The sequence below is a fragment of the Nelumbo lutea genome, chromosome 1 (assembly GCF_056320005.1).
Source record: "Nelumbo lutea isolate HS-2025 chromosome 1, American lotus-T2T, whole genome shotgun sequence".
NCBI lineage: Eukaryota > Viridiplantae > Streptophyta > Magnoliopsida > Proteales > Nelumbonaceae > Nelumbo > Nelumbo lutea.
Genome location: NC_142684.1, coordinates 152,834,217 through 152,906,305, shown reverse-complemented (window position 1 = coordinate 152,906,305; position 72,089 = coordinate 152,834,217). Strand labels below are relative to the sequence as shown.

The following is a 72,089-nucleotide window of genomic DNA, read 5'->3' as shown; positions in this document are numbered from 1 at the left end:
CTAAAACCTTCATTAAATGTATCAGTTAATGACATTTGGATCTTTCTTTCCCTCACTCAATCAGCTGATCAATTGGCTAGACCACACCTGGTACAAATAGAACTTAATCTCACAGCAAAGCACATTACTGCACCATCCAATCCCTCAGCTCAGCCCCAGTCATGTTGCATATAAGTCCCAGACAAAGCATGAAAAAATTAAAAGGTTGTTCCATAAAAATTACCTAACATAATCAACGAGCCTTGTCAGAAGATACTACCGAGGGCAGTGCTTCCTGATCTAAAAGCATCAGTAGTGCCATTGTTAGTTTTGCTCACAACCCCCTTACCAAAATACTCAGCAATCACAGAAAACCCATCCTTTGAATTCTTAACTTGTTGAAAGAACCGATCTTGGTCCTTGGCATTCTGCTCTAAGCTTCTCTTCACCTCCAGGACAGATCTGTACTCAGGAGCACACTCAGGGCATTCTTTCTCATTATCTCCGAGGCAACGCTGGTGAAATGAATGCATACACATGAAGTGCACAGCAGGGAGATCAAGGGTAAAAGTGCATGCAGTGCACTTACTAAGCTGGAAAATCCTTGCATTAGTCCTAAGATCCTGGATTTCTTTCCTCATCACTAAGGTTTCTTCCTGCACAGAAAATGTTTCACTGGAAACATCAATTTTGAGTCTTTGTATCAACTCTGTTGATCAATAATACAACCGTTAAACATATCTAGGAATATTTATTTGGATACTAGATCAACTGCCAATTTCCATGTATCAATTCTGTTGACCAATAATTACAACCATTAAAAAGATCTAGGAATACTCATTTGGATACTAGATCAATTGTCAATTTCCATTTGCATCTTTTCCTTTTTTTCATAACAAATTACACCAAGGATTTGTTGTTAACCTAAACTGAAGAACTGGATTAAGATCAAAGGCTGACAATAAGCATTCAGTAGCCTGAATTAGAGATTTTTTTCCTTAAATAAGGTGAAGAAAATAACAAAAAAGCAAAGAGCATGAGCATCAGACTTGAAAGACAAGAAAAATCTATTTTGCCTTTGTTATCGGTTATGGGGCCATTTCTTGGTGCAATGGTAAAACCTCAGGCTAGCAAGCATGAGAACCTGGATTCAAGTCTGAGAATGGCCACTTGATGCTAAAAATGTTGGATGTAAGGTCTGTATCCAGTCAACCATTCCCAAGATCATGGATAGCCAGGACCAGCACTGAGTAGTTCTGTTATCGGTTACCCACCAGCTGATGTATAAACATTTGTTTTTCTTGTACAAAAAGAGCTGCATTGACCAGTTGAAAAAAACTCAAATACCACATTCAAACTTGGTCAAAGGGCATGGTAAAGCACCCCATCTCAGTGAAGACAGTAATGGCCTACTTGGTTGCAGAGCTAACCTTATAAGAATATAGGGTCTTTTAGTTATGGTTTTTTCAGGCCAAATAAGTGAGAGATTGATTCCCTAGGAGCCAAGAGTTTTGCCCTTATTCAAGGGCTAAGAATGAACTGTCTATCAGGAGGAAGCAACTTCAGATAAGATTTTCTCAAGTTTTAGTTGGCTGGATTCCATTTCAATGTGACCATGGTATATGTGCCATTTTATTAGATAATTAACAGCTAGTTCAGATTTAACCCATGATCAGCTAACTCCATTGCAGATAAGCTTAGTTTGAGAGGGTGTATCCAGATATTTGTTCTATGAGATCTTTTCTATGGGTTGACATTATTTGATGCATTGCCTTTAGTATACCATTTCTGGCGTCCTTATCCAAGGTTTTTTGGGTTTTAGGAGTTACCACTTTTTTTTCACTCTATCATTAATGTACTTTAAACTAGACCTATACCAAGTCACTGACATAAGATATATAGAGAGAAAAATGTGTAAGAATGTACTATTCCAAGGATTTCAGAGTAAAAAGTATATTGGCATGGACAGTGTACAAAAATAAAACTAATAGTTATGAAATGCTAGCATAATTGCAAACAAGCCTTTTATGTTAGTACGTGTAATACACCGATATAAGCCCATCTGAGCCTAGCAATGAAATAGTAATCATGGTACTGTGAGTCCACCTCGAATTGATTTGTGATTGCAACTGAATACTCCCTTGAGATGTTCTTGGATTGATGGAATTTGGGGTTGAAAAAGAATTGGTCACCTGTGATTCACACAATTTTCCATATTCCTCTACTTGAAACTACTTTTATGTGGAACAGAATTCAGAAACTAGAAGATTTTAAGCCTTCAAGCTCAGCATGTTTAGAGATTTATTTTGGGGGAAGGGGGCATTTCAAGTCCCAAGAACTGAGGCAGAATGGAACTCATTTTCAGTTCCACCTTATCGGCCAAACACAGCTTTCAGGCTATATTGAAAAAAAAAAATCCCAAGTTTCATTGCATGGAAGATGCCAGTCTAATAAACAGGAGTAAAGTGTGTCCAATAGCTGCATGGGCACAAACCTGGTACTTCTCAATAGATTGGCGGTCTTCTTCAATCAGTTTTGATTCTTCTTCAAGTTTTCTAGCAATGTAATCCTTGACAACAGAGAGAGTAAGGCATGGATTCCTGGACAGTGTCTGAAGAACAACAATAGGAGGTAATATGTCATCCCTTTCAATATAAGTCAAAACTTCCTTTACTCCTTTGGAGCAATCTTCTCCAAGCTCACCAAAGTATTTCAGTAGATCACCCCAAAGAGATGGATCACCTCCTTTACTTGAATCCCCCAGCCTCTTGCAGCACAAAATCAACCCTTCATGGTCATGGGCTTGCATGTAGCAAGCAATCACTTCTTTATAGAGCTTCATCTTCTCATACAGAAATAATAACCCTTCTTTAAATGCATTCATCTCACAAAGAATGATAGCAAGATCAACATCATACAGTGGATGTTCCAGGTCAGATGGCCATGCATTCTTAAGCAAGTGCAGTCCCTTGTCAAGTCTTCCCAGGCAATCCTTTTCCTTCTCAATACCTTTCCCCCTAGCAATTGATCTTTCCTTTGAATCGTCTGTAGGCATCTTAGCAGCTCCCTTTGAGCTTGTTGCTCTAGAATCAAAAACAGTGTTTTCTTGTAAGACAGATGTGAAATTCAAGTCATTAGACAGGTAGAGCTCCAATAGTGTGTTGTGAATTTCTATTTGAGCAGGTGAATCCTTCACCTTGTTGGTGTATTTCTCGAGAAAATACATAAGAGACTGTGGGTGGTGAGTGAAAATGTTGATGAAATCAACAGGAGAAGGTAACATAGATATGTATGGACTATTTGGCTTCCCTCTTTTTGCTGATTCTGCTTCCTCAGTACACAGCTTCATGAGTATTTCAATTGTCTCCATGGGCCTGTGCTCAATGAGAATCTTTCCATACTCTTTCACTGTGGCACCTGCTTGACTGGGTTCAAGACTGGAAATGTATTCTAGTGCTTCTTGATATCGACCAAGATCTTCGAGCAAGATCTTCAAGTATAATTCATGCTTTCCTGCCTTCTTAGCAACATACATGGCATGTTCATGATACCCTGCAGCACGGCATACCCTTATTGCAGTCTCCACGTCAAACTTATGCTCTCCAACACTGTCTTCACTTTTGATAAACATATTCAATTTCTCAACATCTTTCAGCTTAGTATAACAGTTAAGAAGGAGAGTGGTGTGATCCTTAGAAGCCAGTCCCTTCTCATGTAACTTTTCCAGGTAATTTGTAAGGTTGTAGATTCTTTGTGCATCAAGAAATTTCTGTATCACATAAGAAGGTTCAAGGTGACCAATAGTGTGTATATACTGAGCCATAGCCTCATCATAGTCTTGTTTCCCATATAAATGATCCCCATACTTCCTTAGAACTTCAGCAGTTGCTGCTGCATCAGCTTGCTGGCTTTGAACAAGATTGATAGCAACAGTATACAGATTCTTCCTGAAAAGCATATCTAACTTGCTTTCCATGTCCTTCTCTCCTATGCACAAAGTTGTTTTGTCACTCATTATAAGGATTATGTTACCCCATTCACAAAGCAAGTATGAAACTTCTCTAACCATCAAACTGTGGGCAATCAGACGATTCTTCAAGTCATATACATTAAAAGTATTTCTTCCATTTCTTTGATCTGTAATAACACATAAGAGGTACCTACGGAACCATCCAAGGAATTTCTTCTCCCCCTCAAATGCCCAACAAGGGCCACGGCCATCAACTTCATAGAAGTAAATAGCCTCTGGACGCCCAATTATTAGCTCCTGGTTATTTGACAAGGACAAACTTCTCAATTGCATGAAAATAATATAATGATACTTGAGGAAGCTTTGACACAACAAAGCTAATCTACAAAAAGCAACCAAAACTGCATACCGAGCGATCACTCATCGTGACACTATTAGCGCTACACCCAATCTGATCAAGGGTTTGCCTCCTAGGGGGTTGATCCTGCAAGCTGAACAAGCTCACTGAATTGGGTGTCACAGCAAAGAGTTGAAGGGCTTGACCATCAACTCGGAACCCTAGGCCCGTAATAGAAGAAAGGCTCTTATCTGAAACATTCTCCACTTGAAGCTTGAAGCGGGTAATGCGCTCACGTGCAATGTCCCCCTTAATGCAGTAAACAAAACCATTGTCTAGCCCTATGGAGATAAGCAATATAGGTGGAGATTCCTCAAGGACTAAGAATGATGTAATCTGCAGAAAATCAGGTACAAGGTCTTATACTCAACAAAAATCAGAGATTTCACCCATAATAATACAAAATTAAGGCACACGTCTGCCTATCTACAAATATATTGAATAACTCTGAAGTGATAACAGATAAAAGAAGCTATACTGTGCACCTTTGCTTCAGGAAACTGGTTGGTGAATATCCGCAATATTTGAATGCAAACAGGAGTTGATGTGCTGGAACCCTCTGGTTGCATCTTGTCAAGGTCAAAAACCTTAAGGCAGATAGATGACAACTGTGGTGATGTTTGTTCATCTTCTCCAATAGTCAGCAGGAAGTTGCGTTGCTAATTTAAGCATAATAAGAAACTTGTTAAATTTTAATATAAGATAGGTAAGAAAAGCAGTTATAAGCCAATCAAGTTTAAAGCTGTCATCATCAATGAGATAAGAAATTGCATTGGTAATTCACTAAATTTGTACAAAAAAATCTTGTTTCTAATCTATGCAACCAAGTCATTCGGTTGATAGTTTATGGACCTCATTTAGGAGTTAGGACGAGGTTGTAGGTGGATACAATGGTTACAAATAACTTGATATAATTCCCTAGGCAAGTCATAGGTCACATCACATGTAAGTGTAAACCCATTTACCACAGGTGACATGCTTTTGGTGTATGAAAAAATTTAGCTTGGACATCAGGGAAGATAAGTTATCCTTAGATGATTAGCATGCCATGCCAAACACGAGATTATCTTGGCTCAGATTGAAGCCCGAAGATAGCTTCTGACTTAAGAACTAGGATTCTGATACAAAATACTGCATCAAGTTAAACATATCTCAATTTGGAGCAGCAATGAATTCCAGAAGTCCTTATATATACAAGATGTTTTATGGTTTCATATAAAAATACAAGGCTACAAGCACCATAATGTTCATTGAAACTTACATCACTTTGTCATGTTTCCTCTTCAATTTGTCCTCATTTTCCCTTTTTTGTTTAATTATTCAAGATGCATCTTCCACTTGGACTTTTCAAAACAGATGTTACCAGCGTCAAGAAAATCTGAAGCAACTTGTTGCAATGCATAAATGGCCAAGTCTAACAAAAAAATAACTCTACAAGGGTTACCACAACTTAACAACATTAATATTTAGTCAGTTAAAAGAGAGTACATAAACAATTCCCAAAAGGTGCCCATAGAAAAGAATAAGAACCTAGCTATGTCCGTATCATTTGACAAAAGGCATGACTCTTCAATAGAGTGTGAAGGCATGACAGGATTCGTCTAGCCCCCCGGGCATGCATAGTTTTCAAGGTGCCAAGGTGAGGCTAGGAGAAAGGGGGAGGAGGTGCCTTGTTGCCTAAGATAAAAATCCTAAATCCCAAGATAATTCCCTAGGTTCATTAGCAATCAGTAATCATCTTGTGCTAGCAATTATCAATGACCTTCATCAAATAAGCATAAACTTCAGATCAAAATATAGAAGATCAACATATTTATGAGAATCAAAAGAAAAAAGAAAAGAAAATTCCGAAATTATAGGGGCTGTGCCCCTGTTTTTGTTTAAGCAAAGAAGAAAAAAAGGTGGAAGAACAAGAAGAATGTTTTAATTGGATAAAATTTGAAGTTCTTCCCTGCTTATCAATTCAGGCTTTGAAGTCTACAAGGATTCAAGACAACACACACCATGTGTATTGGTTGAACCTTAACAGTTAACACTTAAGAAAATACTAAAAAGAAACTAGAAAATAAACCAAGAAAATGAATAATTTATTGTTGATAATGTTTATTTTATTCTTAGAATATCAGGAAATAAATATATATATATATATATATATATATATATATATATATATATATATATAGTGCCTTGTTCAAGGCAGTTCTCCGTGGGTGCTTATCAACTAGGGCGCATAGGCGCCACCTTGACAACTATGCACATATAGTTGGGATTAAGGCTTGGTTTTCGTTAACTGAGCAGGCATTCCCTTTAACACAATAGAATTGAGGAATTTTCAACTTGTTGGCTAATCTAGCCCATCCGCAAATACCAGTAAAGGGAGCAATTTAAGATGGATAAATAAAGAACTAAACAAAACCAAAAGCTCATTGTCACCGTTTTTGGAAGGCCACTCAACTCTGTAACTTGATTAGTTACTTCAATCAATCTATACAGAATACAACATACAATTTTCTTATTATATTCTTTGAATCTAATGTGTACTAAATCTAGAATAGACGAAACCATTTCTATGGGCAAGTCAAGTAGTCAGGGCAGGGGCGGTAGGAAGGAACTCAAGTGCCACTCTTTAGAATGCAAACATCCTTCTTTTCTTCTTCCTTTCCTTTTTCTTTTCTTCTTTTTTTGAAGAAATTTAAAATCGGCATCAATAAGAAACAGGAAAGAGGCGAATAAAGAGAATCAAAAAGAAGAAAAAAAGGGGAAGAACGAAGAAACCCATACTACCTTTAGCTGCTGAATGAAGAGCACAGAAGATGCGTGAGCTTGGAAACCATAAATGAATTTGAACCCACGATCCAGCAAATTCACCAAGCCGTCATCGCAACCGACCACGATCTTCCCTCTCCCACTCGAACAGCACTGAATCTTTCCGGTGACTTCGTCGGGAATTGAGCTTTTCCCGGCAGATTTTTCTTCAAAGAACTCGAATTTCCTCCACTGATACATCTCTATGGCACCAAAACCAGGTTAGAGCGAGAACTGAAATCTCGTGGACAAAATTATACTTGAGGCAAGGATTCTCTCTCTCTCAGACACTTTTTCTGACACCGCTGGCAATGCAGACTATAAAATTCTGATATGGGCTCCCTTTTTTTTTTTTCCTCCGAGATTTTCATTTCTCACACTGTCTCCAAGGAGAGAGGAAATACATAAGAATAGCTGAGCGCCTAAACCTCGGCGTTGATCATAGCCCGGCCGGGCCTAATAAGGATGCAGCTTTGGGCGGCCCCAACCCGAATTCACACAGACCCAGCCTGCAATTTTACACTGTGTAGGGTTGAATTTTCAGTCATCGGATTGGGCCTTTAGGTCTTCTTCTTTTTTTGGATGGGCCCAGCCTAACCCTTAGGTAGTTCAAACTCATTCCGAGACTGATCCACCTTATTCCAATCCGAGCCCAATCTAACCTCAGTTAAACCATTCAAGTTGATATACATACATATTATAGATGTGTATTTATATATGCATGCATATAGTATATGTATATATGTACATTAATTTTAGAATGGATTTATTGATCAACCCGAATTTAGCTTAGACGCAAGTCTAACCCAAATACATCGAATTTCTATGCAGACTAGGTCTGGATTGGGAAGATCAAGCTTGACCTCAGGTTCACTTGAATTCGGGATTTAGGCCCAAATCTTAGTGTTGGGCCTAGATTGACCATAAACCCGAACCAGCCCGCATGACTTGCACTCCTATGCCCAAACCCAATAAATAACTGGAATCAAACTTAGCCCGAATTGAAGGTCAACCTAGGCCCAACCCTAAAGGTTCAAACCTCGGGCTTGGGCCTGGCCCTACCTGAGCTTAGCCCAACACAACTTGGGCTGGGCTCGGACTCAACATGGGCCAGGTTAGGTTAGTCGGGCTTGGGCAAATTGGTCAGATACAAAAGAAATTATGTATATACTGTTACACATTCATCTTTTATTGGGATTTATGGCCCAATTTAAAAATGCACATATACATACTTTATGCATATTAACATATATACTTAATTAGAAAAAAATGATATTTTTATATAAATATAATATCACATATATTTTTTCAGATAGGATCAGATTGGGTTAGGCCTCAACCCAACTTTAAGTCGGACCCAAATTTTCTGGCCCAAAGCCAATCCACAACCCCAAAACTCAAGCCAAATTTATACAAAAATTCGGATTGAAACGGCTTGGGCTTGGGTTGGACCCACCTGCCCAAGCTGCACCACAATATCCCCCGTGTAACGTCATATGAGCTAAATAGCTAATTTCTCTGTCATTGTCACTTTGTCAGCATGCAATTCGCTGGTTTTGCAATTGAAGTATGGATCCCTTTGTTGGTTCTCTCTTCTCCCTCGCTTTAGTATTGATCCCACATTCTCATTTTCATAGCTTCATCGCCACACGTTTGTCACTTGTGAATCTGACAATTAAGTACTTTGACGTGTAGCCTTCTACACTTCTTACCATCACATGGTAGGTGTGAAGCATGGGCATCATATCATGCCACATCATAAATTTAATATTTGGGAAATCTTATGCTGTTTGGTATTTAAGCTGCATTTGTTTGCCGTGTAATAAAGTTTTACAACAGTCAGATTTTAAAGTGTAAAAAGCAAACCGGCTTTGTATTCCTTTTATACTCGTGTGTTTGGATGATACATGTAAAAGGTAGCATCGCTTAAGTCTTCAATTGAGATAAATGCTTTCATTTTCATCATAGAACAACAACTCCTATTTTTCAATGATGAATGAGTGGATGAATGATGAATCGGTGTTAAACATTTATAAGAAATTAAAAGGGCAAACGTGAGAAAGAACAAGAGCTACGTAGGATTTCTAAACGAAATTTAGTAACAGGAAAACCCAGGGTAAATCAATTTGGGATCGAAATCTGGCTCTGGGATTGAAATATGCTGCACATGTGACAAGAGCTTTGTAGGATTTAGGCTTATAGACTAAGACACTGGTTTTGAGATCGAAATCTGGAGGTTCTTTGCCTATACTCCAAACCATGTAGCTGCAGAAGCTTCTCTCTTGTCCAAGACATGTCTAGGTTTTCACTGCCGATAGACTGATTCCATCTCAGAATCCTGGACGTCACATCGTGGTGGCTGCCGACTGACTAAGGTCATGATTGTGATCGCAATTGGATATCTTAGGTCATGGTGGCTGCCGCAACAGTTGCTCTTGGAGAGAGAGGGAGAGAGAGAAAGAGAGTCATATTCACCGGAGAAGCAATGGCACCGATCAAGGAAGAGAGATATTACTGGGAGAACTACCTTTTACACCGATGGAGAGACGAGAAGAGGTTTTTACATTGATTTTTTTTTATGCATTTTTTACATCAATTCTTGATGTAAAAATCTATCGAAAAGCTTGTTTACATCAATATTTGCTTTTATTTTACACTCCAACTAAACGGCGGTAAAACTAAACCAGAGTGTAAAGTTATATTGAATCGGATTTTACACTGCTTCCAAATACAGAGTTTTTTTTTCCCGGACCATGTCTTAAAAATTGAGAAAGGTGTAGTTTGAAAAAAATTAACATAACTTTGAAAAATGCAAAACAACATGTTTATACAGCACCATTTTTTCAAAAAAAAAATGCCGCTATGATTTTCTGCTTGAAAATTTATATTTTTATTTTTTTTAAAAGAAAAAAATCAAGAAACTTGTGTGTATTGCTTCTGCTCCTTTATTAATGGGATCACCTTCCAACAAAACATATTCCATGAGGCTTGGAAAATTCCTCCATGGATTGGGTTTTGTTGCACGGACCAACCCATTAGGAGTGTTAGCGCATTCTATCACACTTAGTATCATTATCTCCTTAATCTTAGGAGAGATAATTCTAATCTAATTAATTGTACTAGATGTACATATCCTTTTTGTATTCTAATATCCCTAGCTCTATTATAAATAGGATGTAACATATTGAATTTAACATCAAGAGAAATTATTATCTTCTCCGTCCATCTTTCTTGTTTTCGTATCATCCTGTTCTTCTATCATGGTATCAGAGTCGTTTCCATCGCCAATATGAACGCAGGCCTCCCGCTCGTCAACGTCATGATCCAAGTCTTGGATCATTAAGGAACAGAGTCTAGATCTTCAATATCTTCTACTCTTCCTCCAGCTGCAGCTTTCTTCGTTGCCTTCTCTTGCAGCACCTTCGCATCTGGTGGCTTGAATTCAACTTCTCGTACTTCATGCCAAGATAAGCCTTCGAGAGTTTCCGATGGCCTGATTTCAATTTCACCATCGTGGATGATGTGTTGTGGAACTTCGTCATGGTCTTCGAGTCCTTGACCTTGGCTGCGATGTTGTGTTTCTTCTCACCATCGTGGATGATGTGCTGTGGACCTTCATCACCGTCTTTGAGTCCTTCACCATGACTGCGATGTTGTGTTTCTTCTTCGTCTTCTGTGGCTGTACTCTCTGATTGTCGTATCTCTCATCTACAACTTTGCTAGAATATTGAAATTTCCAAGCGGCTGTTGGAACCGTTTTTCTCGACGACCTCGCTAGAGTTATCGACATCGGTGACGCTACTATGAGATTAAGGATCAGCAAACCATTTTTCTCGATGACCTCGCTAGAGTTATCGACGTCGGTGACGCTACTGAGAGATTAAGGATTGGCAGTTGAGAACGTTGATAAGTTGGTCTTTTTTTTTAGAGGTGCTTCCGTCCTCAACCCCGTTGTTCTAGAGATCGAGAGTTGTAGTATTCCCTTGCGCCATTAGTGAGAGAGAGAGAGAGAGAGAGCAAGCGTACGAGAGAACAAGGAGGAAGGGAGGGAGCAGATGAGCCAGACATAGCCGTACGGATCCTTCACCTTCCCGACTCGTCCACCGCAACAAGAGCCCTCGCCCTCTATGGTCTCACCCTCGAGCGTCGTGCCAGTGCTGACGGCGCTGACGGCCTTCTTAAGGTCAGTATTAAGATTTTCTCGTGATTCGTGTTGCTCCAAAGATCTGTGCTTCTCCTCATGGATTCATCTGAAGCTGTTCAACATATCTCTCATCCCATCACTATTACCTTCGATGGCTCGAATTATGATCTATGGTCCCAAGAGATGTGTAGTTTTCTCAAGGGCTGCCTTCTATGGTGATATGTGACTGGTGATATTCCCAAACCTACTAAAATTGCTGATGAAATAGAAGATAAATTTGTTGAACAAGTAGAAAAATGGGACGGGAAAAATAATCAAATATTGACCTGGTTTCGCAATACCTGTATTGCAAGCATCAAGTTGGAATTTCACAGATATGACTCTCCTAAAGAGGTATGGGATTTCTTACAAGTTCGTTATTCTATTTCTGATGATGTACATCAGTTTCAGCTCTATAGGTGTCTTCACCATAGGAAGCAGCAACCTGAACAGACCATTCACAGTTATGTCTCTGAATTACAAGTTCTTTGGGATTAGTTAGCACAGTGTGAACCTAAATGGGATAGTACCTCTGCAGGTACTACTTATTCCAAGCTTCGCGATCGCCAACATGTTTGGCATCTTCTGATGACTCTCAGGTATGAGTATGAACCTATTAGTGGTACTCTACTTCATCGTAGCCCATTGCCTTCCCTTGAAGTTGTGATCAAAGTTTTTCTTTCTGAAGAAACTTGTCTAAAAACACTTCGAGATAAGCGATCCTTATTATATACTGATGTTGTTCTTGCTACTTCGGGTACGTCTGCTACTTCTTTAACTAAATCTTCAAAACAGGCTTTCTGCAATTACTGCAAGAAGACTGGTCATACTATTTCCGAGTGTCACCACTTGCAAGCCAAAAAGGCGTATGGACAGAAGTCCTCATCCATGGGTTCTCAGGCTTCGAGTTCCACTACAGCTGCTGCCACAGAGAATTCTTCTGATAACACTTCTCCAAGTTTTTCTCTTAGAGAACTCCAAGCTCTTCTTTACCAGCTCCAACCTGATTCTGGTATGCCTTCTAATCCAGACTTGTCTATCACTCTAGGTACTACCTCATCATGGTATTTTGATTCTGCTTGTTGCAATCATATGACATCCAATACATCACTGTTTAATTCTAAGTCACATCATTCTATTGCACCAATTGTTCATACTGCCGATAGTTCCACCTTAACTGTCAAAAGCGTAGGCACTGTTTCAACATCTCATTTATCACTTCCTAACACTTTTTTGGTACTCAATTATCTCTAAATCTTATATCTGTTGGACAATTATGTGAACTTGGTTTTGAAATACATTTCTCGAGTCGTTGTACTGTAGGATCCACGGACAGAGAAGACCATTGGGACAGACCGTAAGGTTGGAAGATTGTTTGAGCTATCATCTCTTCAACTACCATCTCTTGTTGTTGATGTCACCTCAAGTGTCTGACATTCTCGCCTCAGTCACATTTCTACCTCTAGATTAGGATCATTAATTTCTAATGGATGTTTGGGCCCTGTTAAAACAACACACTTTGATTGTGTTTCATGTTCTCTTTCAAAACATCATAATTTGCCTTTTCATATAAGTGATTATGTTTCTTCAGCACCTGTTGATCTTATCCACTCTGATATTTGGGGCCCTTCGCCTCATAATACCATGGGTGGTTCGCGTTATTTTGTGATCTTCATTGATGACTTCTCTCGATATACATGGATTTATCTCATGCGTAATAAATCTGAATTTCTACAATTTATATTGAATTTGCCACTATGATCAAAACTCAGTTTTCCTCTATCATCAAAATTTTTCGCACTGATAATGCCATGGAATATAGAGATTCTATCCTTACCCAATTTCTTTCACGAAATGGAACTATCATTCATAGATCTTGTCCCGGTACCTCTCAACAAAATGGGCATGCAGAACGAAAACATAGCCTCTATGGCAGAAATCAATGGCAGAAAAAATTTAAGCTCTTACAAGCATTCGCACTTGGGATTTAGTTGACCTGCCTCCAAATAAATCCGTGATTGGTTGTAAATGGGTCTACAAAATCAAGACCTGTGCAGATGGTTCAGTTGAAAGGTATAAAGCTAGATTGGTAGCTAAAGGGTTCACACAGGAATATGGTATTGATTATGAGGAAACTTTTGCCCCAGTAGCCCATCTCACTTCTGTTCGCAGTCTTATTGCAATTGCTACAGCTAAGCACTGGCAGCTATTTCAGATGGATGTTAAGAATGCTTTCCTCAAAGGCGATCTTTCTGAAGAGGTTTATATGCAACCCCCTCCTGGTTATGATCATCTCCCTAATCAAGTTTGTCGTCTCCATAAGGCTCTATATGGACTTAAGCAGGCGCCTCGAGCATGGTTCTCCAAATTCAGCTCTAGTGTTTGGCAAACTCCAGATGACTGATACATTACCATCTTGAGTTTTAAGGGAAATATTAGTGCGTTCTATCACACTTAGTATCATTGTCTCCTTAATCTTAGGAGAGATAATTCTAATCTAATTAGTTGTACTAGCTGTACATATCCTTTTTGTATTCGAATATCCCTAGTTCTATTATAAATAGGTTGTAACCAATTGAATTTAACATCAAGAGAAATTATCATCTATCTTTCTTGTTTTCGTATCATCATGTTCTTATATGAAGGAGTGATTTGAATTATTGTTTTTTTTAAATAAAACCAGGCGGTGCTACAGAAGATGAGGGCTAGCACGACCCCGCAGATCACTCCAACATATATAAATTCGAGGTCCCAAGGGAGATTACACAAATTGAGAGACAAATAACCATTCACAACCGTAAACACTTCACCAGCAAGCCAATAAACTACTTGGTTTGCTTCTCTCAAGGCATGCCTATATTCCACATTGATCGACAACTGGTCTCTAATCCATAAGCAATCTTTCACAATATTTTTAGCCGTCCAGGGAGGATTAACTTGACCTCTAAGATAGTAAATGAATAGCTTGGAATCTCCCTCTATGATAATTGCCTTACCCACAAAGTTTCTAGTGAGATTGTGAGTTTGGAAAACGCATGTTGTTTGCTTAGCCTTTTTTTTTTCAAAAATCAATTTCTCATATATCCTGGAAATTGGGAAATCTGTGGTTTGAGAAAACATCCTTTTTGGTGTTTCCCTTTTTTTTTCTACTGTTGCTAGTAAAAGTACGTTGACATAGCATTGAAAAACGCCTATATTGAAGCAATAGAGATCCAAAAGATACTTTCTAAGAAAACAACTTGTTTATGCAGCATTGGATTTTAAGAAAATGTCTCTCAGGAAACAGCATTGGTTCCAAACACCGCCTAAATCTCTTGTAATGGAAATGTTGAAGGCAAAAACATCCGACTAAGGCAGTATTCATCACCATCATTGAGTGAATGACCAACAAAGACTAAACCAGCTTAGCCCCCAAGTAATCTAATCCAATCCCACCTTCCCTCTTCTCCTACAAATAACTTAAAGGGTGTTGGTGCATTGGTGTGGAGTTTCTGCTGTGTTTTGGGTTGATCAATACAAATTTGTATTAGATTCTGACTATTGTTGAAACATCCCTTGAAGTTTGCTATTTGCAATCACCTCCCATGAGCTTTCTAACAAGGTGGCAAATAGAATGCCTTATTAATTACTTGTATATAGCCTGTATATTTAGCAAATTATTTAAATGTACTAGGATAAGTTTAATAGATAAATTTTAAAAAAACAAAAATATCCTTAACTATTCACTAAATTTTCAAAATACGCCATTTTGAAACAGACTACACATACCCACTGAAACATTGAAAGATCATCAATGCAGCTCCTTTGAAAAAATTGGAACCAACACTGTGGGCCGAAACTGTTTAGGAAATGCTCATCGCCTTTGCTTCAAGGTATACTCTAGGCAATGGCCTTAGTAGATCCTTTGCTATTAAGAGAAGAACAGAAGGGCTCAGAGAACTTATGGTTAGTGAAATCTTGCCAAAAAGGAAGATAAAAGTCGTCAGTCAGATGAACGGTTGCAAGAGGTTCAGTGGTTGTAGAGCCGGTTGCAAGGTTCAAGCAATCAATTCATGTAGTCTAGAACTTTGATCTTTATTGTTGAAAGCGAGATTTTCTTTCAACCAAAGATCTTATGTTTGAAGTTTAATTTAAAAGGAGAAGATAAACGCAACAACTTTGGACGTCCAAATGTCCAATGTCTAATCTGAAATCTATTTTTATCTTTCCTTTGTTGTGTTTTTTTTTTTTTTTAACTTCATGTTATTTTTAATTTTTCCCACCCCGGTTCTGGTCCTCTTTTAACACAAAAATTTTATGGGTTTTGGTTTTTAGTCATATAACCTGTGAAGCAATACTGCTATTATAAAAACATTTGGACTAAGGTTGCCAGTCAATAAGGTATGTAGAAGTGGGTTTTGAAAGTTCAAGGTATATTTAAGTAATTTACTAAATGTACATGGTACACATATAAGTAATTAATCCTTAATAGAATCCTTTAACAAAAGGCATAAAAATAAACAAAAATACCCATACTATTGAGGCTGGTTTCTACAGAAAAAAATAACAAGGGTAAATTACAAAGACCCCCCAGTACTTTATTTTTGACAAAAATCCCCTTGTACAATGACCATGAGGCAAAAACCCCCTTTTGTTAGTTTTCCGTTGAAATTCGCCATTGCAATATTTTTAATCCCCATACTACCCTTGTAATAAGGACAATTGAGAGAAAATACTGTTCATCTTTCCCAACCTCACGATCCACGAACAGCAGTGCCGATAATCCCTTCTCACTCAGATTCCTTCACATTTCTCTCTCTCCCCCGATTTCTCTTCTTCCCCTTCCCCTTTTTCTCCTCCGCTTTCTTCTTCCCACTTTCCTCCTTTCTAAATGTATCTATATTAAACCATGTCATTTATTTCAAGGAATAAATCGCCAAAATCCATGCATAGAGGGAAATAACACAAGGATTGGACGCAATCTTCGGGGAATCTGCTGAATCCAATGATTCTGTCCACCCCCCCCCCCCCGGCATTTGCACGTTAGACTTAAAACTGTGAAGCATAAAAAAAAATAGAGTAAAAATAATAAGGGATTTTTGGACTGCAATCCCCCTCAGAAATTTGAATTGCACCCCCCCTTCCCTCTTCTTTAGCAAAAGAAAAACTTGGAAAAATTAGGAGAGAATTCGAGTCTTGATGGCGAAGAGCTTCAGGCATCCATCTTTCCCTACTATTTTTGCTATTCTTTTGATTGCGTTATTGTTTTTCTATGTTTTTGCAAACATCCTTAGAGGAGCCACATCTTGGGTTTCGACTAATCCATCTGTAAGCTCTCCCCATCTTTGTCTTTCTATCATTTTCTTTGTTTGGTTGCTTGGAGTGTTTACTCTCTCTTCCTCTTCTCGTCTATGTCTTTTTCATGATTCTATTGCATAAAACCATACCGTAAGGGAACTATCTCTCTCTCTCTCTCTCTCTCTCTCTAGATTGCATTGTTTTCTCATACAATCTCAATGCTTGTACTGATTTCAAGGATCTTGAGCTAACCATAGAGTAATTCTTATTCGTAAAGATTCTAAGCATATGCTCCATGTTATGTACAGAACCCAGAAAATAAAGAGCGAGCTTCTCCTTGTGTTAAGAAGCGCGTCCATGGAAGATAGGACAGTCATATTGACGACCTTGAATGAAACATGGGTGGGTCCTGGCTCTGTCATCGACATTTTCCTCCAGAGTTTCCGGCTTGGCGAAGGGACAGAACACCTGTTGACACATTTGGTGGTCATTGCCATGGACCGCAATGCTTTTGATCGCTGCAAATCCATACATCCCCACTGCTATTTCCTCACTACCCCAACCCTAGGCGTCGACTTTGCTGCTGAGAAACGATTGGTGACAGCAGATCACTACCTCAACTTCAGTTGCAGGAGAATCACCTTCTTGCTCATGGTCCTGGAATTAGGCTGCTGATGTTTGAAAGCAGCCTGGGCATTAATGAAAGAGAAAGAAAGGGGAAGGGGAAGAAGAGAAATCGAAGGAGAGAGAGAGGGAGAGAGAAGGAGAGAGAGAAATGTGAAGGAATCTGAAGAACCACTGCTGTTCATGTATCATGAGGTCGGGGAAGATGAACAATGTTTTTTCTTCCAATTGTCCTTATTACAAGGGTAGTATGGGGATTAAAAAAATATTGCAACGACGGATTTCAACAGAAAACTAACAGAAGGGGGTGTTTGTCTCATGGTCATAGTACAAGGGGGTCTTTGTCGCAAAACAAAGTACATGGGGGGTCTTTGTCACAGACCCCATAGTATAGGGGGCTTTGTAATTTACCCCAAAAACAATACAAACTTTATGAACAACAACTAGGAATGGCAACAAGTAGGGTATCTTTGCAAATTTCCCTACCATTCCTGCACCTACCTATGTATCCCTAATTCTAAACCAGTCTAACTTTTTCTTTCAATTTCCCAAACCCATCCCATTCCAAACCTGTCCCACTTGTTAAACCCTCCGACCCAACGTCTTCTATTAAAAAAGTTTATTAATGCTTATAGTGTAACTTGAACCCGGATTAATTAATGATAACACCAAATCTCTTAGCACTACTTTAAGCCACTAAGCCATCTTGCCTTTTCTGTTAGTTAATGAAATAAAATAGGTTTTATTAACTTTTGTGTTCATCAAAACAATTAATACTTATATATGATTAACAATTCCAACTAAAAATTAAAAGAAATAACATTTAAAATTAGAATTTTATAGACTAAATGAAATAAACAATCTATCAAATCCAAATTTAGATCAAATGATGATTTTAATCCCAATAAATTTATATAAATAAAATATTATTTAAAATTTCTAAATTTGTGCGTGATATATAATATAATGGGTTCATATTTATGCCTCCTAGGTATCGGGTATCAGACACCCTAAAGTCAAAACCCAAACATGTCCCAAACATTATAGGGTTTTAATTTAAAACCCCAAACCCTATAGGATTTTGATAAATGGATCCTATTAGGGTTGGGATGGGTTAGATACCTAAAAATTCCTGCAAAATTGCCATTTCAAGCAAATTTGAAAGAGAAAATAATTTAAAGTTGCAGCTTCACCTTTAAGTGATTGATATAAAAGGCAAATTTAAAAAATAAATAAATTTCAAAAGTGAGATTGAAAAGGCTTAGGGTAACAATTCCTTTCAAGAGATTTTAAAAAATAAACATTTTGGTCAAAAGTAATTGCACAGGCATTGTAGACATTTTCATACCCCCTTTAGAGGATTCTAATAAAGGGGGTCTAATTGCAACTATGGCTCAGTTTGAAAGGAGTACAAAAACAAATTTGTATTGTGCAAATACATAAAAAGTAATATAAAATACAAGGTTTTGCATTCTACATATTTGTATTTGTACTCCTTCCAAATGGAACTTTTGTAAAAAAAAATTGAGGGGAGGTGATTGCAATTACAACTTCAGGTTGGTTTCAGTTTTTACCGAAACTGACCCGAACCATCGGTTTACAATTTTTTACAACCTGAAACCAACCAGTATTGAAGAAAACCTGGCCGACTTAGTAGTTAGTAGTTAGTTCCTAGTTAGTAATTACAACCTACTTAGTTCCTACTTAACTAAGTTGTCTCTATCCTAGTTACAACCTAACTTAATTTCTAGTCTTCTAGTTAGGAATGACATTAATGGCAAGTATTGTAAGACAACTAGACAAGGAATTTTTTTGGAAAAGTTTAAAGAAAATAATTAAAGGATCCTAGTTTCTATGGTATTTTACACTAAATAGGCAACCAATTACAATTATAATTAGGTGTCATTTTTTACTTAGATTAGAAGGTTTCTTGAAATATACAAATTTCAGTCTTCTTTCTCTAATACAGTTTGACTTTCTATTTTCTTGATAACTTCTCTTCTAACTTGGTCCACCCCCCTTAGCCCCTCAACTCAAGCACAATCTCTAATACAATTTAACTCTCAAGCATGGTTGAACTTAGAGCCAAAACCGACCCAAACCAACCCAACCCGACTCAAACCAACCAGGTCAGTTTTTCTTAACACATGGTTGGTTTTGGTTCAATTTTAGGTAATCGGTTGGAAAAATCTCAATAAACTGACCCAACCCGACCCGTGAACAGCCCTAACTTCAGGGGAAGTTTCATCAACAACCAGAAACTTTAGGGGAGGTTTCAGCAATTTACCCTAATATAAATTATTATTTTAGTCTAAAAAAGTATAATTGATGTTTATGAGACACATGCATTTCAAATTAAAATGACACTCATGTATGATGTGGCAGCACATATTTCTTCTTGAATAAACTAGACCAATATGTAGAAACATGAACAATGATATCAACCTTGAAGCTTAAAAAAATTGAGATCAACCTACCTCTTTCATCTTGTGTGTATTTGTGTTCAGTTCATGGGGCTATACAATTGGAGTAGCCCGTCGTCCCCCAATACCCATAATCTCCCAAGTCTAGTGACAACAGGATTTGATCCATCAACTGAAACACCATAAGTTGATATTTGTTTGTTGTGTTTCAAACAAATGAAGATAGCTATCTTCTCCTATCTCTATAGTCTCTCCCTGTATCTATCCACCTGTCGAGCTCTTGCATGTAATGCATTGCTCTGGCTTTCTTTTTTGAATGTTTCAAACAAAGGAAGATAGCTATCTTTTTTTTATTGTTGAGAGTCTTCGGTGATACATGGAAGTCATAGAACCTGTTGCCCCACGGATTAGCCAAGGCCAATGAGGTAAATTCACTCTCTAAGTTCTGAAGGTAGGCCAAAGACTGTGAGGCCTCAGAAGAGGTAAGCTAAAGTCGCAAACCGTACGTTGAGGCGAGGTATTCCTTCTAAGGTCCAAAAAGGCCAAGGACTACTAGTTGTCACCTTGGTGGTGAGGTCCCTAGAGATCCAAGGTACTGCAAAACAAGGAGTGTCAAAGGCCTCGGGTCTCCACCCGAGACGGAGGCTCCGACACTCAAGTTAGTACAAGGTGTGAAGTACGAGGAGGTGCAGACGAGGTCTAGATGGTGGCCCTCGGATGCACCGGATCCTCGGGAGTAAATACTAAGGAAACAGGGTAGGTGCGGAATGTACCTCTAACTAATAAGGGAGTTGTGTTAGAATCCCAAGTTCTAGATCCCCATTAAGGGAGAGTTACCTCTAACTTGAGTGTCGGTGCCTTCGCCTCGGGTCTCCACCCGAGGCCTCTGATACTCCTTGTTTTGCAGTACCTTGGATCTCTAGGGACCTCACCACCGAGGTGACAACCCATAGTCCTTGGCCTTTTCGGACTTCAAAAGGAATACCTCACCTCGGCCTACGATTTTTGGCTTCGGCTTACCTCTTCTGAGGCCTCACAATCTTCGGCCTACCTTTGGAACTTGGAGAGTGAATTTACCTCGTTGCCCCCGACTAATCCGTGCGGCAACAAAACCTATTGCAAAACATGATGATGGTGTGTTGTAAGAACTCGGATTTGATCCTCATAGAGCGCACCTCATACGGATCTCACAACCCCATATATCCTACTATGTAACATGGTGGGATGAGGCTCTAAGGTGCCCTCTCTGAAGAGTAGATCCAGTCTCGTGTTGTAATCTCTCTTGTTGCTCCTCCTTTTGACAAACACACTTCTAATTAACATACTAAATCGTGATAAAAAAACTAACATACTAAATCCTTTTTCAAGTGGCTTCATATGCCTAGGGCCTCTTTAACATCTCCAAGTGCCTCATCTCTTCTGTTTTAATAGGAATGGCAATGGGGCGGGGCGGGGTGGGAGTCCCCGCCCCCTGCTAACAGGGACAAGGTTATCCCCATTCCCTCCCCATGGGGATCTCCATTCCCAGTGATTTTTTTATAATGTTAACCATTTTGTTTTTATTTTTTATTTTATTTAAAAAAATAAAAAATAATATAATTAAAATTTACAATCCTATTAGAAAATATTCAACCATATTCTTAAAAATATTAATATATAGATGTATGTGTACATATATACATATATAACGTATGCATACATATATATACATATATATTAGTGGAGATCCCACAGGGCGGGGATCGAGGTCCCCACGGGGGACATCATCCCCATCCCCGCCCCATTCGGGGCGGATCCCTACGAGGATTGGGGAAATAAGGAAAATTGCCATCCCTTTTAATGCCCTTGTACTTGACGATGATTTGGACAAGAATGGGAGATGTTCCCAATACAGGGTTGGGATGTACTGTGGGGCACGTATATGAATTCCGTTAAACCATTTTACTATAGCTTTTGCTGGCCTTGTCAAGGGTTTGGGCCCCATTTTTACCATCTTGAGAATAACACTATGTTTCAACAAAAGATTATTGAAATGAAGACACTTCCACATTGGAATATGAATATTTAATAGGGAAGACATTTACATCCCACACCATTTCTCCTTTAACTTCTTCATCTTCATTGGAGGAAGAATTAGTTACATCAGAGTCTTCATCGTTTTGGTTTCTACATCTTGGCTACCACGATGAAGCTTGGTTTATTCTTTGCTTCTTACAAACCTTGTATTGATTAGTGTTACCTTTGGGCCTGATATTTTCTTAAGTAATGTAAAATAAAACCTTACACAAATTCCAATACTCAATAAAATAAAAATAAAAGGTTTGCTAAATTTCTTAAACTACCCCCAAGTTTTAGGGAAGGGATTAAAACTATCCCTATTATTTGTCTATGTTCTTTTATATTTTTAAGTAAATGAGACAATGATTTTTTAGCCATAAAATTAATAATTAAAAGGGTCATTTTTGTCCCATCCAAGTGTTGACAACTTTCCCGTAGGTGGGAAAGTTAGATAGTTCCCTGATCCCCACATAAATCTTAGAAAAGACCATGGGTTTCTTGGTCAATGGGATTTTGATTCCCATTAACTAAGATTGCCCTCTCTCTAAACAGAAGAAACAAACACCCCCTTAAACTAATCTTATGTTTTCTAACAATTGACTGACTCTACCCCTTCTTTATAACACCATCACATTCTGATGAGGGGTGATTTGGCCTGACTTGATGAATAGGGGACACGTGGAAGAAATATGCTAGCTAAGAGATGACTCAGCACTTCCAGCCACCTCGACGGATCGGTCACCTCGGGTGTCCCAATCACTTTGGATTGCCTCATGGATGGGGTATCTCGGATGCACATACTTACCGAGATGACACATAGCGGGTTCTAGAAGAAAGCCAATAACCTTTGAAGCCTTCGAGATCACGTCGCGCACCCACAGGTCTTATCTTCATCCTGTCCAATTCGGGTGGACACGATGAGGATTATCGGCCAACACGTTATCCACTTCCCATTGTGAAACGGGCTCCTAATGCCTAGCCCGAGGATCTTGAAGAGGCTTCATGAGGCTCACAACAGCCCTACTATATAAAGGCATCAGCCCCCAAGACTCAGGTATGTGCGATAAATTGCATTCTAGCTCTCTACTTTACTGATTTCCAACTCACATCTACCTACTAAGTACTAACTTAAGCATCGGAGCGACCTCATCGAGTTAGCCACCCCGGGTTCTCTGATCCCTTTTTCTTGCAGTTCAAGTGATCCACTTGGTAACCGATGTTCGAGTTGCCTTATATCTAGGAGCATCCAGATCGCACACGATCAATTGGCGTCGTCTGTGGGAAGTGATCGAAAAGTCTACTTTACATCTCATCTGCTACCCTACTCTCTTCCAATGGCTTCTTCAAGCAACATAGGCAAGGGCGTTGATATGGGCGTTACTAGGGGTAGGACCACACAGTAGTATTCCCTCAAGGCTCCTCAATGACCATTGGACAATTCACTATTCCCCTCACTACCTCGGGGATCCCAACTATACCGATGCAGCAGACAAGTCAGCAACTGAACATCTCGCTGCCCGAGGTGAGCACCACTTTCTCCATTCCAGAGCCCTCGGTGATTCTTCTTGGGGTTGGGCGCCACCAGTTCGACGACCTAGTCCAGAGTGTCCAAACTATGTAGATCCAGATGCAGCAAATGCATCAATTCCAGCAATTTCAGCAATACTATTTCTACCAACAATACCAGCAGAATTTTCCACCACTACAGCCGAACTAGCAACCAAGTCAGTATGAAAACCAAAACCAAAACCAGAATTAGAACCAAAACCAGCACCTGCACATCATCACCAGAAAAATGTACGCCGATCTCCCCCTTGGGGTGAGGAGAACTCACAAGTACCAGTCCCTTTTAGGGGCCGGACCCAACCTCGAGGTAGGGCTGATGAACTGCACACCCTCCACTTTCTCAAAGGGAAAATTCAAAAGATAGGCTCGAGGACAGCCAGCATGCAAGGACTAGTCTACAACAGCACTTGCGGCCTAAGAATCGTGAGTCGTAGCTCGATGATAATCAGCTCAGAGCACAAGGTGTGGACTTGAGATGAGACCCTTCGTCTCCCCATAACAGCCAACAGTGACCTCACGACCAAGAAGAGGTCGAAGGAAGGAACCTTGTTCCACCTCGCAACAATGTTTGGAAGTGAGAGTGGACCAGGGTTGAAATACCTGATAACACGAAGGTCAATAGCACCAACATGGAGCCAGTAAAGAAGCAGCGGCAGCAATGTTGCAAGACTCACCGATCTTCTGCCAGGAACAACCCGCCAGCAAGAAACAGCCAGCCGCTGGAGCGAAGCAAGGAAAGAGAGGAAGTGAGCTCGGTAGTTGCACAATCGGCTCCTGCTTTGTTGAGTCGGCCCTCCCCTTGTCACCCGAGCTACTATAAACCCCAATGTCGAAGGACTTCAAGGTACCCCGTTGGAGAAGTATGACGGAAGTTTTGACCCCAACGACCATGTGGACGCATTCCAATCTCAGATGCATCTTGTCGGAGCAGACGAAGCATGCATGTGCATGGCCTTCTCCACTACCTTCAAAGGATTAGCTAGGACGTGGTACGGGAACATCATGCCAGGCTCGATCAAAAGTTTGGCTCAATTTGTGGATATGTTCACTACCTATTTCATCACTAGTAAGAAGTGCCTGAAGTCACAAGACAGCCTTCTGAAGGTGGTCCAAAGGGAGGATGAGTCGATCTGAAGCTACATCAAGCGCTTCAACGAAGAGTGTCTGCAAATACTGGGGCTCAATCTAGTTGTGCGCCTCACTACAATGCAGAAGGGAGTGAAGCACAAGAAGTTTGCATGGTACCTTGGAGGAAATCGTCCGAAGACTATTATGGAATTCCTTGCAATAGCTGAGAGGTTCATGAGCACAGAAGAATCTCTCGGCCCAAAAACAGAGAGCCAGCAAAGCGAGAAGAGAAAAGAGAGAAGAAGAAGGAACAAGAGAAAGAAGAGCAAGTTGTCGAGGCAAAGCAAGTCACCTCGCTAGAGAAGTAAGTCCCTGTTTCGGAGTTATAGGTTGGGTTGGCGATCCAGAACCCCTCCTATGGAAAGAACATCCTACAACCCCCTCAATGCAAAGCGAGGAAAGATCTTGATGGTGATCAAGGATTCTTCCTTCATCAAGTGGCCACCTAGGCTGTAGGGAGACCCGGCGACTAGGAACCCGAGTATCTATTATCATTTTCATCGCAACATCAGCACAGTACTGAGAACTATCGGAATCTCCATGAGAAATCGAGGAGCTCATTCACCATGGGTATTTGAAGAAATATATCTTGCACGAGGGGAGGGAACAGGGGACCAGTAAACTGATCAGAGGAAAGACACTTCGGAGTCGAGCAGGCAGAATGATCAGCCACCTCGGCAGCAGCCGCCTGAAGAAAGACTAATCCACGGGGTAATCAATATGATCACTAGTGGATCCGTTGCAACGAGGTGTACTACAATAGTGGGGAAGACCTCGGTCAGGGAACTGGAGCAGGAAGTAGAGAATCCACCAAAGCAACCTCGGGTGGAAGAGCCTATTTACTTCACCGTGGACAATGCACGTGGGATACAATATCCACATGACAACACCCTTGTTGTAAAGCTCATCGTTAATGATTTTGAGGTAAAGCGGATCTTGGTGGACTCTAGGAGTTCGGTCGATATCCTATTCAATTGCAGCTGGAGCAAAGCGATCTAAAGCCAGTGAATACACCCCTGGTGGGGTTCAGCGACAAAGAGGTCAGACCCCTTGGTCGGGTCACAGTATCGATTGCAGCAAGGACGTGACCAAATTTAGTGAGATTCGAACACACATTCCTGGTGGTCGTGACTCCATGCCCCTATAATGCGATCATAGGTCGGCCCGTCTAGCATGCCTTGTGTGCGATAGTATCAACTTACTACTTAGCAATGAAGTTTCCGATGAGTTGCGGAGTAAGGGTAGTGCGAGGCGATAAGCTTGAGTCTCACAAGTGCTACGTGGCCGCGTTGAAGGGCAAGGCAAAGTTGGTGGATAAGCGAATTGCTCTGATCACAACTGGTAAGTTTCTTACTTAATAATTTAGATGTTTTTGCTTGGTCCACGATAGATATGCCTGGTATTGACCCTAGTGTGATTACCCACAAATTAAATGTGGACACTTTAGTCAGGCCAATTAGACAAAGAAAATGAAACCTTGCCCTGGTGCGGTGGAGGGTAGTTGACGAGGAAGTCGGGAAGATCCTTGTAGCAGACTTCTTTAGAGAGGTCCATTACCTGAGCTGGGTGGCCAATCCCATGCTAGTGAAGAATGCCAATGAAAAGTGGCACATATGCGTAAACTACAATGACCTCAATAGAGCCTGCCTAAAGGAATTTTTCCCCCTTCCCAGAATAGACTGCTTGGTAGATGCGACCTCAAGGCACAAGTTGCTGAGCTTCATGGATCACTCCCTGTTGCAAGTAGAACCGAGCTAGATTGACATGCTCGTTGATTATCTACTCTACGGGACCCTACCAGCAGAACGCAACGCAGCTCAAAGGGTAGAGCATCAGTCAACTTGGTGCATCCTTATCGATGGGCGGCTGTACAACATGTCCTTTATGCTCCCCTACCTACGTTGCTTGCGGCCTTCAAAAGCAGAACTGGTACTTCGTGACATTCATGAAGGACTTTGCAGAGGACACTTGGGGGGCAAAGCGTTATCACAAAAGGCACTAAGGCAAGGGTACTATTGACCCACCATGAAGGCAGACGCACTCGAGCTCGTCAAGAAATTCGACAACTATCAGAGACATGCTAGCATCCTCCATCAACCATCCGTCGATCAAAAGTACCTGACTAGCCTATGGCCCTTCGCATAGTGGGGGATTGACATCCTCGAACTATTCCCACTAGCAACCAGACAAGGAAGGTTCTTGGTCATGGCGGTGGACTATATCACGAAGTGAGTGGAAACTGAGCCGCTGGTGACAATTACAGCCCGGAACGTGCAGAACTTCTTTTGAAAAAACATAGTGTGTCGTTTTGAACTACCCAAGGTGTTGATCTCGAACAACGGGAAGCAGTTCAAAGATATCAAGTTCCAGAATTAGTGTGTCGAGATGGAGATTCAGTAGAACTTCACTTCAATGGCACACCCGTAGGCAAATGGATAGGTTGAAGTGACGAACAGGGCTGTCCTCCGTAGAAAAAAAGCTCGCTTAGCATGAGCTAAGGGGTTGTGGGTGGACGAGTTACCTAGTGTTCTTTGGGCCTACAGGACGATTGTCAAGACTGCAACCAGTGAAACACCCTTCAACCTGACATATGAAATGGAGGCCATGATCCCTACAGAGATCAAAGTACTGACATTGTAGCTCGAAGAATATGAGGAGGAGGAGAATGATGATGAACTCCAAACTAACTTGGACCTAATCGAAGAAGTGTGCGACCTGGCATACATACGAACTGTGGCATACCAGCAGCGGATAGCTCGATACTATAATGCCCGGGTCGAGAGACGACAGTTTCGAGTTGGCGACATGGTTCTTTGTGAAGTGATGGTACCTGAGCCCGGCATAGGTAAGCTCGGATCAAACTGAGAAGGTCTGTACAGGGAGAGACGAGTATTCGGAGAAGGCATATATGGGCTCGAGACTATGGAAGAGAGGCAGGAAGTCATCCATAGGGAAGCGAGGGAAAAATCGTTATTTACTTAAATTTGGGAAAGAGAACACAATTTAGAGTTGCAGAAACACAAAATTTAATTAATTAAACTAAAATTCATTAAAATAAAATTCAAACAATGCTAGAAGTGAAACGTGTAGAAAAATAAATAAATAATAGAAATAAATAAATAACAGGAACGAAATAAAAATTATGTAATCTAATCAGAGGTAGTAGTCTCCGGATCTCTCCTTTGACCCTCGAACCTCTCGAGCTAGGCCTTTCGTCTTACCTGGCCGAATTTCAGATCTGTAGAAAAGAAAACAAAAATAAAACTGAATGAAAGTAAATTGTAGAAAGAAAAAAAGATGGAACTGGAAATGAAAGAACATAAATTAAATCTAAGATTAATGGTTGGGATCTGAATCCAAAGGTGGTAATAGTGGCTTAGGCGAACTACAAGCAAGAACACCTCCTCTTGCCAAAGCGTCCTCCTCTTCCTCTACCCTTGAACTTCTCTAGATCAGCCTTCCGTCTTACTTGGGGGCAGAATCCAACCCTTTCTCAAGAGACCTTGGGTCCTTTTTTATAGAGAAGGATAGACACAATTGGGATTAGAGAGAAAGAGGCGGCAGCTGGGTTTTAGCAAAGATATGGGCGCCCTAGGGTTCCTAATGAAGGGTTAGGATGGTTTTGGGTTGATCCTAAGGCTGAGAATAGAAGGAGAGGGCGCCCAATATTATGTAGGGCTAAGATTTGGGCACCCAAAAATGGAGGGTGGAGATTAAGGCACCTAGCGTTGAAAGGTGGAGATTAAAAGGAGTGGGTGGCGCCCTAGAGTGGATGGTTGAGATAGAAAATGGGATGGAAGGCTGAGATCTAATGACTAGGGGACGAATGGTGAGGATTAGAAGTTAGGTGGCACCCTAGTGTTAAAAAGTTAAAAAGAGAGTGCCCTAAAATGAATGGTGGAGATTAAGAAGCTAGGGGTGGCTAGGATTTGCTAAGGATGAAAAGAATGAGTTAGAAGGCATCGTAGGGTTTGCTAATGAGAGGGGAATATGCTAATACAGTAGGAGGGGCGCCATTCTGGGTTTAGCAGATAGGAGGCGCAGTCCTGTTTTCAGTTTTTCACAAAAACACCCCCTCTCTCAGTTGGACTTCACACCAGCTTCCCAAAAACTATATTTTAGCCATGTAATTTCCCCTGTTTTCCATAGAAGTTGTACAGAGACCCTCAGAGGTCACAACATTGAATTTAACTAGGAAAGGGGTACACTTTGACTATTCTAAGGTTGAAAATACCCCTGAAATGATGCCCTTAAGGCATCAAAATACAAAGTTATCAAACAACTACATTGTATTGATGTAAAGAGTTTGAAGTACATCCAAAAAAAATAAACAAAAAAGAAGAGAGGCTACAACTATTTACTCAAGCTCGGAGGCTTGGGACATCACATATTTACGGGGGGCCCAAGAAAAGAGGCATAGTTTAGTCTTGATGGGGCTCGTCACCCCCTCCTTCAACATTCTCGGCATCTTTGGTCGAGTCAACCTCCATAGATGTGCTCACAGTAACAACCTCATCAGTCCCCATGACCTCGTCAATTGCTATGTTGGAGTTCTCCGACTTCTCTTTGGCTTCTAGCTCAACATCATCATCCCTATCCTCCTCGGATTCTGGATCTTCGCCTGCCACTTGAATCATAGCCTCAGTGGAGATTCCGATCATTGTGAGCGGTTGAAGATCGAGCTGGGGAAATGCACACCTTGTCAGCCAGCGACAGACCTTGAAACCCTTGCGGAAGGCTGAGGTAGTTGTCTTGTTCACAAAGTTCTCAAACTTCGAAGAAGTCTTGTAAGCTTGAACAGTGCGAGCACCGACTTCCTTTAGGTGAAGTTAGAAAAGTACCACCATTAGATGATCCCACATAGTGGCAACGAGCTTGGAATGCAGCATCCCCTCATACTTCGACACCTTTGCAGGAAAGACGGCTTCTTTGCTCTTAAGAGTGGGAACCCGAGCATAAAAAATGCTTTGGCCCTCCTCAGGAATTGCACCAGAAGCAACAACCTCGGGTTGGATGGGCTGGGGCTCGAACTCTTGGGCCACCTTGTGCTCGTGAGCTACGGACCTAGTTCCCTGGTCATCCTCAACAAGGTCGATGATGAGCGCGTCCTCCTTCCTCCTCGGGGCAGCAGGTGTAGTGGGACTAGTGATAGGCTTGGTGGCTTGGAGTTCAATGCAAGACGCTTTCCTCTTCTTCTTCTTCTTCATATAAGAGAAAAGCTTGGAGATAGGCATATCCGCCATGGTACCTGCAACACAAATACAGACTCAACGAATAAGTCAGTGAGAAAGGAAAAAGTCTAAGTGTGTGAAACCAAAGTGGATACCTACCCGGACTCAGCCCTGCATTAACTAACTTCTCCTTGGCTAAGAAGTCATCCAATTCCAACCTGAGCTTCACCCAAGCGCGGACCTGTTTCTTCATGTCCTTATCTAACTTGATGCTGGGGTCACTGATGGCCATTCTCCAGTGTGTTGAAAACAACCACCCCCAGCCACAGTGAGATAAAATAGCGCCTCTTCCAAGCCGAGACTTTGTTGGGGAGACCATACTGGATCTTGTACCCAGGTCGGGGGGTCAAGTAGTAACTATGTTGTTTAGAAGAAGGAAGACTGGCAGAGTTCATCTTAATAGAACAGATTGAGATAAAGGTGTCCATGGTCAAAGGTTTGCCAAAATGGTGAAACAGGGAGATGGTACCTACTATGGAGCCATTTGAGTTCGGGTGAAGCTAGCCTATGGTTATGTTAAAAAATTGAAGAATCTCCATGATGAACAGGTGAAGCAAGAAGTGCAACCCGGCTGTCAACTGCTCCTCGAACACCATGACCTCATCGGGAGCATGGTCCCAAGGATATCCCTCCAAAGGGATACACCAGTCGTGATCTTCAGGAAACTTATAGTGTTCGGCCAGTGTTTGCAACCTCTTTGCAGTCATCACGGAAGGACCAAAGTAGTCCGGCCCCAGCCTCTGAGAACTACAGGAGCTCAAGGCTTCCTTCCTAGAGTCTTCCTACTCCTTTGTTTGGGAATCCACTTCGGATGGGCTGGGCTTAAAACCTTGTGTCAAGGTGCCCACTTCAGTAGGAGCAGACTCTACTTCTTGGCCCGAGGAGTCCACCTCGGTCCCACTTGACTCGTTATTGGCATCCAACAGACTACCAATGCTGACACTCAACATCGTAATGAAGGAAAACAAGTAGGCCAAATTCACCTTAGCTCAACATGAACTCCTCACACTGGTCGTGACCTGTGTACGAGGAGTGGGAGGTAATTGATGAGGGGTGATTTGGCCCGACCTAATGAACAAAGGACACATGGAAGAAATCTTCCAACCAAGAGATGACTTAGTGCTTCCATCCACCTCGACGGATCAGTCACCTCAGGTGTCCCAGTCACATCGGGTTGCCCCGCGGACGGGGTATCTCAGATGCCCACTTACCGAGATGACACATAGCAGGTTCTAGAAGCACGCTAGTTACCTCCAAACCCTTCGAGATCATGCTGCACACCCGCAAGTCTTATCTTCATCCTACTCAATTCGGGTGGACACGATGAGGATTATTAGCCAGCATGTCACCCACTTCCCAGAGCGAAACAGGCTCTTATTACTCAGCTTGAGGATTTCGGAGAGGCTTCATGAGGCTCATGACAGCCCTGCTATATAAAGGCATCAGCCCCCAAGACTTAGGTATGCATGATAAAGTGCATTTAGCTCTCTACTTTACTGATTTCCAGCTCGCATCTACCTACTGAGTACTAACTTAAGCATCGGAGCAACCTCGTCGGGTTAGCCACCCCAGGTTCTCTAGTCCCTCTTTCTTGCAGTTCAAGTGATCCACTTGGTAACCGGCGTCCGAGCTGCCTTACAGTTAGGAGTATCCAGATCGCACACGAACACATTCCACCTACATGTGATTGCACATGACCAGGTTATTGATTACGACCAACCACCTTTACCTTTGTAGGTCAATATAACCAAAGTCTCAATCTACACTTGGAAATTGCTGCTTCTTTTTTCTTCTTCTTCGAATGGATAAGAAGGGGTTTGGTATCTATTAGAAATTGGGTTATCAACCCTCTCACAGTGTCAAGATGGTTAGATCTTATGAATTTGATGTTGCTTCATATGCAACTCTGTAATGTTTGCTAGAGGTGTTAAATGGGTCATGCCTCCCTCCCTTGGGATATTTTGGGGAGTTGGCTCAACATGGCCCATGGGCGGGGCTGGTCTATGGGTCGAGCTTTAGGCGGGTTATGGACCAGGCCAAAGCTATTTATTTAAAAACATTGAAAAAAATCTTAAATTTTTTATTTTATATGAATTTTGATGTATACAATTGTTTATATATACAATACTTAAATAAAACAGTATAATAAAACTAAAAACAATTGTTTATTTTATTAGTATATTATAAATTATAATTATTATATAGTTATAATTTATATAATATATAATATATAATATAATATACTATATATAAATATATATGGGTCGTTAAGCGGGCCGGACAGGTTGGCTCAAAATTGGATCTGGCATGACCCAATTTACACCTCTATTCTTTGCGGTTCAAAATCACTATGTCCAGTTGATGAGTTACCTAGCTATCAGATAAAAAAGCTCAATATTCGCCTTGATACAATCCAAGCTTGTAAAACCTATCTAATAAAAGTGTAGAACCTTTTTTTTCAATTTTTTTTCAGTGTTGATGTCAATTTCATTGATTTTATGGAAAAGTACCAACAGGCCTAATGCAGATTTCTGATTTCCATTGCAAATCTATAAACATTCAAAAGATTAAAAAAAAAAAAAAAACACACTCTATGCACCCATACCTATAAATTGGATATTGATTAATTAATCACAAGTTTTTCAGATATAATGTCTTTCTGGTATCAGTGGAACGCTCAATGTATTAACCAACCAGAAAGATTCATCACTAACGAGCTCATTGGATTGGCATTTACCCCTCCTCCCCACATTTCATATGATCATGGTTGCAGGACAATACAAAGATCCTTCAATAAAATGCATATACACCTGCATTCTCAATAAAATTCAAGGTATCAAATCAACTGATTTTTGTATTTCGAATACTGTGTATTTGCAATTTCATTGGGGTGGCATGAGTAGCATTGCAAAAAAAAAGAAGAAAAAAGCATAAAATTATAAACATTTAACTCAGCATTAAACCTTTGATTTTCTATGCTAAACAATTTTGGTCACTAGGCTTAGTTTGGGAACAGTGCAAATATAAATATATACAACGCAAATACGAGGTTTTTAGAAATACTGTATACAAAGTTTTGCATTGAATATATTTGTATGTTCAACGTAAAACCGTAAACAATCCATATCTGTGTTTAACCTTGTATGCACACATACTTTTGCATTTACAGTTTGAATCTTCCTAAACTGAGCCCTAATTTTATAGGTTTGTACTATTTGAACCAGAAATTAGTATGGTTAGTAGGATCTCTGATTTGCTGCAGTAGAGACTTGAGATCAAATCCTACTGCCACTAGAGTTGGGAGGTTAAGGGGATGAAGGATGGGCTACCCCCATTATTTAGCCCCATGAAAAAAAAAGGTATGGCTGGATTACTTGTTGCCGTGGGTGATCATAGGCCTAGCTTTTGACCTACAACCTTAAATATATTGTATATTATATATAACATAATATATGAAATATATTACATTAAATGTTATATGTATCATATCATAATCTATCTATCTATCTATCTATCTATATATAGATATGTATACACTAGTAATTAAACACATGGGCGGCATATGATAAATTTTTCTTCATATAAATGACTTGAATTTTAGATATATCATAGTTAAGATAGAAATTTAAAATTAACGAAAGTAGCAATATGATTAAAAGTAAACTTAAATGCTTATAGAAAATAAAAATTATTATTATTATTATTATTTTGTATTGAATTTTGTATTGCATTTTTATCATAAATAAAAATAACTTTTATTTTAACAATTATTTTTGTTAAATATGATGAATATATAACATAAAAAATGTTCAGAAATGCTTTTGACAAAATTCTGTATATTTTCATTTTTTGTGTTCTATATTTTTTAAAATATTTATTATTCAATTATGACATCATGGGTTTCTTTGAAAAGTTAGACCATTGATCCACCATCTAGATAAGAAAATAGCTTTGCTTTTGGGTTAGTTTTAAATTAGGGAAAATTATAGTTGGAGGTGACTATACATTTAGAATTAGGCTACAAGTTGGTCCATAAACCAACAAAAAACTGACAACTGGCTTTATATTTCAAATTACAAAAGCCATTGCCATGTCATCAGAGGCTTATATGGTTGTTGCCAACATGGGAACCTTAATCCATATTGGACATAACAAAACGCTTATACCAAAATTATGTTGGGTGATTGAAAAATAAAAAAAGGGCTTTTAGTCTCTTTCTCTCTCTCTCTCTCTCTCAATCTCCCTCACACTCTCTCACTCTCACAGTCATCTTTATCTGCTCAACGACTGCGTGATTTGAAAATAAATAAAAATGGTTTTTGATTTCTATGTTTACGTTCTCTATGTCAATTTCTCTTATTCTCTCTCTCTACCTATCATTCTCCCTCAATCTCTCACATTCTCTTTCTCAATTGATCTCTCCTTCTCCCTTAATTTCTATCATTCTCCCTCAGTTTCTCTCCGTGTCGTGTTGGTCTGTAGGCCAGTACGGGCCGTGCCGCCTTCCCTGGTGGAAATTTTGGGGGTCGGCTCAGCACGACCCACGACCCTGGCCCAGACGGGCCCGTGCCATGCTATGGGCTTGGGCCATGCCGGGCTGGGCCACAGGGCAGGCCTTTGGCCTAGGCCGAACCAGGCTACACTATTTTTTTTTTTTTTGAAAATTTTGATTTCTTTTCTAAGTAAATTGTAAAACTAAAATATTTAACTTTCCTTTGAACTTTGGGAATTGGAAACTATTTAAAAAAATTAAGAAATGAAAAATCTAAGTTATCTAACACATAATGACATAAATGGAAAAAAAATACTTAACCAAATTGAAATAAGAATGATGGAATAACAAATTAGAAGAAAAATAAGAATTTTATTTCATTTAAATTTGAATGGTACAAATTACAAATACAATGATTGGATCATTGCATACTTGGATGAATCATGAATGAAATATGAAAATGGATAAAATATAAAAAATAAAATATTTGTATAAATTGAAAATACAAAATTACATTGTTAAAAAAAAAGATATCAAATAAATTAAATAAAATTTAAAAATTTACAATAATTTGAAAAAATAAAAAATTCTATATAAGTAGTCAAATTCATGAATAATCATTCATGACTTTCATCATCTGCTTTGGGTGAAATATCCGGTGTAGTATCATGCCTTCCCTTGTCTTCTGCATCTAGTCAATCTTGTCTTCTGCATCTTGTCAATCCTTGAAGCAGATGCACATATCTATGCTCTCATCATTCATGCAGCTTCTTTTGTCATCCAGCACCCTGGTACCTGCACTAAAACAAGACTCTGATGGAACTATAAAAACCAAAGGGGTTAGTAGATCACGTGCCATGGCGGCGAGAACTGGATAATTTTTTGAATGTTCACACCACCATGCTAAAATATCAAAATTATTTGATCCTTCACCTAAATTAGAAAATTTTGCTTGTAAATAAAAATTAAATTCAGTAAATGAACTTGTTGTAGAACTAGCAGATTTCTACCTTCTACTTATTAAATAAAAAGTTTTTCTCTTCTATACTACTGGGCTCAAGGTCAAAAGTGCTAAAATATCAAAATTATTTGATCCTTCACCTAAATTAGAAAATTTTGCTTGTAAATTAAAATTAAATTCAGTAAATGAACTTGTTGTAGAACTAGCAGATTTCTACCTTCTACTTATTAAATAAATTTTTTTTCTCTTCTATACTACTAGGCTCAAGGTCAAAAGTAGAAGAAGATGATGAACTACTACATTTCAAATAATAAATTATTAATTTCTTCTTTTTTATTTCCTATATCAATATTCATATTTTCACAATATGTTTCAAGAAATGTTTTTCCAATATTTTTTAAATTTATTTTCCATAATTTCAACAACACATTGAAATTGTGGATTATTTCTATATTTTGTAAAACAGTCACTAATTACCATTAATTGATAAGGTAAATTACAGCTAGTTGGATAATAAATTCTAGATAATTCATTAATTGCATCATAAAAATGTTTTAAAAAATCTCTTATACAAATTGCCATTTCCAAGTCTTCCTCAAATATCATATCATTAGGCATATTTAAATTATAAAAATAAAAAAGAATTTGTTTATGAGATATACAACTTTCTAATATAGCATATGTAGAATTCCACCTATGCTTTACATCTAATATAAAATTTTTATACTTTAGACTATAATTTTGGCATAAATATTTAAATTCTTGTTTTCTTGCCCCTGAACTTTTTATATAGATGATACAATTTCTAATTTTTTAAATATGAGTAGAAATAATATTCAAGGCATCTTGAATACATAAATTTAAGATGTGACATGCACATCTAATATGAAATAATTTACCATTTAAGCATGGTTTTAATTGAGATTTTAAAAGATTTATTGTAGAATCATTATTGTTGGCATTATCAAAACTAATAGAAAATAATTTGTTTTCTATTCCACAAGCATGCAAAGTATTTAAAATACTTGTAGCAATATCTGGGCCACTATGTTTCCATTCAAGCCTAGTAAAACTTAAAAATTCTTTTATTCAAAAACCAATTTTTATCAATGAAATGACTAATAACACGAATATAATTAATATAAAATTTGGATGTCCAAACATCCAAAGTAATTGTAACTTTAAAATTAATATTTGCTAACAAAGAAATTAAATTTTGTTTATATGAATAAAAAATTTTTAAAGCACCAGTTCTTATAGTATTCCTAAAAACTTTTTTATATTGTGGGCTACAAAAATACGCAACCATTTTTCTAGCTTTGGATCTTCAGTTAATATAAATGGTTGTTTTGTGTGTACAATATACTAATATGGTTGTAGTCTCATTTTTTCTTGTGAATATTTAAAAGCACCAAAACTAATCCCCCTCCCAATCTATGTATGGGTTGTTTCTCTCCCTTCATCTTTCTCTCGCTCCTGTGTGACCAGATGTCTGGTCAAATGACCCGTACCACCCTTCCTACAATAATTAAAGTCTTTCCTACATTTTTGCAAACGGCCCTTTTCCCCTTCCCCTCAATATCCTCTACTTTGAAAACTTTGCAAACTGGTCTACTAAGCTTAGAAGCCCTCCTTTTTCCCCTAGTATCACTACTACCGAGGGCAAAAGTTTCACTTCCATCGGCATCAATCGCATCAGTGCTAACACTATCATGATGCAATTGAATATCATCAATGGTGAACATGTTGGGGAATCGGTTTTAGAAGAGCCGGCCTTTTTTTTTTAATTCTAAAAAGATAAAAATTAATCTAATTTGACTTATCTGAATTGCCGGTTCAAAATCCCAACTTAATTTCAACGATTGAAGCCTTTCAACGTCCAAGCCTCCCAAATTGAGATACTTGAGCTAGTTAAGCAAGCCTTCTTCTTGTTGAAAGTTAAAACTTTAATAAAGTTGAGACTTGAGAATCGGAGGATGCAGAATCAGACAATCAGCTAATCAAAATTTCTCAGATTGCAGATAATTGAAAATGTATGAGTATGAGAGAGAGAGAAGAGATTGAGAGAATTGTTGAATTGGTGTGATGAGAATGGTGAAGGATAGGGCTATTTATAGGAATTGAACATATTTTAATTGCCCAAAATACCCAAACAACTATATGTTATTTAGTTGTTGGGAGGGGTATTTTGGTTATTGTAAAGTTACTTAACTTTACCCAAAATGCCCCCTAAACTAGTTGTTATATAGTTGTTGGGGGCATTTATGTCATTTTTTCACCCCCATAAGAAAAATACACAAATACCCCCCTAATATGGTTGTTTATAGTTATTGTCCTCCCCGGGGAGGGGGGGGCAACGGCTATATTCTTGGGTGGGCTGAGTGTGACTCGCTATAGGCCTAGCTAGCCGTGTCGTGCCATGCCGGCCCATGGGCCTCAAACCTCCCAGCCCAACACGACACGTACCTCTGTGTCGGGCTTGGCACAACATTTTTCTTGACTCTCTCTCTCCCCCTTTACCACCCCTCCCATTAAGCCATGTCACAATTCCTATCCCAACTACCTAAAAATATTCCTAAAATCTCTCTCCTAAGGTATCTCTTCTAAGCCTTATCCCACTTCCCAATCAATTCCTAAAATCTCGCCCCATAATCTATATTTACTCTCTCATTTAAAATATAAATATTAATTAATAAATAGTTAAATATGATTAATATTTAATCCAACTCATATTCAATGAGTATTAAATAGTGTTATTACCAAACGTTAATAAATACAATTACTAAATTACCAAAAATTAAATATTCTTATTAGTATGGTTTGTAAATTACCAAAAATTAATAAATATTGTTATTAGTTAACTCATCGTGACTTTTTAAAGTATTTTGGGTAAACACTATTATAATCATGGCAATTAACAACATTTTATAGAAATTGAAAACTCTTTAACTAATTTCTATAGAATTGTCCAACTCAAGAAAAATCTATAAAATTGATAATTATTTTAACAATTATCAAAAGGTATAAAATTTTAGTTATTGCTATTATTATAGTTAATAACCAAATGTAGATGGGGGAATAAAATGTTATAATGTTGGAAAATGAAATTATCAATTAATTTATATTGGAAAGTAAAAGATAAATTAGTGTAACTTTGTTAGTAAACTACCTAATAAAAATAAATATTTAATAACAATTTAAAATGATTTTCAATAAATCTCCCTAATTACATAAATGTAATAAACTTATCAAAAAATTTTATAAAATTACATTTTTGTAAAATAAAATTTTGGAAATTAAAAGATATAATTTTTTTTGAAAGTTTATTTAAAATGCATTAAATAATTATTGAAAATTATTGAAATATTTTGGAAATTTTAGGAAATTTTATTTCATTTGATAGATTTTGGAAAACTATTGAAAAGTTATGTAATTTTCATTGTAAATTATTGAAGATAAATGAGTAGGGGAAAGGGAAAACTATACTTTGGACCAATATTTACACAAATTATTAAGATAAATTAGTATAATATAGGAAAAGGAAAATTATTGATTAGTTTATATTAGAAAACATAAGATAAATTAGTGTAATTCTGTAAGTAAACCATTTAAAAAGAAAATAAATTATTTAATAATAATTTTAAAAATAAAATTGAATAAATTTTTAAATTTACACAAAGAAATAAATTTTTTAAAATTGTCATAAAATTACATTTTTGAAAATTAAAGACAATTTAGTGTACTTTTAGATATTTACCATTTGGTATGGCAGATACTCAATATATCATTTTGATCATTTTTGTTATCAAATTGAATATTGGGTTGATGGCGGGTGGGTGCCTTGCCTTGAACCTATCCGACTAGAGATGGGGATGAGGAAATTTTGAGGATTCTCCATCCTTGATGAGGAGTGGGTGCTTTGCCTTGAACTCGCTCGACATTGAGGATGAGGCGGGGAAATTTGAGGATTCCCTGTCCCTAACGGGGAGTGGGTGCCTTGCCTTGAACCCCATTTGACATTGGGGGTAGGGTGGGATGGGGTAGAGTGTCTTAACTACGGGGCAGGGGCAGGGACAGGGATGGGGTGCCCTGCCCGTTGCCATTCCTATATAATTGTTAATTATTAGTGAAATTAGTAAAAATGCTAACATTTGTAATTATTTTTATTTATTTAAAGTCAATCAATTTTTCATTTTAAAATAATGGAAATAATAACAATTATTAAGATTACTACAAATGATTGATAAAATTAAATTTATTAAAATATATTTGTTCATATTAAATTAAAAATATTTATTTTCTATAAATCAATATTAAATGAAAGTATGATTACTAAAACTTTAAATATTAATTTTTAGTTAATTAACAACAATTTTTTATTAGTAATTTATCAATTAATTAATAATAAATAAAACTATTTAGTCTTTCAAAATTTCCCATGCATCACACGGGTCTCCGCTAGTATTTATATATAATATGTACATAAACACCCCCTAGGTTAGGTTTAAAGTGTTTGGCCAATGCTTGGCCAGAAAATTTCTGGGACTGATGCGGGCCTGGTGTTGGCTGGGCCTGAATACAAAATCCAGGCCTAAGCCCAGAATTTTGTGGACTGGAGTTGAAGCACTATCTCTTCTAATTATAGGTTTGAGCTTTAGAGCTACCTTGTTTATCAAATGTACAGACACTCATGTATTGATTTTATAATAGAAATTAAAAATCACTTAAATCATATAAATATAGTTGGGTCCCATTCGTTTTTGAGAAGGTATTTACCCAGGTAAGTATTTCTTGAGAAATACTTATTCAAATAGGTGCATTTATCCATGTTCCTTTATTTTTCACATAAATAAGACAATGACTGTTTTAACCATAAATCTATTATTAAAAGCAGTAATTTTGTCTCATCCAAGTGTCCACAACTTTTCCCCAGGTGGGATCACATAAATCTAAAAAAAGAACATAAATATCTTAATCAATAGGAAGTAAAATCCCATTGACCAACTTACCCCCTCTCCAAAAAAAAGAACATGCCCTTATTATAAAAAATAAGATGCTTAAGATTTGAATTCAGCTTGCGAATATAAATATTTGTTTTATATATCATCAAAGCATACTACTAGAAATATTTGGGCTGGGCTGGGCTGGTGTCCCCATATTGGTCCTTAAAAAGTTAAAGACTTTAGGCAAAATCAGAAGTGAAATACTGTGGCGGTCTTAATGTTTCCTCAATATGGGCACCAATAGTGGACCTAAGCCAAGTAGTCAATCTAATAGATGGGCCTGGACGTTACCCATGTCGACGTGGCGGGTCCACTGCCTGTCATCTATAGAAGTTAAGTGCACCAACCACCTGCATCTGAATCTGTTGTGCACACAGTGAAATTGACATTCAACTGTACTTGTACAGTTGGAACTTAGTATATGGCTGGGGAGAAATGCATGTACACGTACAGATGGTGATTAAGCCATTACCCAATATTGGTCCCAGCTACCTGGGTCTTAGAGGGGTGGACTGGATTGGATTTGAACCTAACTTTTATTGAATTTTTGCACAAAATAACTACTCTCGGACTTCAATCATTCTATCAAAGAATGGCCCTTTGATAAATGGTTTCAATCCAAAGATTGATTCAAATGGAGTTTATAACTGGATGAATTGGCAATTTACTCATATGTGGCAGACTAGATGGCAAATACATGGCCAAGGCCCTGTCAAGTAGGGCTGTTCCTACTTGACAGGTTAATTCATCATAGGGTTCATATGAGTTAACGTGTCATACAGGGAGAGCCTGTGGACAGCTTAGGCTGTGCAACCTGGAAGTGGACAGCCAAAAGTTTTGTCAAAAAAATCACCATCAAACACATGCACGGCAGTGACAAGTATATGAACAGAAGACACACAAGCATAAGAATGGAGTTCCTCTGGGCTTTGGATGTAAACCGCGACCCCGTGATCAAGGAGACTTGTTTGTCAGTGAGTGAAATCGGATAAGGTTGGTCTTAAACGCTTAACACTGACCATTCAATGTAATAATCTTAAAATAATGAAGCATGCCAGGTGGCAACATGCTGACATGGCAAATTCTATATTACGCAACATCTCAGCTTTCTGAATCCATGGCTGACGTTGAATGGATAAAGATTAGATAATTAATTAGATAAACTGTAATCCATCATCTCTTCTTTTCTCTCACTACCTCTCTTGCTTTCCTTTCTCTTTTCTCTTTTGCCTCGAGTTTTGATGTAAGCGAGCGCACCACTACATGTCTTGAAATCCAATAATGGTGAGGTGAAAACATGTGGAGCAGCTATCAAAACACACCTTGCTCCTACAGAGATTGTACTGAGTTATAGCAATCATTAAATATCCTACAACACATTGTTGGTCAGGCATGCCAACTGGTAGGTTGGTAAGGTCTCCTACTGGAGGCTTAGGATCCAATCCCACTTGCACCAAGATTGGGGGATGGGCCACCTTCATTGTATAGTATTTTGAAAAAAAAAACATTATTAATTGTCACATTCATTCAACCATACATTATAAATATTGGTGATACAAAATACAAGATATATTTTCAATATATGGCTGGGTGAGTATGACCAGCAATGTGTTATGGTCAACATATGAAACTCTTAAATATCTGGCCCTTATAACATTGTCATCTTTCAAAATGCTTGAAAGAGTAGGCTCTTCAGTATTCTCATGAATTTCAATTTTTATCATATTTGGGCATTACAGTGTAAAATGCTAACTCGGACCCCAAGTTGCATCCCTATTATCATTTGTGATGATTTTATCTTTAGAGAAGCCTTTTATAATGTTTGAACCCCAAACAGAAGCAGATTTTAGCTTGGATAAGTTGATACTCGGTTTCGCATTAGCTCTCACTATCAAGTTTTGACCGACAAACTTGCTCGACATTCTTCGGCTTCTCCCAGGAGTAAAACAACTAATACTATATAAAATTCAACTTATTATCGTGGAAACATTCCTTGCTTTGCACTTGGTGTTTCAAACGACAGAAATCATGTAAATAAGATAAGACCGCCCATTTCAGATTGTAACTTGGCTTTCGGCTGTGTTTGGAAACAATGTAAATAGAGTGTAAATTCCGGTTCAAGGTAAATTTGTACTCTGGTTCACTTTTGCCTGTATTTTGTAATATTACATTTTGCATTGATAAATGATTGATCAATGCATATTTACATTGATAATAAGATGTAAAAGTACATCAATAAAAAATAAGTTAATTTACATTAAAGTGGGCTTATGATAAAAAATAAAAACATATACTTTATTGAAATTCATATTTGCATCCATTACAGCTAAAAGTCTGTTTGGTAAGAAGATAAATTTGTCAATGCAAAACTAACACAATTTTATAATTTATATGAACCATTTTACACTCTACATATTTACATTCACACATATTTGCATCATTTCCAAACACAGCCTAAATATCATAAAATTCCAGTATACAGAACTTGGGTTTTTAATGTAGGAGTCAACATTCAAAGGATTTACAAATTAAAAGCCATTAAAAGGTAAACAAAACCTCTACTAGTAAAATCCCTTCAATGAGGTAAGAGCTATGATTGGTATGAAAAGACTGGGCTGAAGATTCAGTTAAGCTAGTTCAATTATTTTGAATTACTCTGGTTAGGAATTTGGATCTGCTCCTCATAGCTAGAGTCTCCTAACACCACATCTTAGCTTTGTATTAGGAACATTTTTCTGATAATGACAATATATAAGTTTGGAAAATATTCCTAATATGTGATTGTATTACACTGTGAAGTTGGTGGGAAGAACAGATCCGGTCTCTCCAAATGAGCTAATAAACAAGCCAAAACGAATGGTCCTTCAAATGACTAAAGGTCCATTTGAACTCTTCAGATTTTTCACCCAACATAGCTTATAGGCTGTTTGTGTTGGACCCACATTGAAAAGATAAAAGCAACTACAATTCAGCTCTTCCAAATAGGCACAGTACCTCAGGGTTGGCCACCGCTGTTATTCTATACCATATCAAGACTTCTATTATGGTTGCCCCATTACATGTTAAAGCTTCGTTTTCCATCTTTAATTTGTTTTTGCGTAAATGACAAAATTATTAAAATTTTAACTACAAAAAAAAAACTACAATATTATAATTCAAATATTTCCGTTAAACCAAACAGAGCCTCAATTGAATATATGGAAAACTGTTTCCCATTTCTTATAATAGCAGTTAGCAATATAATGATGACTGATTAGAGACGATTGATCAGGAAGCATGGGTCTAAGGTCTGAAGTTGGGATACAAAAGTCAGATTTTTCCAATTTGAGAACAAAGTTTTTTGAGAGGATTTTGAAAAGGAAATTATTTTTCAGGGAGGATTAAGTTAGAAAATCCATTTCAAGAGAGATTTCTTGTGCACCGAACTTACACACCCCAAAAAAAGAAAAGAAAAGTTTTCCACTCAACCAAACAGAGAATTGGTTAACACGACATCATATTTGTTTTACGTGTTAAGCTTGTTACTAGAGACAGAAAATTCTTCATCTTGAAGCATTGTATAGAATTCAATTATATAATGAAGATTGGATTGGATAGGGACAAGGTTTATAATAATAAGGTACACTTCACCAACATGTCAGCCATCCGCATTTTTTAATATTTATTATTCCAACAAAGTAAGTTGGCATCATCTTTCTAATTTATATATATATATATATATATATATATATATATATATATATATATATATATATATATATATATTCTATCTGTTTTATTTGCTTTGGGAGTGGAACCTCGCCATCGCCATTTAAAGTTAGGATTAGATCTGATAATGTGTTGGATAAAGACAATCTCGAATCATTTGGGTCGGGTCAAGTTCCAAGTTGGGTTGAGAAAATGCTGGCCATACCTCTAAATATCAGGTTAGAGTTGACCCAGCTCACTGATTTTTTATTAAATCAAGATATCTTACCATTAAGTGTCCAAACTGTCCAATTTGAATGGTTCAAATTGATATGTATTAGTCGATATGTTTTATTTCGGGATCTCTCCGATATGTCTCTACAGTAAGTGTATCGGGGTTCTGATAGGTTTAGGGGGTGGAAGACCAATCGACCCCCTGAATCAATTTTGAAAAAAATAAAAAAAAAGTATAAAAAACAATATTGATATCGTCCGATATGCCTCTACCAGCGTATCGGGCATATCAATATTTTGAACCTTGATTCAAACAGATCAACAGTCTGGATCAATATCAGTTCTAAATAGTGGTGTGAAAGATGTGACCCGGTGGTGACCCGTGATTCAATCTGATTCGACCAAAATTCTTTTTGGGTCGAATCGGGTGGTGAGCCGGAATTTTTTTGCAAAATCCAGTCAGGAGTTAGGAGTAGGACACACTAACACTGATAAAGGAGAAGAGAATAAATTAATATATGCGATTTTTCCTTTTTTAATGCTGAAATTAACGGGTGATTTTTATCCATAAGCTAATCGCAATCGATCTCATATCTGGGCCGGGCCGTCCAGCTTATGCACAAGGACCCACAATTATCAAACGTCTACACGCATTGGATTTGCATAATTAGAGTTTTTATCCAAAGAAAAAGTCAATTTAATCCAATGGCCAGGATATATGCAATCTCTTTAGCATGGGATCTATAATTAGTATCCTTTCTTTACTCCCAGCCCTCGTTTTAAAAAATTAAATATTTAAGGCGTTAAAAAGTTTATTTATTTATAAAAATTAAAAAGGTCAAACCTCATTTTTAGGGGTTAAGGAGTTGGATCTTATGAACAGAAAGTGGAAGGCGCGGTTCTGCCGGATATCCGAAACGTTCCAGAGGCATCTCCATCACCGAATCTAACGACGGTGTTTTAAACTTTTAATCATTTTGCAGCCTTCTCCTGCAGAGAGGGTGGACCGTGGAGTATAGATCTCTCCTCTCCGCCATCCGTTGACGGTAATCCCCAGGACTTATGCCGGTTGAACCGGTCACCCCCTCCAATTCTCCATTGTAAGGAAAGCGTGTCTAATTTCCGAAATTACCCCTTTTCAACCTCAATTCGAAAACTGCCCTAATCCTTAATATTTTGGGGCAATTATTTCTTATTATTAGCTATTAAAAATATCCACACTATTGCACGTTTGCAACAGAAACACACACTCCATGCACTGAAATGGATAATATAAAGCAAACGACAACAACAATAATATTTTGATAGAGCGGCTACCATACTACGATAAATGATACTTCAATCTCATCTCATCATCCGATGCATCAGCCATATCAGATGGTGAGGCTTCCATTTTTTCTTATATTTATTTAACCACTGGAATCGTTGACTAGTCCGAGAGATGCAGATCGGACGAGCCTATCGAAGCTCGATTGGGTGCATGGACGGCACGTGTTCCCGCGGATCACATTTGATTCCCAGTCACCAGTGTTGCATATACAGTAAAAGAATAATCCGTACAACTCAGCAGCAGGAGTAGGACCCACTGAGAAAAAAGATGGGTCCCATAGGTTGCAAGTGGCCATGTTATGTCTTAATGGTTGACGCACCCCAATGATCAAATGGAGCCCCTTTTGTCTTATGCAATCAAACAGGTTGCTTTCTGCAACACTTAGCACCAGATCTAGTCCCTCCTGATTTGCCCTTTATTGTTTAAACATGGCACATGGCCGACAATTTTGGTGCTAACTCTTTAGGGTTTTTTAACACACTTTGGACCTTCTCCCCCCTCCTAGTCCCTAATCCCTATAGAATATAGACAGAGGAAGAAAGAGAGAGATTACTGTTTACCTACCGAATAGGTATTAATAAATATTTTATTGTATTTTAGAAAAAGAATATTTGAATGGACTTTTAGGATTTAAGGAGGGGCATTACTGTCAATGTAAATAGGGAGGGGGAGCTGTTCTCATCTTCCTCGGAAATGCAGGACCATTTCCATTCAATTCCCGTAATTTTCTGTAACGACAAATACAACCTGTAATTTGACAAACAAGAAAACTATTCGAAAATACATAAAGAGAGACTGTGGCACACTAGCACCAGCAGTGAGGTTTAAATTTTTTTTCTTTTTCAAAACAATTTTTAATAATTCGAAGTTCCACGAAATTAATTTGTTTTTGTATTTATATGTTTATATTTATCTGTTGATTTGAACCCAAGCCAGGCGCCTTTTAAAGCTATCCTTTCTGTCATTTTGCTTTTTAAGATGATGTCGTTTTTTGCAGAAAATTTGAAGGCATGAGAGAATTGAGAAATACAACGAGAGAAGATGAGGGACAGAGAGGAATAGAGAGAGGAGGGGATAGAGAATGGGAGTGTCATGGAGTTTGAGGCTTTGGATTGGTTCTTCTGACGTCTATTATATCTAAAGAGCAAGCTGTAAGATTTGGTTCATATGTTAGATCTATGCTTTTATGTATACAAAGATCTGTTTCTTTCTTTTCTTTTCTTTTTTTTTTTTTCTTCTTCTGCCTCTTTTTCTTGGTCAGTCTGTCTTCTATTTATGGGTTTCTTTTGAACTGTTCAGAAGTTGATTATGTTTTCATGAAGGAGTTTTAAACGTGCCTACATGTTTCAGTAGCCTCTTCTTTCTTCTTCTATGGTAGGCTTTGCGTATCTTCTACAAAAGATGGCTTTTTTTGTTTTTTCATACTACTGACTCGTATCGCAAAAAAAATATATATACATATATATATGTATATATATATATATATATACATATATATATATATATATATATATGCTTTAGGATTAACACTTGCTTCAATTTGTCTGAAAAGTTGGTTTTTGTACATGGGTTTCTTCTATCCTTGAAGAATATTTTCTTTCCTTTTCTAAAATCATGCTCTAACCTGACGAGCATGACGTTCAAAATCATTCAGGTGTTGCGAAGTTAGAGTATGATAACAAGTTGTGTTTCTTTAGGTTTCGTTTTGGAAAAAAGTGCTTTCTTTATCTTCAAAGCTGATTATGAACTCCATTCTTTTGGTTCTCAAATCTTGTAGTTTGCTCTTCCAAACTATAATTTGTGTTACTGGTTTCTGACTAGTTCTTTTTCTTTTCTTTCTTCGCTTTTTTAGTAAGGGTTCCCCTCCCCCGGGTGCAAGAAAGAAAAAGTTTTCTGGAATTTTATTCTCTCTCTCTCTCTGTCGATGGGCGAATTTTATTCTCTTTAATTTTTGAAGAAAGAACTCTTTTTTGAAGCAGAGTTTTGCTCAAACCGTTTCTTTATAATTTTTTATTTCCAAAGAAAGAAACAAATGCCTGTGTTGGTCGCTGATACCGTTCTGAAACTGTTGATTCTCCCAGCTTTTTCGGGGGGATATCTTTCAGCTTTCATTTTGTAGTTATCTTTCCCCTTGTGGCTAAAATAGCCATAAGTTACCAGGTAGTATTTTTAGGAAGGTTATGGTCCTTTCAACCGAAATTTCCAATGCTCTTTATGGCTTATATTTCAGAATTTGAGAATAATTATGCAGATGGTGGAAGCACCGAAGTAGGATGGGTTTTACTTAACTTACCTCCACCTTTTTTCGGGTTTCTAATTGTTTTTCTTTTTCATTTTTCTTTGGTTTTATGGACTGGGGTTTATCTTTATGAAGCTTCTGAGCTGAATTGATACTACTTCTAGGTTTCTCAGTGTCAAATTCATTCACATGCTGCTTCTTTTACTAGATCTGTAACTTTTTGTGTGGTAGGTTGAAACAATTGATTTTCTTCTTTTGACATAATTTAGCTACAACCTTTTTTTCTCGGGGTTCTCGTTTTAGAGGTTATAGTTATAGTCCCGGTGTCTCTTGTGTTTCTCTTTAATATAGCACTGACTTGTATGCTTGCTTCTTTTCTCTTTCCTGTTCAAATGTTTGTTTGAAGTGTCTGTTTTGAATTTCCTCTTTGGTCCTTCTTGTTTACCTTCTACTTTCTTTCTTTTTTTTTGTTTTATATTTGGTTGCAGGGGATAGATGTGAAATGGATTTTTCAGAGTCTACACGAGTTGTCTTCAATAGAATTCAGAAACTAGAACCTGAGAATGTCTCCAAGATTATTGGCTATCTTCTACTGCAGGATCATGGTGACCGGGAGATGATAAGGTTGGCTTTTGGTCCTGATAATTTGATACACTCCTTGATCAGCAAAGCCAAATCTGAGCTTGGATTATCCCCTAAACCAGTTGCCTCAGCTCCAGTTTCACCTGTTTCTATGAATGTGGCACCTGTTACAGATTTACCCCTACAGTTCACCCCATTCTCCCCTGCTTCATCCCGTCCCTTTTCATCCCCGGCAACCTTTCGGGTCCCAACTCCCTATTGGGACCCACAGGTTACAACTGATCAGCAAGCTCTAAATAGTATGGATTTTATCCCTCCGGCTTACTCAGACTCTCTTTCTGATGACTATCGCCTCCACAATCAAGCCCAGTTCTTGGGTTTGGAAGATCAACTTGACCCTGTTAACTCCATTGGCTCAGACTTTTCCAGTAATTACTACTATCCAGATCCTGCATTGGGCAGTCTAAGTGCAAGAACCAGTAGGAGATCTCCAAGTCTGCCTGAATTCCCAGTGAAGGCTTGCCTCTACTTCAACAAGGGTTTCTGTAAGCATGGAAACAACTGTAGGTACTTCCATGGTCAACATGTCGCTGATAATTTCTCCCAGATCTTCAGTGCAAACCCTAATGAACTCACAAATGACGATCATATCTTCTCGCCTGGGTCCCTTGAAAAGCTGGAAGTGGAGCTGACTGAGCTTTTGAGGTCGAGACGAGGGCTCCCTGTCTCCATAGCCTCTCTGCCCATGTTGTATTATGAAAAGTATGGGAGGACACTTCAGGCAGAGGGTTACCTAACAGAGAGCCAGAGACATGGGAAGGCCGGTTTCAGTCTAACAAAACTTCTTGCACGTTTGAAGAATAGCATTCGAGTCATTGACAGGTGTAGTTATGGTCTTTCATGGGATGCTCTCTCTATCTATAGTTGATATAAGCTCTTAACTGTCAGACTTTTATGATTGAGTTACAGACCTCATGGACAGCACTCGGTAGTTTTGGCGGAAGATGCTCCTAGATTCCTTGAATACAGGAGTGAGAGGAGTGACCCAGGTGTCATTGTTGCTGGGTCTCGGCAGATTTATTTGACTTTTCCTGCAGAGAGCACATTTACTGAGGAAGACGTCTCCAATTACTTCAAGTAATTATATATATCTCAATACCATTATTATGTGAAGTTGCAGTCTTTGGATTTTACTATCTAATATTTTGATCCATCTCATGTTGGTTACTTTTGCTTCACAGGAGTTTTGGCCCTGTTCAAGATGTTAGGATTCCTTGCCAACAGAAAAGGATGTTTGGGTTTGTTACTTTTGTCTACCCAGAGACTGTGAAGACGATTTTGGCAAAGGGCAATCCCCATTTTGTCTGTGGGGCTCGTGTTCTGGTGAAACCCTATAGGGAAAAGTCAAGAATTATTGATAGGTAAAGTTACTGGCTTATTTAAATGGGAATTAGCCATTTTAGGTAAATTCACCTTGGTTTTTGTTAAATGGCTTAGGTGCTGATAATGGTCATGTTTTCTGAGATTCCTGGTAGTTTGCATATTTCTCAACCATCAATATCTAGTTGTTCTGCACATGGGAAATGCACATATAAAAGAGCATGTTTTACTTGCTATAGTTGTTTCAATTTTACTGTTGATAACTTAAAACAGATAGAGTCCATAATTTGAAGATTTGGATTATGATTTTTACATGAGTAAAAAGTAACATTTGTGGTCAGAATTGTCTGACTGAATTTAAACATTGGATGAATCTTAAATCTTAGTTATTTTTGAGCATTTTATATTGGATGAGGATGACCAAGTGTTTTGTAGCATTAATTATCTTTTCATGCTTTCACGGCTTGACAACTTAAAAACTTATTTTGAGAGTTCTCTTTTCATTGCAGGAAGTATACAGAGAAGATTGAAATCCCGATTTACTGTCCTTCTCACTTCCTGGAAATGGATCCTGAGCTTCACTCAAGTAAGTTCACATATGGTTATATTGTTGGTAATATTCTATGTATAGCTGAAATTCAAGTCCTGGGCTCAAAGTTGTTAGTATTTTGGATACTTTGGATATTCCAATTGGGTTTTCTTTTCTTAGTATTAGTAAATTATGAAACCAATTCTATTGTGGACACATCTATCTTCCAACTCAACTCAGAAAGTCTTAATGCTAACTATTTGGGGTTGGCTAGAAGAACATGTGCCAGTCATATCTGATATATATCTTTTTCCCAGTGCCCAGACTCTGCGATAACTCCAGAATGCTCAGAAAGCAGATGATTGATGAGCATGAACAGGCTCTTGAACTTGAGAGAGGGAGACTGTCTGAATTGCAGTTAGTGCCTAAAGCATTGTCCCACCAGCCTTATTTTGGTTTCATGGATGACTTGAAACTCTCAGAAGGTCCATCTTTGTTCCTGTAGAAAATAATTAAATTTTTTTGTAGCTGCTTTTGAGTTTTTCTCATATTATTTCTCTTCCTGATTTTTCTTTCTTCTTCTACACTAAAGTTCGTGCAGATCACAATGAGTTTGCATCTACAGACCGTTTCAATTATCTGCTGGATGTTCTGAACAATGGTTCAACAAGCGATGACAAAACAAGACACGCAAGCATCAATTGTAGTGACCAAGAGAGGTAATGAAGCTCCCTCCCCTCAAAGAAATTTCTAAATGTTGTAGAGAACTTTAGGAATTAATGGAGAATGGTTATTTGCTGTATGGCAACCTAATCTGCCTGGATTTAGTTTAGATTTTCTTTTTTTTTTTTTTTTTCAGAAAAGATGGGAAGGTTTTCAGTTGGAAATAAAAACTACATTGTAAAGATAAACCTAATGCCTTGGGCTCTAGAAACAATGGTAGAAACTAGAAAATATAGAATATAATTATTAATTTTATGCTTCTATATATGTCAAGCGTATTGATGTTCCCAAGCACAATTTCTTGCTTGTTTGTTGTGTAGAACAAGATTATAAATAACCAGATTTTCTATTCATAATCAATTTGGATGCTTTTCTGATAGTTGCGGTATCTTCTTCTTGGATTCATTTATTTTTTAACAGCCAAGGGATTAATCTCCCGGAGAGTCCATTTGCATCTCCAATAGCAAGCAGCATTTCAACAGTCATATAGATTCAGAAACAGATCAGAATTATAGAGGTAGAGTACTGGACTCCATAGTCTATTGGTTCAATTTGATACAGCAGCTCTTTTTCCCTTTTTTTTCCCAACTCGTTCGAAGGATAGATCAAGCTCCCCGCGAGTTCACACCAAACTGAAGATGGAACATTGAAATCTTCTTCTCCCTGTTACTTGGGGTGGAGGTTCCAAAGAAAGATTGATACAGAAAGCTACATGTAACAAGTTTCTACACTTTTTTATTTAATCACAGAAAGCAAGCAAGAGATATGGATCTTAGAAGAGAATGTAAAATATAGTCTGCGTTAGTGGAAGAGATAAACTACAAACATATGCAGGGTTCAGAGAAAAAAAGGTGTAGAATCTCTGCAATAGTGAGAAACAGATGGAAATAATTTTACTTTAAACAAATAGTAGCAGCAGCTTTATACCACAAGCAATTCCAAGTTGAGTTTTTTTAATTGCATTTTCACCAAGCAACAGATTGCCTCGGTCGCCTTGGATCAATACTGTTTCACCAAGCTTTATACCACATAACTTTTGTGCATGCAGCAGATGTTATTCGATTTAGCAAGATTCGAGTTCCACATCGTTAATTTGTGAAGATGAATTGGATTGAGGATATGGATCCCAGCTACACCCCCACCTTTCTTTCATAGTCCATTTAGGTTGGATGACTTTAAGACAGCAATTATCCAGTTGCTTTTTGGTGGGTCACGAAGCTAGACCAATTTATCACGCTTCCTGCTCCTGCAGTATCATTTGTCTTTTTGATGTTTCGGGCTTCAAAGTCAACAAGGGTGTTAAATCGTAAATCACAGAATAATTGCTGGGTAGATGAACATATTAATTCACTCTGGAGGGAACAAATGGCACCGAAGATTTTATTATGTTTTTAATCTGCCAGAAAAAGAAAAATGATTTTCATTTAGACGAGGATGATTGCGACTAAAGGACAGACCTATGGCTATGACTATGACGTTACTTTTCTTTCTCCCGCGGTTTCATTTTCCTTTTAGTTTGAATTTGACTCGTTATTTTCCTTTTCGGTTTAACCCTGAATGGGTTTTTTTTTTTTTGAGCTTGTTAACAGACTAACAGTAATACTCGAGCACATCTTGGGAGTTTGAAGATGGGTTTGTCTGTTGATCTCCCTCTCTCTTTTTATTTGTTTTTATGGTATTACTTACATTACATCTCTGTCGTTGCATGGAGAGATGTGCATGTGGGTGGCGAGATTGGCTGAGCCAATTTTAACTTATCTGACAGAGTCTCCTAATTGACTCGTCTGTAGATGGCATCAGGTTAAGAAACATTGAAATCGAACGAGCCTCCATTATCAGTTGAGTTGTGAGTTCTGACCTGCCAACCTGGATCCAGAGAAAGGGTTATAGTTTTTACTCAGCTGGGCATACAGAACCAACCGGCAACAATCTATTAAGGTAGGGACAGGAGGCGTGTGCAGCTGTAGCATCTCTTCATCAGCCAATATGGCATGACCGTGACAGTGATAAAGCCAAAGCTGAGGATGCATGCATGTTCGTGTTCACATAAGGCCCACTGCTGAGCGTAGCTTTGGCCGATATCGAAAAACCATGGATCAAGAAACTATTTTTCAAATTGAATGAGTCGCAGAATTGCGGAAACAAACAGAAGATTCAAGGTAAAACCACAAAAAAAAAAAAAAAATGCAAGTTGGTGTTGCTAGGTTCAATGTTTCTGTCATAGAAAGACAAAACCTGCCTTATCTATCCATGTTGTCCCATTTCTACCTTGCACCAAATTCACCTAGATGAGTTCCAGCTACAACATTTCTAAAGCCCAAGTGAAATTAACAGTAGCTAACGACCAATCTGCTGAGATGATTCTGATGCTCAATCAAGTTAAGCATTTGCCAACTTCTCGACGCAAATACTACTTTTCCAGTGTTTCCAGCGAGAGCGAAAGGATTATATATACCCAGAGGCCTTGAGTTGTTGATAGAATAACTGGGAAGCAGAAAGCTTTACTCGGGGAAAGAAATGAATAAAACAGAGAAGCACAAAACGTAATTGCATTAACCATCAAATATGTAATAGTGTTTGATAAATAAACAAGCATCAAACGCCACAGGGGATGGAGGGATCTATAAGTCCAACTGAAGCAAATCAAAAAGTTCGGGTTAAGAGACTGCACGGTACCAGTGTACCAAGATCCTACGTATTAGAAAATTAGAAATGTTCAGTGAAGTAGTAAGAGAAATTGCAGTTAGCTAGGTTATATCTTGTAGAGTCTACGTGAATGCACGTGAGGTATGTTTATTTAATTACGAAAATATCCTTATCAGTCATTTTAATTTTATTGGAGTGCCCTTCGCAGGACCACCAAACCAGTGCCTTTTAAGATAAAACGCTCAACGCTCAGAAACCGGAAATCCTTAACAGAAAAAAGAAAGAAAGAAAAAATAGAGACAGCACAAACAAGCCACAACATGTGACGTAAGTTATGGAATAACTACTAACTGGACCAGTAAAGAAAGACCAAGAACACCCAGAAAAGCAGAAGCACGAAATATATAAAAGAGGCTGAGGAGCTCTTCATAAAATGGGCTGGAGCCATCAATCAGTCTGATTCCAATCAAACAGAACACTAGTGATTGGATTTGCTTGTTCCGACATTAAATAAGGTGTTTTGATCTGAGAGATAGATACAATGAACGCCAAAGCAAAAAACTAGAGGGAAATGGAAATTAATAAGAAGATGGACCACGAATGGCAGCAGCACATGGGTTTTATGCTTTATCAGTGAGAGTGAGAGCGACCCTTGTCGCGCTGTTTATTTTTTTGTTCACTCATCTGGTCCCAGCATTCCAGCTGAATATTGTTTTCTTGGACTAAAGGAAGCAAACTATGTGTGGCAGATATATAGGTGAGCCAAGTTGGCCTTTCAAAACTTTCAATGGCCGCAGCACAGGTCGTGGTCGAGGACTCGAGGGTGGTGTGGTGTCTAGGCATTGGCAACCACCTCCACAGTCAAGAGTAGTCCAGACCAAAAACTAGTACCTTTTGCTTTCTGATGACATGATAGCCAGGAGGACAACCCCACTTAAGAAATTAGGCTCAAACTTCTTTTTTACTTTCTAATTTACCCAAACAAACCACAACTGGCAACTTGTTGGTAGGTTTCTCTTGTTCACAAGGTGCTTCAGGGGACCACCTTCCTTAATTAGCCCACCACCACCCAACAAAGGTCAAGGTCCAAATTGCGGTGGCGCTGTTCTCATATCTTCTCTCTTACAATAACTACTAATCCCATAGAATTAGAATTCATTAATAAGGAAAGGAGCTAATTAATAAAAAGCACAGCACAACCTGAGCCAGAGCCAGATGATGGAGAATTTCTAATAAAGAAATTAAAAGGATTCACCTGACTAGTGAGCAGCCAGGTTGACATGGCTGAACTGAATGCTGACCAGCTAAATCAAGTTGTACTTGTAAAATATTGTATATAGAAACCCTGAATGTCTGAGCTAGATTAAGTGAATTGACAGAGGAAATTACCCATTCAATGCATTGGCTTTTGTGTGCTAATGTGGTCTAGACACTAGACTTAAGAGTCTACAAGAGAATAACAATTGGGTTCCTCCCCCCACCCACCACCAGAGTCCAGACTCCAGAGTCTTTTCTTTCTTACTTTTATATTTGAAAATTGAAATCCAAATTCCAACCTAACTGCTCATTGGTTGGTGATTTCTCAAGGGACCCCAGACCCAGCACTGAAAGATGACGTGACACCAAACAACTAGAACGTACCAACCATGTGGGGGCATCTGGGTCATACAAAGAATGATTACCTCATTAACAAACAAAACCATGTATATATCACACCAAATATATATAATTACACTTGCTCCAATATACAAATCATAGCCAAACTTTAGTCTTTAGTTTTGTTTATTAAAGATTCACCTGAGGTGGCCAACTGACAACGTAACAGACGATGGGTTTATCTGCTATTTACTCATGTCCCTTTCTTTGTGGCAAGTGTTAGACAAATAATCTTTTGCCATGTGGCAAAACAAAATTGAAACCTGTACTTATATATTTTTGAAAATGATCATGACTTGTTTTGTGGGAAGATTTTACAAAATTTAAAGAAAGGCAAGCAGCACATGGTTTTCTATCTTTGTTTATTTTTAAACCCAAACCCTTCTTTGATTTCCTTTTTTTTTCAATAAGAAGCAACATATATAGTTACGGACAATTCTGGGACTACCGGCCTAGCTACTCACTAACGTTGGCATAAAGCATTGTTTAATGAAGAGCAGTCAGCAAATATCATTATCATACCTGGTTGTCAGTCTCACTTTGTTAAAAGCAAAAAGCATAATCGCTTCCTTGCTTGAGTTCTTCTTGAATCTTGACAATTTTAATCTGTTTTCTTTTTTTTTTTTTTCCTACAAATGAATTTAAGCAAATAATTTGTTAAGTATTTAGAGGAGTTGCAAAAATTGGAGAATAAGTAGGACTTATAAATAGTTTAAGTGTTTTGCATAAGAGTTGGAGAATAAGTAGGTCAATCCTAGTATATAAGTGTTTTGCAGCTCTTATTTCTGATCTCTTTCTTTTCTTATACACTCGCACCGATTGAATTGCTTTTAAGAAGTCACTCAAAGAAGCTTTAATGGAGAGTGGCTGGGGGGGGGGGGGGGGGGGGCTTAACTTTAAATATAGGCTTGTAGAAAACTATATCTCCTTGAACTTTTTTCACCAATTAAACATTAATTGTTTATAGATCCCGCCTTGTAAAGTATGAGGAACAATTGATCCTAACAAGGAGCTAGGATTTAGGACAAGCCTCAGTTGAATTGAGATTAATAAAGGCGTAATTGAGGCATAATGGCCCAAAAAGGTGAGGTATAAGCCTCAAGGCATTATAAGGCGTAAGCCTCAAAGTTTAAAATAAAATTAATTAAAGTTTATAAATTGATAAAAATAACATATAATATACCAAGTTAGAATGATAAAATGTATAATTATCCATAAAATAAAAGTTTATAAGCAATAAGTTTCAGCATTTAAGCATTAAATAAAACAATAACGAATCAACAAACAACTATAAATATTTTACATTTTATGTTTTAAAATGCAAAATTTTCAAATAATTCAAATAGCCAATTTAGAAGAAAAGAAATATATGAAGAATCACCCATATATTAGATTTATGGTCATTCAATAGCTTAGAAAAAAGAAAACAACTTAGTTATTTTGATTTATGCAAAAAAATCAATAAAAAGGGAATAAATCCATTAAGAAAAGAAATGAGAAAAATAATAACTTGAGATGTTAAATTTATAATAATAAGAAAAAAATTGTCACTTGATATATTCAAGGCAAACTAAGAACTTGATTGGCCTTTTTTGCATTGAACTCTTCTAAAACACTAAGACTATGTTTGGTTTGAAGGAAAAAGTAGGGAAAGGTAGGGAAACCTTTAAAAGGTTTGTAAAGGTTTCCCTACCTTTCCCTACTTATTCCTTCAAACCAAACATAGCCTAAGAGAAACTAATAGGAACTTGATTTTCACTATTGGTTTTTTTTTTTTTTTTTATTTGGCCCATAATTATACCTTAAGCTACACCCCATGCCAAATTCTGACGAAAGCTTAAACCTCACATCAAGATCTATGCACCTCACCTTAAGGCTATGTTTGGTTTGAGGGAAAAAGGTAGGGAAAAGAAGGGTTTTAAAGGTTTCCCTACCTTTCCCTTCCTTTCCCTACATTTTCCTTCAAACCAAGCATAGCCCAAGGGATAGACTTCATGTCTCAAGGTAGGGAAAAGAAGGGTTTTAAAGGTTTCCCTACCTTTCCCTTCCTTTCCCTACATTTTCCTTCAAACCAAGCATAGCCCAAGGGATAGACTTCATGTCTCAAGGTAGGGAAAAGAAGGGTTTTAAAGGTTTACCTACCTTTCCCTTCCTTTCCCTACATTTTCCTTCAAACCAAGCATAGCCCAAGGGATAGACTTCATGTCTCAAGGTAGGGGTATCAATCAACCGGTTTTGGATTGGATCCAATCCGATCCAAATCTTATCAAATTAGATTTGGATGGTTCATTATAATTATTGGATTGGGCCAATCCAAAATAAACTAGTCCATATTCTTATTGGTTTGAACCTAAACCAAAATTCCAATAATCCGATCATGAGGTTAGGGGTGTCAACGGTATTTGAAAATCCAATTCTGAATTCAAGATTCGATATAATCGAATCGAATTCAGATAATTCGAATATATAACTAGTCGAATTTGGATATCCTATTCATATCGAATAGCTAATCGGATTTGAATCGGATATGACCTGATTCGATTTGATAAATATCCAAATTCGACTGATTATTTAATTCTTATTTATAATATATAAAATTTTTAAATGTTTTATATAATTTATATATTAATAATTAAATTGTATAAATAAGATATTTATTTTATATGTTTATTACCTAAAATAATTAATTAGTCAATTTTGAATCTATATTTATTAATTACCTAAAATATTTAATCGGATTCGAATTCGAATATTAATTTTCAATGTCTATCGGATATCAAATCAAATTCGGATATTAAATTTTTTAATCGGATTCAAATTCACATATTGCCTAACTCGATCTGTTTACACTCCTACATGAGGCCAAACCCTTGTCTAATTTGAAACCATTCAAAACTGAAGCCGACATAAATCACTTTTATGAAAGTACTTTTATGAAAGCATTTTTACGAAAACACTTTTACAAGTGCACTTTTATAAAAGTAATTTCATGAAAAATACTTTTACGAAAGCACTTTTATGGAAGTACTTTTATGAAAGCACTTATGTGAAAATACTTTTAGAAAAGTACTTTTACGAAAGCATTTTTATAAACACTTCTACAAAAGTACTTTTACAACAGCACTTCTACAAAAGTACTTTTATAAAAGCATCTATGGAAGTATTTATATAAAAGGACTTCTACGAAAGTACTTTTATAAAAGGACTTCTACGAAAGTACTTTTATAAAAGGACTTCTACGAAAGTACTTTTATAAAAGGACTTCTACAAAAGTACTTTTATAAAACATCTATGGAAGTACTTTTATAAAAGTACTTTTACGAAAGCACTTTTATGATGTACTTTCATAAAAGAGCTTTTATAAAAGCACTTTTACCAAAATATTTTTATATCAATGCCAAAAGGTATATTTTGTAATTTTCAGATTTTCTTCATTTTAAAACATTTTTATAATTTTTTATATGTTCTGTTTTTTTATATAATTCTTGATATTTCATTCGGTTTGGTTTGGATCCAATCCTAATCCATTTACATTTTAATGGATTAGATTGGATTTGATTTATATTAGATTTGAATTGGATTGGGTCCAATCCATTTATAAGTGGACTCACATTAGACTGGATCTGATTGGACCAAATCCAATCTAACTGACACCTCTATCTCAAGGCTTAAACCTTTTAAAACAATACTTTAATATCAACTGATGACTTAAGTTGGATTTTGAAATTACAACACAGGGATTGGCCGGAACTCAACTTTCATTCAACCCATATCCATAGTATCAAATGATTCGCTCATAGTAACAGCTTATCAATTGATGTCAGGTCCCTATATGAAACACTACGAGGCCATATGGTGCATTCTCTTTCATTAATTTTTATATTAAATTCCTGTAGTTGCTCTTTCATTAACACCTATATACAAGACAATTTTTCATAATCAAATTTGTCTAATTGACATTTTAAAACATCATTAACCCTAATTGCTATAACTTATATTTTCTTGGTATAAAAATTGAAAGTAAGAAAATTTGGACCTTAATCCACCGGGAGCACCACTAAACCATGGTCCAATTAGATATCATAGTTATGTGGATTATATTCTATATATTAACTTCTATACATTTTCTTTTCTCAAATAAATGTTAAAAAGTTGCTTATTTGGATTTATATATTTACAAATATTAGTATAAATTATATTGATTTTCTTAGAATTAAAATATACTCATATGCGTACATAGTTTTTTCATTCAGTATTCTCCATGTGTTTCTTGGTAGTTTATACTTCACATAAATTATCAAAGCACTGTACATTTTTTTAATAATTTTATTTAACTATTTATTATATTTTTATTACTTAATTATGTCATCATAGGTTGATCCATTTGACTTGGTTAATTGGTTGAGCCACTGAACCATTTGATCCGGAGTCGGTAAAAGAAACAAAAACAAAAGTAGGTAAGATTTTTCACAATAACATAATTCATCTAATAAACTAGTAGCTAGGCTTTTTAATATTTGGGTAAGCCTCATATAGGAAATTATTTAGATATTTTGGTATTCCCTTTTGTTCTTCCAAATTAAGCCTTAACTATATCTTTGGTATGGGTAGAGAAAAGTTTTTGTTCCTGATTTAGGCCATGTTTGGGAGTGCTTATGTTAAAAATAAGTGTTTATTGAATAAGTGCTTATTTGAATAAGCACTTATTTGCATTTGGCACCCAACTTTTTCAAGTGCTTATTTTAAAAATATAAAATAAGCACTTTTGTAAAAAAGTGACAATTTTGTCTTTCATTTTCTTTCAAATTTTACGAAAAACACTTTTATAAAAGTATTTTTATGGAAGTACTTTTATGAAAGCACTTTTATAGAAGTACTTTTACCAAAGTGATTTTATAAAAGCACTTTTACGGATGTACTTTTATAAAAGTTCTTTTGAAAAAATACTTCTACGGATGTATTTTTATAAAATTCAACTACGGATAGTTTTATAAGTGGTATTTTAAATTTCAACTAGGAATAATTTTGGAAGAAAAAAAAATTGAATAAGTGCTTATTGTATAAGCACTTGGAAAGCTGACAATTTGGGCTTAAAAGATAAGACATTTTTTTAAAATAAGCACTTATTTCAGCCTTATTTCCCAAACACCAATAAGTTCTTATTGGTGTGGTCACAGCTCAAATAAGCACTTATTTTTATGCACTATCAAACATGGCCTTAGAAGTAGAAATAAATAGAACAGACTAAATAAATTTTAATTGCAAGTACCAAAAAAAATAAATTTTAATTGCAAATTGAAAATTATAATGCATTTCCTCCTTGGTTTTAGAAAAACTAAGAACATCCGTATATAATTTCCCCCCTTCATAAAATCAAAATTTTATGGTATAGGAAACTGTAAAAAGTTGAATTTCATGAATAAGGTTGTAGATGGTTTTTCTCTCTTCATAGGTTCAAAATTGTATTCTATAGAAAACCATAATCAGCTGAATTTCATGAGTAAGATTTTACATGGTTTTTCTTCATAGGATCAAAATTTTATGCTGCAGGGAACCATAGTTAGTTGGATTTTATGAACAACGTTGTACATGGTTTAATGATTAACATGCTTCTGTAGATATTTTTTAATTAGGTGCTGTCATTTTTACAAATAAAATAATTTGGAGGTTGAATGAAAGAAGGAAACGAATGTGTAATATCAAATAAAAACAGTCGGGAAGAGAAGTTCTTGAGTTTGTGCCCTAGTCTGTGGTGGATGCGAGATTGTGAGGTACGGACCGACCTGTTTCATATAAGGGTGCTGCATATATATGTATCATGTTCCTACTTCCTAGGGTGTTTTCATACAAATGGAAAGAAAGCTTCGGGGATGTATTGGATGTGCAGGGCGCTAGGGTTTGTATAAAGCTGCTCAAGTTTGTATTCCACTCTCCTAAGTTAAGTTTTGGTTGTAATCAACCTTAAAACTGTCGGATTTTCTCCAATTGCAAATTTTACTTTCAAAATATAACCGATCAGCGATGGGGTCAGGGCTATCAAAGCAAGTAAACTTGTGAGTTTTTGCATCAAAATAAATCAAATCAAATCCTTTCATGCAATCGTGATGGAGAATAGTTAACCACCTGGGCATATGATCAAAATAATAGAGTTGCTCTCCACTTCTTGGTGATGGAATGAAACAATATACATCAATCGTTCGTTTTCTTAATTAATTGGATTCTATGTAATGTATAAGTAGCCTATTCCGATAAAAGTTTTCAGACAAATACATTAGGAATAAGTTCCGTTCTTGAGATACTAAGATGGGCGCAGCTTATTTCCTCTTTTTTATTTTAGATAGATTCCCGTACAAATTAATTCAAGTGTTGGGAAACAACTGCAAGTCCACGACAACAAAACGTTGCTTTTTTTTTTATTATTATTATTGACAAGATTAAAGGGTAATCATGATCAATCTCGTATTCTAAGATTCCTAAGGAATTTCTTGAACACTCCACTGCCATGAATCTAACAACTTAAATATCTACGTGACGAAAGGGCTCTAATGTTAGTAAGTTCAATTTTTGGCGTTATCGGCCCAAGGCCCAAATCCAAAACCTTTACTCACTTTATACGAACGGAATCCGTCCAAGTCATAGTCGATCGATGCAAGTCTAACTTCACTGCAACGTAAGCATGTTTTCCAGGTGGTACTTCTCCCGAGTTTCCGGCGAGGATCCAGGCGAATAGCCCCAGTAATGACGACGTTTCAGTAGCCCCAATAAGGCTTCCAGCGGTTATCACCTCGCAATTTGTCTTGGGAACTTTGGTATAGGATTTTATTTATCGTCTCTCTCTCTCTCTCTCTCTCTCTCTCTCTTCTTTCGAATTGTCCAGACGGAGCTTCTCCTTTCATGGTTGCGGGAATCGAGTTCTGCAAATGATGGGTTGGAATTTTTTCAAAATTTTAATGGGCCTAATCCAAAACGCGAGCCCGAAACAGTGTAAACCGTTACCTACCCGACTTGCACCGACCGGGCTTATTTGGGGAAAGCATTTATCAAAAGCTATAGTAAAGCTGTTGGTGTTGGATTTCATGGACTGTCTAGTCACAAGTCAAAGTCGAATGTTTGACCAATGGATGTTGCACAAGAGTCTAATAATTTCTCTTGATTGTTGAAGTTTCATTAAATTTTGATTCATGCATCATTAATTAATTCATAATCGAGCTTCGGTTAAGGGAAGAGATTTTCATCTTGTTCTACTGTTATCTTATTTGGTTCAACAAATAAAAGTTTGAGAATTCCTTCTTCCACCATCTATAGTTGCCTACCATTTAGATTTTAGAACATTGATTTTTTAGTCTTACTTCTTCTATTTATTGTTGTGGTTAATTCTTCTGCGCCCTTTCTATTTATTGTGTGGGAATTTTGGGTTGCATCACTATATGATGAAACCCCTTATAAGAAAAAATGAAATATTACTCACTATAACAACCTTAGGACTAACTAAAATTTCAAACTAAAGCAAAAAGGTAAGAAGAAAGAAGAAACAAAGAAAACAAAAAGCAAGTCCTGAGGTTGCTGGATTTGGATTCTAACAAAATAAGTAAAACACTAAAACTATCAATTTCCCAAAATTTCTCATAGGGATCCATGAGGTTGCTGGATTTGGATTCTAGAAAAATAAACAAAACTATCAATTCCCCAAAATTTCTCATAGGCATCTATGAGGTTCCTGGATTTGGATTCTAGAAAAATAAGTAAAACTATCAATTTCCCAAAATTTCTCATAGGGATCCATGAGATTGTTGGATCTGTAGCACTATATTATCATTCTGCCCCAAGGTTTTGAGAAAGGCCAGAGATAAAGTAGCTAAATGGAGTCTTTGAAGAACAGCTGGAAGCTCTTTGGCTGTCCCCGGAGAAGTGGCCAAAATCCATGGGGTTTCATGAGTTAAAGTGGGACAAAGAAAGCCCAGTATTGGCCCATCAGGTTCATTAGCACTCAAATGCTATGTTATCATGGACAGTAGCCCATTTTTGTTATCTTTTCACTGAAGAGGCTAGAGAAAAATTAGTCTTTTAATACCCTAATCTTGTTGTAGTAAGATGGAAGACCATAATGTTTCCAAGATCATCTGCTACATAAATCTTTTCCACATGCCAAGGAATTAATAGCTCTTGTATTTAATTATGTGTCTATTTTGTTTATTACCATATGATAATAAAAAAAAATAAAAAAAAAACAAAATCAAAGGATGTGGTTGTGTTGAATTCTATTGACCTAAGAAGTATAAGGAAGCTGCTGATGTGCTAAATAATTAGGGTTATATAGAACACCTCAGTTCAGTGGTGCTGGGAGTCAATCATCATATATTACTGTTGCTCTCCCAGCTAATTTCACAAAAGTCCCTGTTTTAATTATATTCTTCAATAATAATAATCATGATTTTTAAAACCAAACCGGTCAGGGGTTTGGTTATCGGTTCGAATGGTCTGATCATTTGATTTGAATGGTTGGCTCATTCTGACAAAAAAATTAAAAATTTTGAAAAATGGTCAAAATCGTTCGAACGGTTTGAACGGTTCAAACAGTTAACCGGCCGGTCAGCGGTTTATTGATTAAAATCAATGATTTGGGGGAAAAAGCGGATTTGGGGAAAAACAGAACCAATCAAGTGACCGATTCCTGATTTTTCCAGTCCAACAGTCTGATTTTGAAAACCATGATAATAATAAGTGTTTGACACTGAACCACCTCTGTCATATCAAATGGTTGACAGACATGTATGCCTCATGCCTCTAGCTTTAAGTATCAACTAATTCTGGGTTCGCCTCTAGCTTTAAGTATCAACCAATTCTGGGTTCGCCTCTAGCTTTGTGTATCAACTAATTCTGGGTTCAGATATTACTGCAATTAAGTATTGAGAAACCTCTCCACCCATTAAAAACAACAAATTGCATGGCTCTCTCAAGGGCCCTTAAGTCAAAGGTTAATAATTGGCTCGTTAGAATGAAAGTAAAATACAGAGATGTTGAATATACATTATATCAATGCTAGCTTTAAAAACTGACTCAGAACCGGAACTCTTCTTTCCACCGGTTTTTAGGTTGATGGTTCGATTGTCTGATTTGAATGAACGATCTGTTTTGACAATTTAAAAAATTAAAAAAAAAATTGCCAAAACCATTGAAAGGGTCAAAGATTCAATCGTCCGAATCAATAAATCGTTAACCAATTCAATGATTTTTTATCATGAACCGAGTTTGAGGTAAAATAAACCAAATTCCTAAACAATTTCGAATCCAACCGTCCAAATCAACAGCAATTCAAAAACATAGCATTCTATATTCATTATTTTGAGGCATGTAGCTAAGAATCAGATTCTGTATAAACTCATAACATTATTATATATGAATATACATTTCATTTGTTCATTTAGAGTGTAAGTAAAACATAGATGATGAGTTGCTGAATATTTTCTGGAATTATGAAACCCAAGAACATTTACATTTATAATTGGGTCCTATGTTTTAAGTATTCTTCCTTCCCCTTTTTTATCAAGCATTAAACAGAAAACCCACTATCCCTCTATAATTCAAAAGGGGTTTTGTGAAAAGATGAAAGATTCCCACTTCCCCCTAATGTCGAATGACTGAAAATATTATTTCTTAGAGTTCTTTCGGATTTACAGATTTAACAATATTTAATGAAGCCAACATAATAATTAATCCTGTTTGTTATTCTGATTAATTAATTCAAAATGACACTCTGACGGGAAATCTTTAAATCTTGCTCGACATGCATATACTTCCTCAACTTGTGGCATCTTTAGCTCAAGTTAAATTAAGTACTTAGAAGCTTGACTTCAAAACTATTCTCTATTATATAATAAACCGTGCATGACTGGTACTAGTCTAATAGTCTTCCCAAGAAGATATTCTTTCAATCAAAGTCAACATATTTTAGCAACCTTATTTTGAAGTAGATGGATCCTCCTTTGAAGACTTGTAATCTTTCTTGGTGGGTAAACTTCTTCTGAAGAAATTGACCAGTGTTTTACTAAACTAACACCACCACCTCTGAAATAAATATAAAATACCTTTCTAGCATTGTTGCATGTTAGCAATCTGGTTGAAAAAAGTATTAAATTCGTGGTATTACAATTTATTTCTTCATCATAGTAATTGATTTATTTGGTCATATAAAGGAATTTGGGCTCATTTGGGATTTGGGAAGAGTGTAAACACGAATATGTTCGGTGCAAAACCTAACATGTCATAGATATATCTAAACCTTGTATTTGTAATATTTCCAACTTGAACTTTAGGCTGTATTTGGTTCAGTATAAGTTTATTCGTACTAGTGCAAATTAATGAAAAGAATGCAAATTTTTATTTAATTTTATTTTGGGTCTTACTGTATTTTACTTCAGTCTTTTTTTTAATTCATACTGGAATAAAAGATAAAATAAAACAAAAATAAATCAGAACTTGTATCCAAAACAGTTGCACTATCATACTGCAACCAAATGCTGCCTTGAGTAGTTCAAGTTGATCCATCAATTTAATGGTGGGGTCAATGGAATTGTTTGCATTTCTGATCTCGTGGGTCGTGGCTACAAGTTGCAATAGTAGACTGGTACGGAAATGTTTCCGTGAATTATGAGGTTGGAATTCGATAACTGATACACAATTATTGGAGTAGGTGGGCATGCATGCAGAAATTAATTTCTAATAAGTTTGACGCGTTTTGTATTTGTTTATTGGATAGTCCAGTCCATTCGAGAGATGGGGATGAAGAGGGTGTTTGGTTTTCTTTATGTTTATTCAGTAAATATTTATTGATGATGTTATATGGGCGTTATTTCAATATTTTTTTTCTCTTGATTTTTTGTATGCATGGAAAAATGTGAAAAGTAAAGTTTAGTTTATGTTTATATCAGCTGTTTCTAAAAATTATTTTTTGAAACTTGGCCAAACATTTATTCACTGTTAAGTTGAAATGACGCTTAATTATCATCAACGATTATAATTATTGCATTTTTCAATTTTATCTACAAATAAGCATAAACAAAACCAAACGCATACATACTAACCAATGATTGAAGGTTTTTTAGAATTTATTGGATGATGGTGTTGTTTATCTTATCATCATGAGGAATGCCAGTAAAATTAACAACGATCGAGATGATGCAACCCTGGGGTAATTAAGACTACAGACAATTCAATTCATCACCATAAAGAAAACATACAGATGATGTAATTGTTATCTTCTTTTTCTCGTTTTTCGGACACTCTTCTTAAGATGGAGAGAATTTAAAGAGGGAAAACCCAGAAATGATTTTATTTTGTGCGGTGGAAGTGGATAGTGATGATGCGGTGCTGATGATGCGATGATGTCACTACGAGTTTTCATTTTAATTATTTGATTTGATAGCTTTAGACTTTCTTTCTAATTCAGCGTTGCTGAGGAAATATATATGTATCGAAATATTTATTATATATGATCATCCATGGCAGAAGTAACTTGATGAAATTTTCTTCAGAATATATATATATATATATATATTTTGAAAGCGTGGTCATCGTCTCCTGGCAAAAGGACATCGCTACGTCTCTGAGGATGACTCTACGTATCAACCTGACCCACTGAACGCCTCAAAATCAAAAATGACAAAATTGCTAGGACCCATCTATGGAGGCGTTTTACTTGGGAAGATGAAGAGAAAAAGCTGAGAAGAAAACTCACGTCGTGGAATATTAGTCATAATTCCCTGTACGTATGCGGTCATGTTGGTGAGCAACAAAGTCAAACTTCAAGTTAATCCAGATGTTTTTTAAAATCGGATCGGACCGGACGGTTGAATTGGAAAAATTGGGAATTTATCATCTCATTAGTTCTATTTTTTTCTAAAACCACTTTTTCCTTAAAATTGTTGATTTTGGTCAATAAACTGTTGAACAGTTCAGTTAATTGTTCAAATGGTTTTGATTATTTTCTAATTTTTTTTGTCAGAATAAATCGGTCATTCAAATCGAATGGTCAGACCGTTTAAACCGATAATCAAACCCCTGACCAGTTCAATCACTGGTTCGTTTTTAAAAACCATGATAAACACAAAGTTAATTTGATGGGTCTCTGGATATACTCTTATTCCTTCCATCAGTCATCACACAGTTTTCGTAATTAAAGCTAGTGATCTGTCTTCCCGGCCCCCTGTTTCTGCTAATTGATAAACGATAGATTGGAATTTGGAAGCACCAAGCTTCCTTTTTTTCAAACTTTAATTTCTTTTTTGGGTTCCATCATCTAATTCGTTTCATAATTTTTCCCTTTTTTCTTTTGTCTTGGTTTCCACCTGTTTCTGTTGATTTATCGTATTTTGCTGATGATTTGCACTAATCACTCTCCTATATACTTATATTTATAGCCCAAGGTTCCAATAATCACTAACTGTAAAAGAAGAAAACTTTGAAACTCTAAACCTTTGCTTTCCGAGACATATTGGTCAAATGCGTATTTGAAAATAGAGTGGTTTGACGTCATGGATGTTCTTAGATTTTCAGTTTTCTTCTAACACAGCACCCCCAAAGGGGGAAGAGATCAGTTTCAGTAGCCTTTACAGCCTTGCATTGAGTACATCAAGAGATCAGTTTCAGTAGCCTATACAGCCTTGCATTGGGTACATCTTCGTACTTTTGTGCTTTATTTTATGGGGAGAAAGGATATAAAAACTGTTCGAATGGGACTTGCACTAACTGAATCCGGATTCAAGGTGGTAGCATAGATGATGGTTACTTAATTTATATGGTTCAGTGCTGATCCAGTTATAGTTATTGCCTCTATGACAATCTCTTTTCGCCCAAAACCGAGCAACATGCATGGCTTTCGGGCAAATGGCTTCATTAATTTGCTCTCAGGTGCTCCATGCAATAAAAATCAACGAAAATTTTGTTTTGATCCTTTTTTTTCGTATTCTTTTTATTGGGAAGTGGGATCACTGAAACTTGGAGGAGAAACTTTGAAGTGCGTTTGAAGACACTGTCTTTAGACCATTATTTTTTCCCACTCGGTTTTCACTAAATTTGTTGTTGGGTTATAGGCAAATCCGTTCTCAGGGTACAACAGAGTCTTGGGCGAGAATCTGCAACCAACAAAGTTGAAGAGTCTCTGAAGAAACCTTCTGTGAGACTGTAGCATACCGGACTGAGAGAGAGAGAAAATGAATTTTGAAATTGTTGTGTGAAATGTCTAATTCATGCCCCTTAAATATTTTCTGAGTTATAAAGAAAATGTAGGTACTGATTCAGATTGTCTCCTTGAACAGTCACAATTTCGAACATTGTGACTGTTTAAAAGGTAATTAACAGTTAATAACTGTTAACTTTGAATTGTGCCTCTTGATCACACCCGACCGAATCGCACCAAAACCAAAGCCACCATTCGCGAGCCACGCACGAAATGCGAGCAAAGCGCCTCATTGTGTCGCAAACACGCACGCACACGTGTGCGCACGCGTTGTGCGGTATCAAGTCTCCATACTCTCCTCTTCTATTTCTAAGGAGTATAAATCAACTCCTATTAAAAAAATCCAAAACAAAACTTGTAAATATCTAATGTGGAACAAGTTCAAAACTGGTTTTAGTAAAAGAAAAGATATTTTCTAAAATAAGTGTGCAGGTGCAATTTCTCATGTAATTGACCAATCAAACTCATTGGATTTAATCTCTAATGAGATTAAAATCCAACACTTTTTCTCTTTCTACACAAACCATTCTAAGTTCTTTAAAAATTGTATGCCTGTCTCAAGCATTTTGCTAGCCAGCTTTATATAGTGTTGAACTTTTGTTTCACTAAAAGTACCCCAATTTTTGAATTTGACCCCTCTAGTCGTAAGTATATAAATGTAATTTAAACAAATACGTTTCTCTTAATTCAAATCTCTCTCATTAAATTTTATATTTAAGGTCTTAATTCGTTAACATTCATTGAAATATCCTTATTTTTTAATTTAGTCTCTCTGTAATTGTGATGTCACCAAATGTAAATTGAACTAATACATTTCTCCTCATTCAATTTTCAGTTATTAAGTTTTATACTTAAGTTATTAACTATCATTCCTTTATTGAATCTTATATCAATTACCTTTCTTTCTCTCTATTTCAAGGGAAACTTCATTTTTGGAACTTTTTCTCATGGACAATCTGTTGGGAGGTAAATAAAAATATTTATTATCAAACCCGTGTATGTCTATAAAATGAGATTTACTATTTACTAAGTAACAAGCTGCAGGAATTTCACTAGCCCATAGGCATAACTATAAAATCATCCAAAGATGTTAAAGAAAAATGATATATTGATAACAATGATTGTGAAGAAACCATAAAAAATTATGGGGGATAATGGAGCCAAAAATCATTATGATATGCTTCCTCTTTAACGAAAAAGAAAAAATAGCAAACACTTCATTGCACTAATATTGTAGGTCTAACTCAAGGAATGGTTCAACCTAAAAGCTTAAACTATTAAGTGAGATCTATGAATAGTATTTTATTCTCTGATGCACTCCCTCACATGAGGGTCAATTGGGCTTGAAGTGCATGTAGACAAGTACAGTCTCATCCATTCATTGTGTTAAAATTTAATTAATTATAACCGGAGCAGCAAAGACCAAATACTAGACCACTTGGTCAAACAAACTTTGATAATGAATTCAGATTGGCACCCCATAGAGCATGCCCACAGGTGCCCCATATACGAATGGGCGCCCCATATACGAGATCAACTTCCATCAGGGCAAACGTGTGCCCACACCGTTCTAACAGCCTTTTTCAATCTTGCATTGGGAATATCTCCCCATGAAATAAAACATATAAGTACGGATATGTTCTCAATGCAAGGCAGTAAAGGCTGCTCGAATGGGCTTTGCCTTGACTAAAGCTGAATTCCCCACACATCTCAGCATGCATTGGGAATATCTCCTATAGTTATCAATGGGAGATGCTTCCAATACACAATTGTGATGTACTTTGGGGTGCATATGTGGTGTGCGTGGAGCACCCATGCAAAATCTTTGATAACATGTCAAGGAACCATTCAACCTAAAAGATTCAGCTGTTAGGTGAAGTCCATGAATATGTTTTGTATTGCCTACCACTAGGAATCCAATAATTCCAATGTATAAGTATAGATGGATAATTATTCCACATAAAAATGACATACCTTCTATTTAAAGAATAGAAATGATTAGAATGTAATGCTAATTTGGAAGTAATTTATTTGAGAGATTGTGACTTATAAGATTTAAGAGCGTTCTCCTCCTTGTACAGGCCCTTCTCTTGCTCTTTTCATCCAATACTGTTTTTAGAAAAATGGTAAATTGCTGAAACCTCCCCTTAAGTTTGGTAATTGCAATAACCTCTCCTCAACTTTCTGACATAGTTGCAAATAGTTTTGTTAGAATTCTCTAAAAAGAGGTATAAAAATGTTGAAAATACCCATGCATGTCCTTTAACCAATATGTTTATTTTCCAAGTTTTCTCTAAATATGAATTGCTCTTTCGGATCTGTTTTATGAAATTGATTTATTTTTCAAATTTGTCATTCATACCAATCATTCAAACATAAAGCTGCAACTTTAAGTTCTTTTTTTCATAAAGTTTGTATTATTTTTTCTTGAGAACCAGCCTCAATAATAACCGTATGGGTATTTTGGATATTTTTACGTTTCTTTTTAGATGATTCTGAGGGCTTACTTACAATTATGTCATAAAATTTAAAAGAATTGAATGCAATTATCAAACTTCAGAAAAAGTTTTAGCAACAATCTAAAACTTTAGGAAAGGTTTCAGCAATTTACCCTTAAAAAAATAAGCGTTGGAGATAATTAATTAGAAACGTAGGGCATATGATGCTTTCATTCTCCAAAGAATTTAGAGTAGACAAGGAAGACGATGAATTAAACTATATCTATAGAGATCCGAAGAAGATGAAAAAATAAAGTTTTTCATCCCTCTAAAATTGATAAATGGTGTAAGAATTTCACCTGATTGGATCGTCAAGTAAAATGATATGGACTCTCTCTCTCTCTCTTCCAAAGTAGGTCGGATGTGGCTGTTAATGTTAATTGAATTGGCAATTGATGCAGAAAAGACAAGCGAGACAATGGGCCCTGCAGGTTGAAGCGAGACCCAAAATATGTATATTTGGTTCAAAGTCTGTGGGGTCACATAGCAAACTTCATTTTTGACGTATCGATGGCTTATACCTAAATTTTGTACTGCTTTTTGTCATATTCTCGCTGCTTTACCAACATTTGAGATTTTTTTATCAGTCAGGGCCAATGTTTTAAAAACAGACTCGGAAATGTAATCATTTTGACAAAATAAAATAAAATAATTAAAATAAAAAATAAATAGCCAAAAATCATTAAACAGGTTAACGGTTTAACTGTTCGGGTCAATGGGTCGTTGACAATTCAATGGTTTTTGGCCAAGGACTGGATTTTGGGTAAAATAGAACAGTTGCTTGGACGGTTTTCGATTCGAATGGTTTGACCATTTGGGTCAATAGCGGTTCAAAAACATTGCTTACGATGTACATCATTTTCTTTATTTCTCTCTCAATTCCTTACTGCATCTTAATTCCCACAATTATTGTTGACATTGTAAGTTTGATTCAGTTGTCTAAACTGAGCTTCGAGCCAAGCTTAAGTCTAATAAACTTGCGATCGAATAAAAAATAGTTTTTATATATGTATATTTTTATTTTTATAAAATGTTTGATTTATAGTCAAATGAAAAAATAATTTTTATATGCTTATTTTTTATATTTATAAAACATTTGGCTCATAGTCGAACTTGAGCCTAATCAAGCTTGTACTTATGAACTTTTGACTCAAGTTAAATTCGAGCTCAAAATCTCTAATTTGAATCAAATACGAGTCAAGCTTCAATAACTAAATATTCGATTCGATTCGACTCAAATCCACTCCTAATGAC

At 36.9% G+C, this 72,089-nt stretch overlaps 2 protein-coding genes and 1 pseudogene across 17 annotated transcripts in view; 2 read left to right on the top strand and 1 right to left on the bottom strand.

Annotated features, from left to right (window-relative positions):
• Nucleotides 1-7,585, bottom strand: part of LOC148878457 (vacuolar protein-sorting-associated protein 11 homolog) — an 8,005-nt gene extending 420 nt beyond the window's left edge. For 2 of the 3 annotated variants that reach the window (XM_088954956.1, XM_088954947.1), the window contains exons 1-6: nt 7,131-7,585; nt 4,832-5,005; nt 4,359-4,682; nt 2,474-4,246; nt 224-635; nt 1-87 (exon numbers count right to left, since the gene is read on the bottom strand). The exon at nt 1-87 is cut by the window's left edge. In XM_088954956.1, coding sequence (XP_088811082.1) covers nt 246-635; nt 2,474-4,246; nt 4,359-4,682; nt 4,832-5,005; nt 7,131-7,352 — 2,883 coding nt within the window. In that variant the 5' untranslated portion in view covers nt 7,353-7,585 and the 3' untranslated portion in view covers nt 1-87; nt 224-245. Of the gene's footprint in view, nt 636-2,473; nt 4,247-4,358; nt 4,683-4,831; nt 5,006-7,130 lie in introns of all 3 variants that reach the window. The other variant, XM_088954938.1, reaches the window with a different exon arrangement.
• A 9,383-nt stretch (nt 7,586-16,968) lies between these two features.
• Nucleotides 16,969-17,286, top strand: LOC148878456 (uncharacterized protein At4g15970 pseudogene; annotated as a pseudogene).
• Nucleotides 17,287-46,038: 28,752 nt separating this feature from the next.
• LOC148878455 (zinc finger CCCH domain-containing protein 18-like) lies at nt 46,039-51,730 on the top strand. Of its 14 annotated transcripts, XM_088954837.1 has the most exons (10): nt 46,039-46,170; nt 46,346-46,499; nt 46,648-46,722; nt 48,076-49,051; nt 49,139-49,306; nt 49,411-49,590; nt 50,059-50,135; nt 50,396-50,563; nt 50,671-50,797; nt 51,222-51,730. In XM_088954837.1, exons 4-10 carry the CDS (start codon nt 48,090-48,092, stop codon nt 51,289-51,291), a joined length of 1,752 nt encoding a protein of 583 aa, XP_088810963.1. In that variant the 5' UTR covers nt 46,039-46,170; nt 46,346-46,499; nt 46,648-46,722; nt 48,076-48,089; the 3' UTR covers nt 51,292-51,730. The 14 variants fall into 14 exon arrangements, with proteins under 14 accessions (XP_088810963.1, XP_088811010.1, XP_088810945.1 ...); XM_088954884.1 differs by lacking the exon at nt 46,648-46,722 and having other exon boundaries at nt 46,063-46,170; nt 50,680-50,797; XM_088954819.1 differs by lacking the exon at nt 46,648-46,722 and having other exon boundaries at nt 46,063-46,170.
• Nucleotides 51,731-72,089: the final 20,359 nt, after the last annotated feature.

Bases quoted from the DNA above. Each gene is read 5' to 3' on its own strand.
- LOC148878455 (XM_088954837.1), top strand. From the start codon at position 48,090: ATGGATTTTTCAGAGTCTACACGAGTTGTCTTCAATAGAATTCAGAAA. The intron at 49,307-49,410 runs GTAATTATATAT...TTTGCTTCACAG, and splicing joins GACGTCTCCAATTACTTCAA to GAGTTTTGGCCCTGTTCAAG. The intron at 50,136-50,395 runs GTAAGTTCACAT...TCTTTTTCCCAG, and splicing joins GGATCCTGAGCTTCACTCAA to TGCCCAGACTCTGCGATAAC.